The 64,141-nt window shown below is 46.6% G+C and overlaps 2 protein-coding genes across 3 annotated transcripts; one reads left to right on the forward strand and one right to left on the reverse strand.

Annotated features, from left to right (window-relative positions):
* Positions 1-2,191: 2,191 nt before the first annotated feature.
* On the forward strand, positions 2,192-10,672 carry MAP1LC3B (microtubule associated protein 1 light chain 3 beta). Of its 2 annotated transcripts, none has more exons than XM_068203195.1 (4): positions 2,192-2,352; positions 4,812-4,867; positions 7,183-7,289; positions 9,200-10,672. In XM_068203195.1, exons 1-4 carry the CDS (start codon positions 2,313-2,315, stop codon positions 9,372-9,374), a joined length of 378 nt encoding a protein of 125 aa, XP_068059296.1. In that variant the 5' UTR covers positions 2,192-2,312; the 3' UTR covers positions 9,375-10,672. The 2 variants fall into 2 exon arrangements, with proteins under 2 accessions (XP_068059296.1, XP_068059297.1); XM_068203196.1 differs by lacking the exon at positions 2,192-2,352 and adding an exon at positions 4,286-4,307.
* Positions 10,673-13,901: 3,229 nt separating this feature from the next.
* On the reverse strand, positions 13,902-60,521 carry ZCCHC14 (zinc finger CCHC-type containing 14). The gene is made up of 13 exons (XM_068203166.1): positions 59,658-60,521; positions 46,628-46,751; positions 26,812-26,885; positions 24,048-24,119; positions 23,735-23,844; positions 21,678-21,772; positions 21,536-21,590; positions 20,816-21,089; positions 19,469-19,560; positions 18,378-18,505; positions 17,938-18,078; positions 16,402-17,868; positions 13,902-14,897 (listed from the first exon to the last, which is right to left on the reverse strand). Exons 1-13 carry the CDS (start codon positions 60,219-60,221, stop codon positions 14,842-14,844), a joined length of 3,252 nt encoding a protein of 1,083 aa, XP_068059267.1. The 5' UTR covers positions 60,222-60,521; the 3' UTR covers positions 13,902-14,841.
* Between the last annotated feature and the right edge of the window lie 3,620 nt (positions 60,522-64,141).

Raw genomic sequence — 64,141 nt, forward strand, 5'->3', positions numbered from 1 at the left:
GAAGAACACTGCCTGGCACTGAGATAGCCATGGCTGTGTCACTAAAGAAGAACACAGCCTGGCACTGAGATAGCCATGGCTGTGTGTCACTGAGGAGAACACAGCCTGGCACTGAGATAGCCATGGCTGTGTGTTACTGAGAAGAACACAGCCTGGCACTGAGATAGCCATGGCTGTGTGTCACTGAGGAGAACACTGCCTGGCACTGAGATAGCCATGGCTGTGTGTCACTAAAGAAGAACACAACCTGGCACTGAGATAGCCATGGCTGTGTGTTACTGAGGAGAACACGGCCTGGCACTGAGGTGGCCATGGCTGTGTCACTAAAGAAGAACACAGCCTGGCACTGAGATAGCCATGGCTGTGTGTCACTAAAGAAGAACACTGCCTGGCACTGAGATAGCCATGGCTGTGTGTCACTAAAGAAGAACACAGCCTGGCACTGAGATAGCCATGGCTGTGTGTCACTAAAGAAGAACACAGCCTGGCACTGAGATAGCCATGGCCGTGTCACTAAAGAAGAACACAGCCTGGCACTGAGATAGCCATGGCTGTGTGTCACTAAAGAAGAACACTGCCTGGCACCGAGGCGGCCATGGCCGTGTCACTAGAAGAACACTGCCTGGCACCGAGGTGGCCATGGCCGTGTCACTAAAGAAGAACACAGCCTGGCACTGAGATAGCCATGGCTGTGTGTCACTAAAGAAGAACACTGCCTGGCACTGAGATAGCCATGGCTGTGTGTCACTAAAGAAGAACACAGCCTGGCACTGAGATAGCCATGGCTGTGTCACTAAAGAAGAACACAGCCTGGCACTGAGATAGCCATGGCTGTGTCACTAAAGAAGAACACAGCCTGGCACTGAGATAGCCATGGCTGTGTGTCACTAAAGAAGAACACAGCCTGGCACTGAGATAGCCATGGCTGTGTGTCACTAAAGAAGAACACAGCCTGGCACTGAGATAGCCATGGCTGTGTGTCACTAAAGAAGAACACTGCCTGGCACTGAGATAGCCATGGCTGTGTCACTAAAGAAGAACACAACCTGGCACTGAGATAGCCATGGCCGTGTGTCACTAAAGAAGAACACAGCCTGGCACTGAGATAGCCATGGCTGTGTCACTAAAGAAGAACACAACCTGGCACTGAGATAGCCATGGCTGTGTGTTACTGAGAAGAACACAACCTGGCACTGAGATAGCCATGGCTGTGTGTTACTGAGAAGAACACAGCCTGGCACTGAGATAGCCATGGCTGTGTCACTAAAGAAGAACACAACCTGGCACTGAGATAGCCATGGCCGTGTCACTAAAGAAGAACACAGCCTGGCACTGAGATAGCCATGGCTGTGTGTCACTGAGGAGAACACAACCTGGCACTGAGATAGCCATGGCTGTGTGTCACTAAAGAAGAACACTGCCTGGCACCGAGGTGGTCATGGCCGTGTTTCACTAAAGAAGAACACAGCCTGGCACTGAGATAGCCATGGCTGTGTCACTAAAGAACACTGCCTGGCACCGAGGCGGCCATGGCCGTGTGTCACTAAAGAAGAACACTGCCTGGCGCCGAGGCGGCCATGGCCGTGTCACTGAGGAGAACACTGCCTGGCACCGAGGCGGCCATGGCCGTGTCACTAAAGAAGAACACAGCCTGGCACTGAGATAGCCATGGCCGTGTCACTGAGGAGAACACTGCCTGGCACCGAGGCGGCCATGGCCGTGTCACTAAAGAAGAACACAGCCTGGCACCGAGGCGGCCATGGCCGTGTGTCACTAAAGAAGAACACTGTGTGGCACCGAGGCGGCCATGGCCGTGTCACTAAAGAAGAACACAGCCTGGCACTGAGATAGCCATGGCTGTGTCACTAAAGAAGAACACAGCCTGGCACTGAGATAGCCATGGCTGTGTGTCACTAAAGAAGAACACTGCCTGGCGCCGAGGCGGCCATGGCCGTGTCACTGAGGAGAACACTGCCTGGCGCCGAGGCGGCCATGGCCGTGTGTCACTAAAGAAGAACACTGCCTGGCGCCGAGGCGGCCATGGCCGTGTGTCGCACCGCGGGAACACCGCCAGGGCACTGTGACACTCCCTGGGCACGCTGGCTGCGTGTCAGCGAGCGAGGAGCGCGGCCCGGCCGGCCGAGCCCCGCGCCGCTCCCAAGATGCCGGCGGGGCGAGGCGGAGCCGCCGTGACGCGCGGTCAGCTGACGGCCGAGCGGCCGCGGCGGCGCGGGGGGCGGGCGCCGGCACTCGGAGGTGTCCGCTGCCGCCGCGCAGAGCCGCCGCCGGGCCCGGGCCGAGCGAACGCCGCCATGCCCTCGGAGAAGAGCTTCAAGCAGCGCCGCACCTTCGGTGAGCGCCCCGGGGAGGGACGCGGCGGGGCGCGGCCCGCCGGAGCGCCCGGTCCCGGCGGGCTGCGGGGGGATCGCCGGGGAGGGGGCGGTGGGAGCGGCGAGGATCCGCGGGCGGCTGCCGCTGACAGCGGGGCCCCGCGGGCGGAGCGGGCCCGGGGCCGCCCCGGTGTCCCGGCCTGCTCGGGGCCGTGTCCGAGTCAAAGCCCGGCCCGTCCTCCGGGGTTGTTTACCCGGGCGGTTCGGGACACGGGGGTTGTGGGGTGGCAGCCGTGCTGTGCCCGGGTGAGGAGATCTGTGCTTGAGGTCTCTTCATGGCATCATCCATTATCGACTGCAAAACTCCCAGGAGCCTGGAAACATCCTCGGCGTGTGTGCCAGGAGCTGGGCCTGCCCTTCCCTCCGGTGTGTGCTCGGTGTCCGGCGGCCTGTGCGCCGGTGGCAGCGGAATTAAAGCTCCCCTGGCAGCCGGTGCCTGGCGCGGGGGGAGGAATTCTCCACCCGGGCAGCCGCGGCCGGGCTGGGGCGTGGGGCTCCTGTCTCTGTTTGCCTGTTGAAAACTAGCAGGGCATCGAAAAGAGCTGTGTAATGATGGCTGGGGAAAATGAGATTAGCGCCTTTCGAGAAGGAGCAGCCTCGATAGAGCCGTGCCACGCTTCTGCGTGCGCTCAGGATGGGAGCGGAGCAATCAAAGGGCTCGGGCTCTGCCCGTGTGTGTCAGTGAGGGAGGCTGAAGCGCTGCGAGGGTAACACGAACTGGCAGCGTAACCTATTTCTGCATGAACTGTAAAATCCCGTACGTGAGATGGAATTGGTGGAAGTAATTGATCCAGATTTTCCTTTCTTCCTGCCTTTGGGTTAAAGTCAAGCTGCTTAAGAGAGCTTTGTGATGTGCCCACCCTTGCCTTTGCTGTTGTGCTAAATGTGAGCTGTTCCCCGCAGTGGAGCGGGGAGGATGTGGATCTGACAGAAGTCTGTGTTTATGCCACCCCTTTTCTCAGAGCCTTCCAAAACTGTTGTTGACCCCATCGCCTGTCAGCAGCCTCTGTTGCAGGTATTAAGTTCAGCTAGGATGGCAGCCAAGCAGTTGCCACTGCAACTACTGTCGTCAGAGAACAGTGTTTATCTGTGGCTGACTGGGGCCTGATTTTGAACACACCACACACAGTAATCTCCATGTTTTGCCCGGTTAATGTTCCTTCTACCCCAGGGAATTCTGCTGAATAACATTGCTGTGAACAAACCTGTTCCAGCTGAAAAGTTAGTGCTTGCCAGGTGGATGGTTGGTCTCACTCTCTCCACGTATCTTTTGTGTTTTTGGTTAATCTGAAAAACTGTTTTAACGAGGTGGAACTCTCTGCCCTTGAAGCGCTCCCGCTGGGAATGTGGCTCGGGATGTGGGGTGGCTTTCAGGTGAAGGCTTGGCGTGCTCCTTGCCTGAGTTCTGCTTGATTCACCTGCAGCTGCAAACGGTGATTCAGGACAGCTGCATTCCCTGCCGGGCTCCGGAGGAGGATGTGTTCCATGGGCACAAACACCACTGAGCAGACTGAGGGATGTCATTGCTGAGTGTCCTGCCATTAGCATTCCAAGGGGAGCTGGCCTAAGTGCTTCTCTCCCTAGGCAGGTGTGTGTTCAAGCCGTGATGCAACACTCAGTCATCTCTCTCGGAGCCGTTTGGAACCTGAAGACAGCCTGGAAAGCCCCGTCCTGCTGAAGAACAGAGGGCTTAAAATTGAGTTCACTGAATCTGAAAGTAGGCAGGGGACACAGATGAGGCGGCCCCTGAAAGCAGCCGGGCTGTTTACTCTGCCTCGTGTACTTTAGCCAGGTTCATGATGTCTGTTCTATTAATATTTCCGTCTGAGGAGAGGTGAACTTTATCCTGAAAACTGGCACGGAGAGTGGCAAAATGTGTAGGTCCAGCAGAGCCTCCAGCGGCTCCTGCAACAATGGGTGAGGCTGAGTCAAAATAAAACCTGGAATTCGGTAACAGGAGAGCACACAAGGAAAGCTGATGCTGCCAGGCTCGGGCCAGTCCCGGGGCTCAAATAATTGTTGACCACTTCCTCTTCTGGGACCTGACAGAAATAGCACAGGGTATTTAGTTGTTAATTTGGGTGGTGTAATTTGAGGCCTTTAACTGTGTGATGTTAAATGTGTGCTTCAGTGGGCAGAAAGTGAGGGGGTGTGGGGAGGAAAGGATCTCCTTTAACACTTTCTAGGAGTGCCAGGCAGGTGCACACAGCGCTTGCCACCTTGGGTTAAGGAGCAGGAGATCAGCTGTCACAGGAGAGGTTGTACTCCTGATAGTGCTGGCCCATTTGGAAATTGATTTGCCCAAATTTCCTCCTCTGGCTTTTCCTGACACGTGGTCCCTCTCCTCAGCGGTGGAGAAATAAGGAAATAACAGCATTAACTGTGAATGTTTAAACAGATTTTTTTTTTAATCCCTTGCAGAACAAAGAGTGGAAGATGTACGACTGATTCGGGATCAGCATCCCACTAAAATACCAGTAAGTCCAGTTCTTTTATTTTTTTACTTCAGCTTCCAGACTCGTGGTCTTTTTAGCGGTTAGAAACCTGTGAAAGAGCTGTCCTGAGGAGACCAAATGAAAACGGGGCTGTTCAAGGTGGCTAAGCCTGGGTTTCAGGAGCATTCTCAAGCAGTAATTCTCACGGTTGGTGTGGTGCAGCAAGGTGCTCACAGGGGCTGGAGGAAGCGGCATTTCCGGAGTTTTGCACTTGTGTGTTGTAACCTGGGAGAAAACCACGCCCCAGCTGAGCTCTGAGATCCTCCTGAGCGCTCAGCTCCTCTCTCTGTGGTTTTCTTCTCTGAATTAAGAGTGTTCAGAGGCTCAGCAAGAGGAGTAGACAGGAGTGTAGAGGCAGATATGGATTTGCTCATCAGCCTGTGCTGGGAAGGACAGAAATGCTTTTCTGCTGGGAAGGGCCCTGTGCTTAGGTCTCCAGGAACGCTGCTGGGCTGTGCAGCTCACACTGGATATCACCCCTGACCCTGTCACTCTTGAGCTGCTCAGCTCCAAATGCTGCCTAAGTTTGTATTTTATTTTACTTACATCCTCAAAGTTAAAAATGCACAGAATATCCTACAAGCAAAAGGCATGGATTGTGCTCTGTCACTGATGAGTTCTTCAGCAGAGGGAAGTGAACGGGACCCTCAGCCTTTGGCTCTGTGATGAGATTTGGTGACCCCAGTGTGTAGAAATTCTGCTGTGAACCAACTGCTGCAAACTGTCCCCCCACCCCTGAGCAAGCTCACTGACGGGAGAAACAGTTTCTGCAGTAGAAACAGAAACTGAAAGGTTTTCAGCTTTCCTTGGGCTTTAAACTCCTTCCTTCACTTTGGAGCTGCCACTGCTGCTTCCCTGTGCAGCTGGGCAAAGGAACAAGGAATACATCACAGCAGGGACTTTCTGACTTTTTTGGAATGTTTCGTTTTCCCAAAAGGCACTTTCCTTGCAAATCTGTTTCCTGACAGATATTGCTTTTTCACTCACCTTTCAAAGACCACTTAGCCATAGTCCCCAAGCTCTGTGACCACAGATTGAAAGCCAGGGATTTATGGCAAAACTCTCACTTTAAGTCAGCCATGGACAGGTTCCAGCCAAAAATTTAGAGGTACCTAAGGAACTTGCTGGAGTTGTGGTGATGCAAACTCCCAGCTATCCCTGCTGGGATCCCTGGAGTCTTTCTGGGCCAGTCACTGCCTCGTTATTGTCATTAGCAGTTCTGGATGAGATAAGGTGGCAATGTCACACTAGATAATAAATCCCTCCTGTGCTGTCAACATCCTCCATTCTGCTGTTAGAAATATCTACTGCTTAAAAATAGTGGGGCTTTGTTACCCAGAATGAGCCAGCATTTATTTCAACTGATGTAAGGCTCTTTCTCTGGTAGAATTCAATCAACGTCTCTTCACCTGTGCAGCTTTTTAGGATCAACACAGCCAGACCCCGTGAGCATGGAAGGGATCCAAGGGACTGGTGTCACGTAGCTCCTGTTGACTGAAAATCAACAAACCCCACATGGCCCTGGAAACGGGACCACACGAGTTCTGAGATCACTTCTTAAAAGCAGGAACTACCCTCAGTTGCTGGGCAGGGTGTTCCTTAAATTGGGAAATCTGCAGTTTCTCTGTGAATTAAGTGGTTATTACACAGCAGTCCTGGCAGAGTTACTCGTTCCAGAGCGTGCTTGAGGAAATTTTCTCCTTAATTTGGAAACTGGAGAGTTTATAGCCTTCCAAAGTAGCTTTTTCTCATGTATTAGAAGGAACCATGGGAGGTGAATGGAACAGCAGAGTCATCTGGAGTGGTGGTTCTTAAAGAGATGGCCTGAAATGGAGAAATTCCAGTGACAACTGCTTGATCTGGCAGACTTCTATAGTAGCACAAACCCCTGGTCAGCCACTGCAGTGTGTTAGAGGGAAGTGGCCTTGGTCTTTCCCTGGATTTCCTTGTTGCTGGATAATCCAGTGCTGGGTTAAATTATTGCAGCAAAGGAACTCTTAAAACTGCACTTAAGCTATGGATGCGTGCTTTAAATCTCTGTGTGTTACCCCTCTGTGCAGTGGCTCTTGCAAACAGAACAGAGGAGCACGTGAAGGTAATTCATTCTCATGGAAACACAGAATTGTTTGGGTTGGAAAAGACCTTTAAGGTAATTGAGCCCAACCATCAATTGCTGCTTCTCGCACTGGAGATGCTGCATTCACAGGTGAAGGGAAATGGAGCTGGGAGGGGGGAGATGAGGGCACCAGACACTGTTCCTGCCTTTCACTTATTCTGCTTTTTGTGTTCCTTCTCAGGTGATCATTGAAAGGTACAAGGGGGAGAAGCAGCTTCCAGTTTTGGATAAGACCAAGTTCCTGGTGCCAGATCATGTCAACATGAGCGAGCTAATCAAAATTATCAGGTAGTATTGCTGGGATTCCAGTGTGAGCTGATCAACCTCAGACTGTGATGCTCTGTTAATTCCCCCCCCCCCCCCTCGTGCACTTGGGAGGTCTGAATGGAAAATTCTTCTAATGAGCACTAGGGAAAATCCAGGAGAAGGTGCTTTTCCTTTTGCTTTGCTGGAAAAACCCCACTCTGAAGACAGCTGGGCTGCTAGTCTGCTTCCAAGAGAAATAACACCCCCAGAGCTGTAGGAGGGAGTGTGGGGCTGTGAATCCCTGGCTGACATGGGTCCTTCTGCCCAGCGCTTCCTGCTTGGCTATTTTGGGATGCCTCCTCTCTTCTGCCATGGAGTCCCCCTCGGGAGTGGCTGCCTCTTCCCACCCACTGGGAAGGGGAGTCTGGGCTCAGAGCCAGAGCTCTGCTCCGGCTGCTGCTTGGGGAGGCTCTTGGCATCCTTTGGGAACTGAAGTTTCCCTCAGTGACAGCACTGAGGCCTGGGAAACACCAGCTCAGGCCAGAGTGTTTCTGCCCTGGCTGCTTGCTGAGCTTACAGGAAAGGCAGAGGGAAACAGCCCCAAGTGGAAGTTGTGTGGTCAGAAATTCTGCTAGAAGTGCATCTCTGCTGGCTCAGCAGCACTGTTTGATGAGGAAGGGTTCTCCAGTGGTAACTGGGAAGTGAGCAGCAAACCAGAGCTTGTTTTGTGATGGTCACGCTGCAGCAGGAGCTGGTTTGTGGAGGCCACAGGCTGTGGGAGTTGTCCAAAGTGTCCAAACAAAAACTGTCACAGGCAAATCCCAGCTCCTGCAGGAAGTAGAAAGGCAGAGAGGGCTTTGGAGACGGGAACCAGGTTGCTCAAGTCTTCCAGAGTTTCTCAGTAACGTGAAAGGCCCTGGGCAAAGAGGTTAACTGCAGGCTGAAGGATTTTCCCACCTTTCTTCCCTGGCTTTACTGTTAATAAATAACTTGGTACCAGCCAGACTTGGGTCTCAGCCAGCTCCAGTGATGCACAGCAAAGCCCATCCTTCCCAAACCTTGGAGAGCTGCTGCCTTCCCTCAGCCTGCTGTCTCTGGAGTGATTAGTCTGGCTTTGGAAAGGTCCCTGTCCAGGGCTGTGGTTGGGAGCTAAATAAATCCTTGTTTCCAGCTGCTGCTGCCCCTCAGCAGCGAGTGGAAGCAGCAGGAAGCTCTTGTGATCTATTCTTTCCTTGCTTTGGTGGTAGCTCCACACTCCTGAGCTGCTATTGCTCACTTGGTTTATCAAGTGGGAAGAGCTGCTCTCTGCAGGAGGCAGTTTAGCAGGAACACCCATTTCCCCGAGCTGGAATGATCCAAGGGAAATCCAGAAATCAGCTGTTTCCTGTGCCAGGCAGTTTGAGCAGCCTGTGGCTCCCTACCCTTCCCTCCATGCTTCTCCTGGGAGGGAGGGAAGGAGGAGGAGAAGGGAGCAAGATGCTCCAAGGTTAAACCCAGGCCGTTACAGAGCTGGTGACCAAGTGAGATTAAAAGTTGCCCAGGTTTTGCAAGGAAGCTCAGCCCGAATTTCCCAGTCTTCCCAAAGACCTCTGGGTTTTCATTCCAGTGAGCTGCAAGCCAAAGGTCCCTGGTTATGCCAGGGGTGCTTCTTCCCAGTCCCTCCAGTTCAATGCCCTTCTGGAGTGCAGCTTTTCCCCTGAGTGAGGGCCTTGCCAGTGGATGCACCTGCCTGGATTTAGCAGAGGAATTGAGCCCAGTTTTGAGGGACAGGGCAGGGTGGGGACATGCAGGGAAAGGTGCCCATGAGAGAGGTTGGAATGATATGAGCTTTATTTCAATCCTTCCACCCCAAACCATTCCCTGATTCTCTGCTATGACCTTGCTGCTGTCAGTGCTGAGGACTGTCCGTTGCCATCTGTCCTTTGTCCCCCTTTCCCCTCACCCCTGCCCAGGCGACGCCTGCAGCTGAACTCCAACCAGGCCTTCTTCCTGCTGGTGAACGGGCACAGCATGGTGAGCGTGTCCACGCCCATCTCCGAGGTGTACGAGAGCGAGAAGGACGAGGATGGCTTCCTGTACATGGTCTACGCCTCCCAGGAGACCTTTGGCGCGCCAGCGTCCGCCTAGGACACGCCAGCAGCCCCAGCCTAGGATTTGGGTTGACCCTTGGCCATCACCCCCACTCTTCCCCACACACCCCCCAGGGAAAGAACCGGATGTCACCTACGCTCTCAGTCCTTAGCATAGTCTTGCTTTAGCAGGTGTCTCATCTCACCTTGCCTTGTTTGTGACTATTAAACAGTACAGACGAGCACCTCCAGCTTTGAAACCTGCCCTAATAATATTCCACACAGGCACATTTACAGGTCTGGACCTGATGAAAGGAGCCCAATTGTGCATGTGACACTTGCAGAGAAAGGGACACTCGATTTATTTTTAACAAGCAAACAGGCACCAGGGAGGAACTAAAGTGTTTCCCGTGAGTTTGCTGGAAAATCTCCCTACGATTCCCTAAATTTTTTGGTTTTAAATGGGAAGGTTTCTCATGAGAGCAAATGCATTTTAATGTTCCAAAGGGGAGCTTTTTCTTCTGCAGCTCCACCAGACTCGTGTCAGCGCTGCAGGGAGTTAAGGCAAGTGCTTGGGGTGAGCTGGGGAAGGACAACTCTTTTGTGTCTCCGGTTTTTGGGCACCGCACGCTCAGGGGCGGTGCCGCTTTCTGGAATACTCATACCAAACACCACAGCTTTATCGTAGTTTTAGGAAGTGTCTAACTGTAAAATGCACACCCGAACAGGTAACACTGAAATAAACTCCAGTCTGTTATGAATTCCCAATCCCTGTGTGTTCATCTGAGCTGTGATCCATAGGATCGTGCCCCTAGCCCGGAGGTCGGGAGAAGCAGCTCAGGGCCGGGAGCGGCTGCCGAGAGTTGACGAACAAATGATTTGTGGCACGGCTGGAGGCTCCTGTGTCCCGGGCAGGGAGCAGGCTGTGCAGAGGGGAGCTCTCCCGTGGGACAAACCTGTGTTTCTCTAGTCAGCGAGGCGTGGCGGGATCCCCGCGGTGTCAGCGGTGTCGCCGGCAGCCCGGCTCTGACGGGGACAGAAGCAATACTACAGCGCCTGGCACTGCGCGGGGTGCACGCGTTGTACCTCCTCCGCCTTGTACCTCCTCCACTCTTTGCATGCATCTCCTTGCCGGGGCCCCCTGCCCGTTTTTTATTGTCCTTTGTGTTTTTACTCCGACGTGAACTTTTCGATGCAGCTTGTTCTCTGTTTAGTTCTGTTCGTGTAAGAACTCGTTTCACTCATAACTGACAACTGTACTTGTAATTACGACGTGATCGACTGATATTCCTGTACAAATGTTGCTTTTTTAAAATTAATACAGTGCTGATATGGATGGATTACATCCCAACTTAATTCCGGCTTGTGTGGTTATTCCTAGGCATTTTTACAGCAAAATAATTAAAGGAATTAAAAATAATTCCCTGCTACTGCCAAGCTGGAGAAGCCCCCACACAGCTGAATCCCTTTAGAAGGAAAGCCAATACCGAGGGATTCTGTTTAACTCTTTATTTTCCATACATTAAATTTACTCAGATAAAAACATTCTAAAAATGTACAATTTAACTTTTAACAAAGTATAATAAAACATAAAAATCCCAATACCAGAATACTTGACATTTACAATTCAAAATCAAATTAGCTGAATATTAAATATTTACAAAACTATTTAAAATATTTATAAAGTTACATGCAGAATTTGTAATACTAGAAGTGATCGAAGTAAAAGAAATGGCTCAAATGGAGCAGGAATTTCCTTCATTCCTAATGGAAAGTTATGTCCAAGAGAAGCTGTTAATCTGCACTTGAAAACACACAGGATTTGCTTTCTGCTTCAGTACCAACACAGTTCTTGTGTACATCAGGAAAATTTCAGGGAACAAATGGGTAATTCCAAGGGTTTATTACAAGAGCTGCGGGGCCTCAACCAGCCAAAGTGATTCCTACTCTCACAAACGCTCCATTACGTGGATTTTTGTCCAGATTTGCCCATATTCATCCCATTTACAGGTGTTCCAGACTAGCCTGAATCCAGCACCCCCAGGGTCCCTCTGGCACAGCTCTGCTCCCCTGCAGGATTTTGGGAAGAGCTTTGCTCTGCCTGGTGCCCCAGCCTGGCTCATCCCAGGATATCTCTGGGATTTGGGGCATGGCCATGGCTTGGTGCTGGACTCTAAACTTTGGGAAGTCTGGTGCTTAATTTGCCAAGATTTAATGACCGTGGTATGAAAAGGTTTCACAAAAAGCTGAGTGTGACAGAGCTGGTTTGAATAAAAACCAGTTCTGATAAACTTTAGTAATGGTTCAAATGTAGTTTTCAGTAAAAGTCAGGTGGAACCCTCTGATCAGTATCTCGGTTCCCTCTCCTCCCTCTCTGCACTCCCTGTTAGGGTCGAGCCCAGAATATTTATTAATGCTTAATTTGCAGGGTGAGGAGGAGTTCACTGGAAATTCCATCCTGTTTCGAGTCTTTCCATCATCAAATGGAAAATGCAGCTGGAACTGTCCCATCTGCTGTTCCCTCCCCTGGGAAAGGCTCCTCACTGATTCTCTTGCCCCTGCAGGGAGATCACTGGGGATTCCCTTCCCTCTTACACTGAAAAATCATTCCCATTCCACACTGAAATCCATCTGGAGAATTAATTCTTTTTATACTTGCAGGACAAAGATAGGGCTAAATAACATTCTTTGAAATCTCCATCTTTCAATGTATAAAAATAGGGTTTAAGAACTGGTTTCTTCAGGCAGGGCAGCTGGAACTCTACTATTCCAACCCAAGCTGCCTTGCTTTTTAGGGGTAAAAAGATGGATTTGTGCCTTTGAAGAACAGATTAAGGATAATTTTATGGAATTAAGGTGCTCTGTTTGGACTTACCAACTTTGGTTGTTCTGGGTACAGAGTGGAGGGTGTTCACTGGCAGGTCTGAAGCCCCAACTCACTGGGATTTGGGGAAGGCTCTGAGGTTGCTGCTGGCTCACCAGATTTTCCTCTCGGACACTCGTGTTGCCTCCAGGTCCTTCTGGATTGGATCTTACTCCAAACCCAGACCCAACCGTTCCAAAGCGTCACCCAAATGCAGCCATGAGCCACTTGAAGAAACATCAGCCGGAACTTGACACAAAGGAAACGATCCCAAAGGAAGGAATGAAACAGTTTGCTGGAAACACCAGCCTGAACTCTACACACAGGAAAGGATCCTAAAGAAAGCTCTGGAGAAAGGAATGAAACATTTGCTGGACAGACGTTCAGTTTTACAGTCCTTTTGATATCATTTTTTTTCTGTGAGGAAGATCAGACACAACTGTGCCCAGGCTTGGGCAGTAAAACAAAACAACTGGTACAGAAATGACCTTTTTTTTTGCTGCTGCTGCTGTTTTTTGCTGTTTCAAGAGGGTTTTGAACACTCACATGTGTGTTGAAATACAGTTTCTTTAAATACAATTTTAAAATACTGTTTAAAAAAAGTGAAAAAAATAATAACAACAATAATAATAACAACACTAAGTTTGGCTTTCAGCACATGTTCCAGGCCACTGGAGAGACCCTCAAAGTTGCAAATAGTAAACATGGAACTGCACGTTTTCCTTGGGCATGATGCAGTGGGACAGACTGTTCCTACCATTGTCTCGAGCTCATTAAGGCAAAGTAAATTGCATTGTCAGTTTTCATCCCTTTAGTGTTGTAGGTCTGAAGGTTGTTCATGGGAACACAGGGAATGTCCTCAAACTCAGGCAGAGCCAACAGGGAGTGGGAGCTGGGCTGGAGATACACAAATCACGGGGTTCTTATTGCATAGCAATAAAAAGTATCGTTCGTTTGTTTGTTTGTTCTGCAAATTCAGGTTTTGGATCCCTCCCTGGGCCGGGTTTGGTTTCCCCACCCACATTCCCAAGGCTCTCCCGATGCTCATGATCCCACGAGGATGAGACTGCCCTTGGAGAGACAGGGACACAGGGATGGCCCAAATGTTCCTTTCCTGTGAGCACAGCCCAGGAAGGGCTGGGCTCCTTCCTCACGCAGCCCCATCTCCTGGGGGCAGCTCCAAACCCTGCTGCTCCCAGAGGACTTCCCAAGCCACTGCTGCACTACAAATCCTATGGATTCATCCTGGTGTAAGGAATACCTCCAAGTGTAAACAAGGCTTCAGACTTTAAAGGTGTCTCCCAAATTACAGGATGCAAATTTCTCTCTGTCAGAGACTTTTACAGAGGAGGCCTCACCCATTTAATGCCGTCAAATTCCCGGGGGGGAGAGCCATGAGGATTAGGATCTTCTTTCAACCAGACAGGACCAAAGTGTTTCAAATTAGCAGTTCGAGATGGGCTTGGCTTCCTCTCCAGTCCTAATTTAGATTTGTCACCCACAAATGATGGACTAAGTAGTTTAACACCAAAGCTACTCATCTACAACCTACTGCAACGAAGGAGGCCGACAAGAAATCCTTCCAAGTCTTGATAATAATGAAGTTTTTACTACCTTTTACATGTTTGACTCCCACCACTCCTGAATCCTGGGGTAGGAGCCAAAGGGTATTTTATATAAAGTAAAGCAAAAGCTTATCAACTCTGCTACCAGAGTTCTTAGTTTGATTTTTTTTTAGGATGGTTTAAAATTCATTTACAAAAGCAGAATAATAAGGTTTCTGTGAAAGAGACCTATATACAGTAACAGGACGTAAAGGTTTTGTGTATTACAGGAAAATATTCTTGAAGCCTTTATGACTCTGGAGTCTCTGGGACTTGGACCCTTGGAAACTAAGTTTATTCCAGTGCTGGGAAGCCAGCACTAGCTAGTAATAGGTGAGACAATGAAGCACGAGTTTGTTTCCAGAAGGAACCGAAACTGCCGTGTGTGTTCTTTTGGAAGGGAAAAGAGAGACTTTTTAGGATTTTTATTGTGGAATTAAGTCCCGTAAGCCTGCTGGTGCCAATTTGTAAATGTTGGAACTTCTTTGCCTCTTGCACTGGTCTCAGAGTGACACTGTCTGCTAAAAGTGCAGAAAGCTTGAAGAGTTTTACATTCTTCTGTAGTGCAATCCTTAAAAATCCCAGAGATTAGTGCCTGATCACTTTTGAAAAAAAGTAGACATTTTACCTAGCCCAGGGGTGCCAAAGTCCTTTCGGCCACTCCTACCTTCCACCTCAGAACAGAGCTGCCCTGGAGTCAGGCCTTTCACCTTGGAAAAGTCCAATTGTGGCAACATTCTCCAGCCAAAAAAGTACGGGGGATGTTGTACTTCCAGCAGGAACTGCAGCTGGCCAGCTCCACCATCCATCCGTCCATCTGCCCATCCATCGGTCCGAGGACACGGAGTCAGGAGTTCCAACAACAAAGCCTGAATTTGGCAATCAAAACTGGGTTGGCTGCACCCCTAAGCTAGATTTTCTACCTAGTCTAATAAAGTAAAGCACCTTTGGATTAAAAAATACATTAAGCTTAACAGCAACTGGACGTCTCAGTTTTGCAGTTCGATCTCCGTCGCTCTCCATGGCTTTACAGCATCGTGGTGCCAGCTGGGGAAACCTCAGTCTGTGGAGTCCAGACTTTCAGAGGGAGGGGCGTACTTCAGCCTGAACGTACCTGGGACAGGGACAGGGACACAGGGTTACACATCAGTCACCTCCCACAGCTTCCCAAACCAACCTGCTGCTTCCTACCCATGGAACGCACCACTGGAGCTTGGGTGCGATTTTAGGGCTGGCACAACTTTGTTTCGTGGAATCACAGAATCTCACAATGGTTTGGGTGGGAAAGGATCTTAAAGCTCATCCAGTTCCAACCCTGACAACTTCCACTAGCCCAGGGTTCTCCAAGCCCCAGTGTCCAACCTGGCCCTGGACACTTCCAGGAATGCCCCTTCCAGGGCAGCCACAGCTGCTCTGGGCACCCTGTGCCAGGGCTTCCCCATCCTCACAGGGAAGAGTTTCCTCTCAATATCCCATCTAACCCTGGCATCCTTCAGCTTAAACCATTCCCTCTTGTCCTGTCAGTCCATGCCCTTGTGAAAAATTTGGCAGACTTTAAATGGGAGTTTAATTAATGAAATTAAATCCAATTTAAAAAGACATCAGAGTCTGCTGCATTCCCAAAGTTCTCCCACTTGGGACTGACGAGGCAGCAGCTCTGCTTCCCCCTGGCCACTACCAAAACATTTACCACTGGAATTCCACTCAGTATTTACTTTTTTCCTGCTGCAAATTGCTGCCCAACACCTCACACTTGTTAATTTATGTTTTGAAACTGTTGAGACAACACCAAAATGGAAAAGGCTACAGAGAAGGCAGTTTGTATTTCATTTTTTAACCCACACCACTCTCAGATTATCTCAAAATAAGACAATCAAAATAAAAAAAAGAAAAATGGGGCTTAAAAGTGCTCTTGGTAAAGCAGTATTTCTCTTTTACTGTTTCCTGCCTGGAATTAAGGATTCTCCTGGAGAAGCCTGTGCTCTACACGTGTAAGCAACATGTCCTATAAAATAATTACATCAGCAAACAGGACCTTCAGGAGGGTTTGAACAGCAATTCTTCCTTTAGGTTATTGTTGGGCAGGAAGGGAAGAGGAACAGAGATTTCAGTTTCTGAATTTCCAGGGGAACTTGCAATAATGACCGAAGCTGACCTGGCTGACAATGCAGAAGCAGCAACAGCAATTCTGCTGCAAGCTGTCCACAGCAGCTCCCTCCCTTCCCTGATGTTACCTCCCCCCTAAAAACAGTGCCAACCCCACAGAGCACACCTGAGGGCTTCGTCTGAGTCCTCCTCACAGGACTGCCTAAAATTTGCCAATGGCTCAGACCATCAACTTTTAATAACAAAATATATTTACAAGCCAGAGATTCCAAGGGGCCATCAGACCCCAGGGGCAGGGCTCAAGGCCGCACTCTGTGTGGACTGGATCCTACTCCAAACCCAGACCCAACCGTTCCAAAGCGTCACCCAAATGCAGCCATGAGCCACTTGAAGAAACATCAGCCGTATCACAAAGGAAATGATCCCAAGGAAGGAATGAAACAGTTTGCTGGAAACATCAGCCTGAACTGTACACACGGGAAAGGACTGCGTGCGTCCCCCCCGGCCTTTACCTTGCCGATTGAAATCCATGGGTGGCTGTTTGCAGTCCTGAGCTCTGTGCCCGCTGGCCCCGCAGTTGTAACAGGAGAGGTTCCCGTTTTTTTTGTGGCTTGACCCGTTGCCGTTGCCCATCATTCCCTGTGCCTGGTACACCCCGGCCGTGCCCGCCATAAAGTTCTGCATGGGGGGCACGGCGAAGGTGGACTGTCCGGCCATGACGGAGTCGGGGGCCAGGCCGCTGTTGTAGGCCGTGTGCACCACAGGGAACGTGGTGCTGCTGTTGTACTGCTGCGTGTTGATGTAGCCGTTGCTACACAGGGGGTTGAAGGGCAGGAAAGGGAAAGTAAACATGGAAGGTCCTGAAAAGGGGTGCTGGAAATAGTTGGCGTAGCTTACGGTCATGCCGCTGGAGCCGCAGTTGCCGCTGCAGCCGCAGGAGCTGCACACCATGCAGCCGGGGGGCTGCGGCGGCGGCGGCTGCTGGTGGTGGTGGTGGTGGTGGTTCTGGTTGGGGACGGGGACGCTCCCGGCCGAGCCGCTGCTGCTGCTGCTGCTACTGCTGCTGCTGCTGCTGTAGAAGTTGTTGTCGGCGCCGGAAGAGAGCGTGGGGCTGGAGCTGGGCGCGGGGCAGCTGGGCAGGTTGGCCATGGTGGTGAAGGACGGGGACGGGTGGCTGCTGGAGGAGGCCGCGTTGCTGTTGGCGCAGAAGCTGCCCTGCATGGGCGCCACGGGCACGCTGCTCATGGCAGAAAAGGCAACTTTGGTGTTGGCTGTGTACAGAGCAGTCCGGGGGTTGATTATTGCAGGGGACACCGTTATTTGCATATTACTGGAGCAGGAAGTCTGTCCGGCCATGGCGGAGTCGGTGGGAAGAGACGACGACACCAGGAGTTTGATGGGCGGACGAGCCACGTGGAAGACTGTGCTGGACGTCACCGTGGCAGCAGTGCTCGTCTCCACGATGAGTCCTGGCTGCTGGGCTGGTTTGATCACTCTGTCCAGAGTGGAAGCGTGGACGACTTTGGTCCGAGGCCCAAAGTTCATGGTGGATGTTGGGGAGCTGCTCTCGGCACCCCCCGACAGCACCTGCAAGGGCTGGTGCGGAGAGGACGCGGACATGACATCCACCACGGCGTTCCCAAAGCCCTTTTCCATCTTTATGCTGCCCCTCGATCCAGGAGACACTTTATTCCTTTCTTCCAAAGACAAGAGGGAGTGCACGGAGGACGAGAGCAGCTTCATGTCCGCGGAGCCGCGCTCCGGCTTGTGCACGGAGCCGAGCATGCGGATGGGGGTGATGTGTGACGGGCTTGGGGACAGCATCTGCATGGGCAGCGCGTGGTGGCCAGCGGGGCCCGAGCCGGCCTCGTTCTGCACGGGCAGCACCTGGGCCGTGGGCCTGGCAGAGCTCGAGGGGAAATGGTTCAGCAGCATCACCGGCTTCTCCTTGTCCGAGGCGTCCAGGTGGAGCTCCAGGCCTGGGGAGAGAGAAGCTGTGAGGACAGCCCTGGGCACGGCACGGGGCACGGCTGGGGGGCTCTGCTTACGTCTCTCGTTCTCCTCGGCGCTGTCCGAGCTCTCCTCCCGCGTCTGGATCCCCATGGGGCTGGAGCTGGAGCTGGAGTACTCGGAGGAGCTGCCCTCCCGGGGCAGGGGGTGGGCTGGCTGATCCACGTCCACTCGCAGCTCTGCAGGGACAGGGGACACGGAGGTGACACTGGCAGCACCTCAGCAGAACACGGCCATGCTCAGCATTGACAGGGATACAGCAGAGGTGGAACAGAGCAGCTGCCCATTCCCACCACAGCCATGGGGAAAAAAAAATCACCTTTTATTGCCCCAATAATCACCAAAATCAGACTTTTTGCTTGCTCCCTGTTAAGTCAATGGTCTTTGGAAGATAAAGCTCGGGGAAGAAGCAGCACAGGAAGGAGCTGACCCTTGTGCAGGCACAGCTGAGCACAGCAGTGTCCCCTGCTCCCCTTACCTGCAGCGTGGTTGCCCCGCATACTCTGGATAGGCCCCACGTGGGAAGTGGGGGGAACCCTGGCCACCCCACTGCTGGTCACTGAGGAAGGTGTGGAGGGGTTTAGGCACCGTTTCTCTGATTTCTCCCTACAGGGTGATGGAGAGAAGCATGAAGAGACAGAAACTGGCTAAAAGAGAACCACAAATAAATCCATTTCTGAATGAACCCAAAGCAGACAAAGCCCATTGAACAATCCACTGCTGCTGTGCCCATTTCAAATGGAAACACTCGGAAATCACATCAGTGCTGACCAGAACTGCCAGCAGTTAGGGCTGGACTATTTGCCATCTGATTAGAACACTATGCTCTTATTTGGCCAGGGTAAAACATCACCAAACCCTGACTAAACTCCAAAATTCTATCACATATTATGTCAGCATGTCCCAAACCCAAAGAGAAAACAAACACAGCCCCAAGTTTTCCTTTTCCAAACAAACTCTGGAAAAACTAAGATTGCTGATAAAGGCTGCCAAAGGAGCTCTGATAAATGGGCACGGATCAGGATTTCTAATTGCTTCTTAAGGAACAGCAGTAGCTGCAGAATAAACACTTTCCTGTAAGTGGAGATGCAAAAACCAGGACAATCTGTTGCATCAGTGTCCCCAAAGGGCTGTCACAGCTGCCTGGGGTCACTGTGGGACACTGAGGCAGCTCCTGAAGTAGCTGTGCTCCATCCACATGGATTGGAGCCAGAAGATTGTCACTTCCTAGGAAAAACAGGCCTGACTTTGGGAGTGCATCCCCTGGGCTTGCAAACCCAACAGCTCCCATCAATGTCAAGTGGACGGGAAGCCCAAAATCTTTGCAATAGATGTGACACAAGTTTAAAAAAACCAAACCACAATAGGTATATTTTGTAGATTTAAAAATTTGGTATCCTTATCACAACCCTGAACAGGCAGCAGTAAACCAGAAAGTGCTATATATTGTTTAGTAATGGAGGTAATTATCATCCATATCTCCAGGTGGGAATCATGGTAGTTTTGTGGTCTGGGAAGCAAAATTTGCATTTTTCAACCTTAAAAAAAGTTCCCCCAGCCCTCACTTACTTCTCCAGCTCTAGTTGGGTCTTGAGTTTCTTCTTTGCTCCCATGGTGAGGGACTCAAACTTATTCAGATCTTCCTCAGTAAGACTCAGAAACTTGGAAAAAAAAAAAAGTTTAGTTTTATAACCTGGAATATTTTTATTCCCATTTTCAGTGAAGAGCAATTCCAAAAGCCAACTTTAAAACCATTTTTAAATTCAAAGAAACTCTGTACTCCAGTTTTCAATTAGAGTGTAAAATGAAAGTGTGGGGGACAGGCATGAAGGAAAGAACACCTGCAGATTCAATTTAATTAGGTGTGTGCTTGTATTAACCAGTCACAATAGAGATGAAATAACTCGTGTACATATTAAAATAGAATTAAATTAAAATACAACTTGGTGCTATCAGTGAATTTGAGGATCTCAGAAAATCACTCCAGTTTTCCCAGTGTGTCATTTACCACAAAAGTGCAGTGAAAATATACACCAATAGTAAATGTAATAATAAAATACAGAGATAGATACAGACATTTATATTATAATGTAATTAAAATGAAAGCTAGTGAAGTATGCATAATAATATTTGCTTTTTTAAAATACACTGGAAAATAGAGTTTTACTACTTTATTAAAGAAAAAAAACCCAGTATATTCCCTGTCTTATAATGAAGAAAATTAAATCAGAAGCCTCTGGTAAGAGATTGCAATTAAATCTATAAAATATTCCATAAGCAGCACAAAGCTCAGCCCAAGCCCACCCTCCACTGGAGGGCGTTCCAGGCCAAAAGACAGAGGACAAGGAATCTCCCAGTGGAGCTGGGAAAATGCTCCAAAACCTTGTTTAGATCAAATCCAGCACACACAGGTGTCATTTGGGACTCTTGCAATGCAAAGACATATGAGATGATTTTGCCACAGGAATTTCTGCAAGAAACAAACCTCACTCACTCATGTTCATATTCATGCCACGAGTCTCTGAAAATCTATTTCTTAAAACCAAAGTAACTGAATATTTTGGGAGAAAAATCAACCAAGAAGCAGAAATCAAGAGAAATCAACATATTTAGGTATCTCCTGCATACAAAGGGATGTCCAGGGAGCCAAGCAGAGCTCCTAAGGCAGCATCCAAGCTGGATGTCCAAGCATTCCACGAGGAAGCCTGCGAGAAGCAGCAGCTGTCGGACAGCCGCGGACACAACAGAGAGTGAGAACAGCAAGAAGGTTTTCATCAATTCATTACTGCCTTCAGAAAGAGAAAACCTCCCCAGCACATGCCAGAAACTTGTGTGATCCTCAGTGCAGATGTTCCCAGCCTGGAGAACATGGGGATAGTTTAAAAGCTGGCTGCTTCCCTCCATTTCCTGCCCTACCTTTTCCATGGTGAGCTGTTTGAAGACAGGGTAATACTTGTGCAAGCGCAGCTTCCTGAGCCAGTCCAGGATCCCGTTTTGCTCCTGTGTCTGAGGGGTCTGAGGGCTGGAAGACATCAGCATGGCTGGGGAGGAGGTTTCCAGCTGGGAGCGGTAGCCCAGCGAGGAGCCGGCGCCTCCGGAGTGCGAGCAGTGGGGCAGAGACACGGGAGCAGCAGCCGAGTGCTGCACGTGGTTCTGGGAAGACTGAATTCCAGCCACCCCACATATAGGTCTGGAAAATAGGAACAGGGTTGGGTTTAGTTGGAAAAGCTGTGCCACCCAGAGCTCAGCTCTGCAGCCACAGAAATCTGGGAAAAACCAGCCTGCTGGAGCTAGGGTATGGATTTGTACCTGCCCTGTTCCAAAACTCAGTGAAACAGGGCAGTTCTGGCAAAGGGTGAAGCTGATCTTCACCTTAAACAGAGTTTTCCTTCAATAATTTCCTTCAATAATCACAGATATGAAATATTCTGCTGGCTCTCTGTGATTTAGAAAAGCTTTTGGTGGAACAGCCTTTGCATTATTAAAAAGAAGTAAAGATGCCCAGATATAATCCCATGGAAATCTTTAATCTTTCCATATGGAAGTGGCAAAAGAAGCCACAATATTGGCTCCTTGAAGGAGGACATGAAAATTGCCTCTTAAGAGAATGAGTTGTAAACAAGATAAATATTTCACCTTCCAGATGTTCCCAGCGTAGTTCCTACTTTGTACAGGGAGGGGTTGCCAGGATCTGGAAACGAGGAACAGAGTCACAAATGGCATCAGTTTATGAAATGCAGTACAAAAAAAATATTTTTTAAACTTTATTTCAACTCACTTGAGCTCTGAAGTTGCTGTGAGGGAGATGAAGTGCTGAAGAACTTCCTGACATGGTCGTTTTTCACCACATGGGAAGGGAACGGGGCCAGGTACCTGCAGCAAACAAAGCCCCTGCTCTGTTAGAGCCTCCCAAATCCATCAGGATTGCACTCTGGACAGCACACTTGGAAATCAGATTGGAAATTTAAAAGCTGAAACACACCATGCAATTCTGAATTCTGGAAATTTATGGATATTCTTATTGTTAATACCAAACCCTGTTATCCCTGGGTTGTTTTCACTCTGGTGAGTGTTTCAGCAAAGATGCCTCATTCAGGAACCCTGAACACTTCTAAGGCAGAAAATGTTCAAATGTAAACTTGAAAATTGCCTTTCAAATGAAAGAACCTGAAGAATACAAAACAGAGATGGATCTGTTATTGAATTTCCTCTTCTTGAAGATAAACAGCAGATGCAGAGTCTGGCAGTTTAGGGAGAAACTTCTGTCACGTTTTCCCTGTGCCTCTTTCAAGGGAAAAGAGCCCTTTTAGCAGCATCCCAGTGCCTCCAGGGGGCTGTGGGAGGCTGGGAGAGGGACTGGGGACAAGGGATGGAGGGACAGGACAAGAGGGACAGCTTTGAGCTGGAAGAGGATGGATTTAGATAGAATATTTGGGAGAAATCCTTCCCTGGGAGGGTGGGCAGGTCCCGGCACAGGTGCCCAGAGCAGCTCTGGCTGCCCCTGGATCCCTGGCAGTGCCCAAGGCCAGGCTGGACACTGGGTTTGGGGTAGCCTGGGATAGTGGAAGGTGTCCCTGCTATGGCTTTGAGGTCCCTTCAACCCAAGCCACTCTGGGATTCCACAAAAAAATACCAATCTCCCAAAACTTTGCAGCTCCACACACCCAGAGGTGTTTCCCAGCTGGAAATCCCAGAGTTCAGTGCTGAATTTCACAGCTGAGCAGCACCTTGGAGCAGCTTCCTCCCTGCTCCAGAGCTGCAGCTGAGCTCTGGCAGTGCAGTTGCTGCTCCATTAACCCAGATTTGGAGAGGCTGTTGTTCCCAAGCAGCAGCCACACACATTCCCTGCAGCCTCCCAAATTCTCCTTGGAGCACAGCAAGGCAAAGGGAATGCTGCCTGCCATGAAAAATAATCCAGGCATGCACCTGCTGGCTGCTGCCTATGGAAAACCAATATCCACCATGGCTTAAGGAAAAAAAGTGGAAAGGAGAAGCTCTAATAAAGTTAATTAATATTTTAAAGTGTCATTTAATTTTATAATAATAACATATTAGGGTCAGAATAATATTAATATTACAATAATCTCGTTTTGTGTAGATATAGAGAGTAGCAGCTGAAGGGAATTTCAGTCACTCCAATTTTCCTAGGAAAATAATATTTAGAAAGTGAAACCTGATGTGATCTGCCACAGATTATGATATTTAAAATAGTGGTTTATATTAAATAAAGACCAGATGATTTGTGATAATTTGAGGAGGTAGAAGCTAAGGCTTCAAAATTTCTTAGCTGTTAAAGGCTTCCAAAAATGTAACAATTTAATAATATCTAAATACATAACTAACTTTTTAAAACCAGAGTAAAATAAACACCATGACAACCTAAAATGACTGAGAAAATAAAAATTCTGTGAAAGGGGGAAAAAATCCCCACAACCCATTCCTCAATACAGATGGGTGAATATTCAGGCTTCTATTTTTTCCTGAGTTCTGAGTGGTTGTTTTAAACAATTCTGGTTATTTTTGAGTCCAAAACAAACTTTTGCAAAGCCAGTGATCCTCTATTTGTTCTTCACAAGGAATGAGGAAATATCAATTCTCCGGGAAGCTTAATACAGAATATTATTACCATCTGTATTTCTGCAGAAAGAATTCCTGAAAAATTGTTATGCACTGGAATTAATGGAACATCCAGGAAAAAAAGCTTAGGATCAGGCTCTAATTTCTTCAAAGTAATTTAGAATATGGAGATAATATTTCAATTTCCTGGGTTTTTAAATTTTTCTCAGTGAAAGAAGCCCAGTGTCAAGATAAAAACCCCACAAGATCCCAGCATACCTCAGGTCTGATTCCAGGTCCAGGTGGTTCCGTTCCAGGTAAAATGAATCTGGACCAGCTAAGCAGGGAATGAATTTCTCCAAGTTTTCTTCTGGATACAGCTGAGACAGCTAAAGGGGGAGGATATGACAAATTGAAAGTGAAAAGACTTGTTATTTCTATGAGATTCAAGCCACTGCCTAGTATAAATCAAATATTTTATAAAATTCAATCTGAATTATCTTGGCACATTTTGAGAAGTATCACTGGACAAAATTAGAGAGAGGGACAAAACATTTTTTCCTTTTCAAAGTGTTTTTCTTATTGTCTTTACCTTTGAAATGAATTCAGTCACTTCAGCAGGAGATTTGGTTACCAACGTCACCGAAGAATCAGACCACAGGACCTTGGGGAGGAGCAAGGAGAATTTGCTTTAGTAATTAATTTAATTTGGTTCCTCAAAATTCAGTAATTGGTATCAACTGTCCCTCACAGATGTTGTGATGAGTGACATCAAGAAGGAAACACTCTCTTCTGTGCACAAGGACAAAACTGCTGCCCAAATCTTGCTGTTTTTACATTTATCAACTCCTCTGGATGCTTGGAAAAGCCCCTCAGAGTTTACACAGCCCTTACACACTGCAGACATCCAGAGTTAAGCAACCAACCACAGAGTCATGGAATTTTCCCCCCTCATTACTGTTAAAGAAAACAGCTGGTTTGTAGGATCTGCTTTCCAACAGGAACGGCTCCCCCCACACAAGGCTGCCTATTGCTAATTAATCAACTCCATATGCCAGAGAAATTGGGAATGGCAGCAAAAATCCAGGCAAAACCTTCCTAATGAAACCTGCAGCTCCTGCCCCAGACTCCATCTTGTCCATGCTCTAAAAAAAAGGAATATTCAGTATTTCTTCCCACACAAACAAGTCACAACATCCTTGGATATCGAAGCATTTATTGCTTGGGAGATGAAGTTTAATCAAGCCAAAAATCAGGATTTCTTGGCTTGAAGAAAACCACTGTGAGACAGGCCAAGGATGAATCCCTATGGATCCAAAATATCCACTGGAGGCATCTGGGAGGCAGCTGGATCCATAGGGGAAGGAGCTGGGTGGGAGTTTGGGGATCACAGAGCAGCCTCTCACATGACATTCGTTTCAATGACAACTCCAAACATACACAAAGTTTTTCCAGCCATCCAAAAGCTGCCAAAAAGAGTGGGGAGAGGAGAGGATTTCAAAATATATTACATAAGGGAGGAATTTCCTCTCAGCAGAGCTGTTACACAAAAAAAAAAAAAAAAAAAAAAAAAAGGGGGGGGAGGAAGAAACAAAGACAAAAACTTGAGCGGCTTTACCAAGTTTGTGTTTTTTTTTTTTAAAGTTTGTGGTAAATAAATGCTTTTTTAAAATTCACAAGGAATTTCAGAAAGTACAGGAAATAGTCTCTTTTTTCCTAGTTCTGTAGTAACAGACAATTGTCATGACTTCTGTTTTAACTTGAATTTTCAATACTTATAAAACAATAACGTGAACTGTAAATGTGGGGAACAATAGCACTGCAAACACAAAACTGCTCCATCCACTGACCTGCTATTCCCAAGCTCCTGAACAGAACAAAACCATTCCATAATTGGGTTTTTAACCCAGCAAACAGCAATTTATCAACTCAGCTGAAGTCTCTGCTCTTCCTTCAGTTCAAGCTGTTGAAGCAAACACTGAGTACAGTAATTTCTGTTATTTATAGAAAAATTTGTAATAGGAAAAGAAGTTTCACGAGATCTTAATTGGAGTGGAGACAACTGCAGGCTTTATACAGAGCTTGAAAAGCCCTTGGAAAAATCCTGTCTGTGATGGATGACATTTGGAACAATTGGGGATTCAGGAAATTTGGGACATTCTCCATGAATCCAGTCCTGCAGAGGTTAATGCTGCCAACAACCCAACAGATGCTCTGTCCTGGCTGGGAGTTTTAAGGAATAACTCGGTGAAAGCTGTGGATAATTGGGATTCTCCTGCCTGCTTTCTCCTTTTCTCACCCCCTACTTTGTCCCATCAAGGAAACCAAAGCTGTTTTACTGGGCTGTGCATCCCAAATTTTGGAATACTTCACTCCAGCTGCTCAGCAGCACCCATTTCCAAAGCTTTTAGACCACGGTGAAAGTCCCCTTCCAGTGATCTCCCCCAACTCTTGCTCCACAGAGTTTCCCTCAAGTGTAGGAATGTGCCCCCCCTGTTGATGGAGTGATTAAATTATTCTTTGTCTGCTCAAAAAGGCAAAAAGCCCAGAAGTTTCTCTCCCAAAGACACCTTATAGAACCTTTGGGACTTCACCTCAGACCTGGGGCTGCCCAACTGGACAGAGGCCAAGAGGTTCCACCACGGTAATTCACTAGAAAAGGAAGAGAACACAGGAAATAATCCCTTTTGTGGGGTGTTTTAGCAGGAGCAAGAACCTCTTGCCCCTGGCTCGGTTTTTCTCTGTAAGAGCTTTGTTATTTTGCCTTTTATTAAACCTTTTTCTGTTTCCAACACTACCTCAGAAGCCATCCTGCTAATTTTATGCCATTAGAGATAGCTGAGCTATCTCGGGTGAGAAGAGGAGAAACCCATCACTCAAGCCCTGCAGAATTCCCAAAGCTTTTCTGTACTCTCCAACCTTTTGGAACCATATCCCACTAGAGGCTCCCTCCCTGCTTCTTTCCAGCAGCTGTGCCCTCAGAGCCCACATTGTTCTCTGTCCAGATTAAGACCTAAATTCTCTCTGGCTTCTGCATTCCAGCAGAAGAATGGACATTGGATATAGATATGGATAACCATCCTGTTAGTGTGGCATCCTATTTCCCCCAAAATAAACACTGCCAAAATTTCCTGCTTTAAAATGGCTTTTTCTTTTGGCAATCCCCACCTGCCAACCTCTGTATCATCCACAGCCATTTATGACTTGCAAATCATTGATTAAAAACTATCAGTCACAAAGCAACTCTGCTTTCACAAAGGATTTTTGGGATCCAACAATAAAGTTTGAAAATCTCCTTAACTACTCCTCAAGTATTAAGTATGCCTTCTCTCACAGGAAAGGAAACCCAAACTTACCTCAAAGGAATACTCAACATTTCTTTCATTCTTCTTGTGTGCCAGCCCCTTTAATTCCACTTTTTCAACACTCACTATGGAAAAACAAAGAGAGAAGATGGTTGAGGAGGATATCCCTAAATACAGGCAGAAGTGATGACTTTTGGGAAGTGCCAGGCCTTGCTTTGAGAGCATCCCATGACCTGTGGAGGTCTTCCAGGTGCCCAATTCCAACTTCCTCCCTCAGGAATGTTGGTAACACCACTTCATGCAATTTTCCAGCCTTGGGAAAGCTTCATTCCAAGCAGTTTCAACCCAAATAATCCCCTCCAAGCAAAGCTCTTATCACCCCACTCATCGCTGTAATAACACACTACACACACATGGAATTATCTTAATAACATCAAGGAATAAACACCATGCCTCCCAGGGAAACTGGGATGAGGAAGAACTCCCCATGTTTTCAGGGCCTGGTTTTACAAGGTCAGTGTGGTTTCATGGCTCTGTTCACATCCTGACTCCTCCCTTCCTGCAGTTTCACAGAAAATTTCAGCCTCCGTTGGAATAAGGTGTAAGTAAAATCAGCATTTGAGTGTGGAAAGGATGGAATGCCAGGACAGGTCATCTTACACATCAGATAATTGATGTGCTGAGTTCTTGGAGACTCCCACTCCCCAAGACACCCAGATCAGGAATTCACCATGAAAAGCCTTTATTTCATCAATTTATTATCTTCAAAATTCCTCCTGCCTTTTGACGACCCTCATGGGGATACACACATGGATTTTTTCTTACAAAAAGCCAATTTACATTGGCTTAAAACTCCAAAAGCAGAATTATCCCAAGCCAGAGTCACTAAAATTGGACCCCTGAGTGCCAGGTGCCTGAAGGGACACACGCCATGCATGGTGTGTTTTCACTGAGCAGTCCTAAGGAGGAGAGCCCAGAATTCTGTCCCATTATTTCCAGAGAAACACCAGTTACAAGCTGTTAACCTCTTTTCAGGACTACTTATTGTAACCTTTTTGTTATCAGTAAGACTCAAACCAATGTTTATCACAAGGAACTTCCTCCTGAGTGCCCAACAAAACACTGCAGTGAAGTTACAGCAGCACCATTGCAACAGGGACCTGGCTTTTGTCACCTCCCTTGTCCCTGTCCCCAGGGAGGCTCCACCCAAAGCCCATCTGGAGCTTGAGTTCCCTCTGTTTCCCAACAGTTGGGGCCTGTTGAGGCCTTTTAAATTCTTTTATTGTGTCCTCAGAGAATCCCAGGTTTGGGTTGGAAAGGACCTTAAAGCCCATCCAGTTCCACCCCCAACACCTTCCACTGTCCCAGGCTGCTCCAAACCCCATCCAGCCCAGCCTTGGGCACTGCCAGGGCTGCCCACCCTCCCAGGGAACAATTCCTAATTCCCCAAATCCCATCTCAATCCACTCTCTGGCAGTGGGAGCCATTCCCTGTGTCCTGTCCCTCCATCCCTTGTCCCCAGTCCCTCTCCAGCTCTCCTGGAGCCCCTTTTGGCCCTGGAAGGGCTCTGAGCTCTCCCTGGAGCCTTCTCCTCTCCAGGGGAGCACCCCCAGATCTCCCAGGCTGGCTGCAGCCCTTGGAGCAGCTCCAGGGTCTCCTCTGGACTCACTCCAGCAGCTCCTGACCCTGGGAATGCCAGAGCTGGATGCTCTGGTGGGGTCTCAGGGGAGCAGAGCAGGTCCTGCTCATTTACAAACGTTGCCACCAGGGTCTTGGCTGCTTAAAAATCTCTTGAGTCTCATTTGCAGTGAAAATTTTGGAAGCCCCCAAATTCAGTTCTACAGATGTTTGTGGCTGTCTTTACGTGGAGAAATTGAACGTTCCTGTCTGATGCTCACAACTGCTCCTCCTCCATGTAATTCCCAGTTACAATTACATCAATCCCAGGGCTTAGGAATAATGTCAATTCATTACTTACTGTTTTCTCCTGCACATTCTGTTTTTTGGAGAGGTTTGTTCCGTTCAAAAGATTTCACTGGGTTCCTCTCACGCTTCTGAAATGATTTTGTGCCACATGCTGAGCACCACAGGGATAAATTTGCTCACCAGTCATTGCTGAGCCATCCAGACAACATTTAGTGGCATGAAGGTTTGAACATGAAGATTTGAAAAGGTTCATTAAAAAAAACCAAAAATCTACCTCAGTACATTTATTTAAGAGAATTCAGGGCCCCCTGAGTTGTGATCACAGCTAAAATATACTGAATATTGATTGGAAATATGAGTACTACAGGATTACAATGAGAAGGAATATGTAAAATGGGTATTGAGAGGGGGAATGTGGTGAAGCAGCTGTAGGATGAGCAAATAACTTGCAGAAATCCTGGTGTCAACTGCTGCAACATCTGGTTTTGAAAAACACAGCCAGTGTTATGCAACATTTGTTGTTTATAGCAAACCCAGGGTCACTTTTCTGCAACTGCTCTTATCGCTTGGCATTTCCAAAGGATTCAAACCCCCTCCCTCTCTTCCAGTCATTCATTTTTCTTCTCCAGCAATTCCAGCAGAACTGGATTACCCAGAGACATAAAATCAAGCTATTCCTGTTTTACTCTGTGGGTTAATAACAAACCTTAAATCACCCCTGGGTTTTGTGGTGCTGACAGTGCCACAACCTTTTCCTGCTCAACGTCTGGGCTGAACTTGCCCGGTGAATAAAATCCTCTGCAGTGAATTTATCCAAGGAGAAGGATTGCAATTAGGTAAAGATTTTTGCACTGATTTTGTAAGATGAGGTCTGTTCTAGAGCAGGAAATGCAGCTCATGTCCTGCAGGACAGGCTTTAGGGACAACCAACTGGATAATTCCTAATATTACACAAAGAGCTCCAGGAACTTTCTCCCAGCTAGCCGAAATACCACGAAAAACATCAGCAGCCTAAAGAAATCTTGTTTAATTTATCAAGTTGTATGTTTGTGTTCTGTGGCCTCTCACCTACTCTGTGTGCTGTTTAACTTCTGGTTGGTTTTATTGAAATAACCTTCTTAAACCTACCCTGAAGCTTAGCTTTATTCAATCAGTATTACAGAACTCCAGAAGAAAAGGTGCCATCCACCAAGCACAAAGGGGGGGAAAAAAAGGGATTTTTATTTACTGCTTTTACTCTCAAAAGCTCAAAGAGCTGACTCTACTCAGTATCTCAATAAATGAGTCCAGGAGCAAAAAAACCTTTGCACAGAATTAGGGATACATGATACTGATGGCTTTTCAGGATGCTGAATTCTGCAAAGCTCCAACCTCCCAACCCAGGGGACACAAAAAGTTAAAGATTCTAATCCAGGAGATTCCCAGAGTATATTTGCACTGGCAAAGGGGCACATGAGGCTTTTTGCTGTGGAGATTTATCCAGAAATACCTGGGAAATTCCAGCAGGTAAATGGAACAGCTGGATGAGATCCCCAGGAAAAGGGGGAGAGGAAAACAAAGGGGATTGGAGAAGCTCAGGGCTGCAGAAGCTCCAGCAAGGCTGTGGCACCCTCGGTGCTCCCTGGACCTTCTGGCATCATCCCTGAAGGGATTTTTTAAATTATTATTATTCGCTGCTTTCTTTAAACAGAAGAGAAGCATTTGTCATGTAGTTCTGAAGTACATTTCATTGTATCCAGCATGGAAGGCTGAGTGTGGAACACTCCAGCACTGAGGCACAGCCAGGAACCACAGCCAGGACAGGAGCGACGTCAGCGCGTCTGCTTTTCCAACCCTGCCCCACCATCCAGGGAAAACACAGCCAGGGAGCTTGCAGACATTTTATTCAGCTCTGGTTTCCTATTTTTCCTATTCCCTGGAGGTTTTTTCCTATTTCCTGGTGGGTTTTTTTTTCCCTATTTTCATATTTCCTGTTTTCCAGCTGGGGATTTTCACCCTTTTGGCTGATATTGGAGCATTTCTCATCTGCTCACTTCAGTGCTTCTGTGAAGGGACACACAATTCCCTCCCTCTGCTCACACCAGGTGTTAAATCCTCTGGATTTCTGGCATCCCCCTCCAAAAAAGCAGGAGCTTGGATCTCCTCCCAAAATGTCAGCAGCTACACAAAGCAAAAGGCCAATTCCAACCCTTCAGGATTTGCAATTCCTGGCTGGTAAAGGTCAGGGTAAAATCTGCACTGGGTGTGGGCAAGGGCAGAAGAGACATTTTGGGAAGCCACATCAACCAGATATTGATCTTTTTAAAATTCCCTCTTTACAGCTGCTGGATCCATCCTAATAAAAGGATTCAACAGATCAGTGCTTCAATCCAAACTGAGAATTTTGTGCTCCCCCTGAAAAAGTAAAGTAATTCTAGATGAATCAGGAGTGTTGATTGTGGCCCAGCCCTTTTCCATAAAATCCAATATTTCAGCACTGCATACCTAGAGGAGCTGCTTTGATTAAATCCCTGGATGCAGGATCGGTTTGTGTGGGATGTGGCATGGAAATGCCACTCTCCAGGTGGCAAAATCTGAGTCTCCTGAAACTGGGTTGAACGCTTTGGTTTGCGGTACTTGACCAAAAACAGCAGAAAGGCTGCACGTTATTTTTAAGCTGGAAAAAAAAAATCTAAGTAAAATCCTTTCTATAGGAGGCCATAATCATAAATGAGGCCTCTGGACTAAAAGATTTATTAGATTTTCATTCATGGAAAGAGGCATCAAACACCATGACAAGTAACTGAGTTTGTGCTGAAAAAGCGGAACAAAAGGGACCTCATAAAATCCTTTCCACATCCCTGTTTACACAGAAGTGGGCAGAAATGCAGCACCACCACTTTCACAAGGCCATCGCCTCTCTGTGCTGAAGAAATGCTTCCAAAGCAGCATTACTCAATTCCTGCTGCCCTGCAGATGCCAAAATCTGGGAACAAAATCCCACAGAGGCTCCCCACAAACCCACCACGATTTATATTCCCACATATACAGGCAGGAGGGAAGGAAAACAGAGAAAAGAATTTATTTGCTCCATGCAAAGCACATTCATGGCAACAAAAGACCAGAAATTAAAGAGGTTTGTGGGGGTTTTGTTTGGGTTTTTTGACTGCTTATAAATATCAGCTTAAGGGGGGGGGGGGTTTGGCTGTTTTGCACAAGACTTCCTGCTTTAACTTTTTAAATCTTTCTAAAGCTTTTTATCCAGGTTATGATAGAAATTCAGGATACCCTCTTGTTCCAGGCACACACAACTGATCCTCTTCTGCACAAACACACAAGGACTAAGATTCTCATCACTAAATTTGATTTCCCTGTCTCTCCTACTTCTCAAAACTTTAATTTTTCTTTTACTGGAACAATGGAGGCCTGAGGAAAGCCTGCAGAATCAAATGTCAGGGTTTGAGTCTGTAGGATGAGAACTGAGATCTAAATATGATCAGCATCTTTAGGGTGCCAAGAACTTGGTGTTGGTGCCATCCCAGGATCGCTGAGGTTGGAAAAGAGCTCCAAGGTCATCAAACCCAACCTGTGAGAGATCCCCACCTTGTCACCAGCTCAGAGTGCCACATCCAGTGATTCCCTGGACACCTCCAGGGATGGGGACTGTCCCAGGAGCTCAGACCAGGTCAGACTTGGGTTTATTTACTAAAACTCCTTCAACAAACCACAGAATTACCATATTATCTTCTAACAGATATTCTAATAGGTATTAGAAGATCCTAATAGATCTTTTAATATTATCATCTAATTATCTGATCTGTCACTAAAGCTAAGAAAGAGCTGGCACTGCTGAGCTGTCCCTGAGGTGATTTCAGAGGAAGATTTCCCTGGAAGAGCATCCCAAAACCTCAATTCCAGCTTCCAACCCTGCACCCAGCGGGCTCTGAACCCTCAATATCTGGAGAGGATGGCACTGAAACCACTCAACTTGAACTCTGCTCTATTCCACAGCCAGCAAAAACACACCTTGGTGTGTTCCATGACACATTAACTCCTGCACAAACCTCCCCAGAGATCTCTGATCTGCATCAGCTGATGGGCCAGAGTCCAGAGCAGGACAGGAGGTGCTCTCTGCTGTGGGAGGGCTGCAGGTACAGAAACTGCTGCTGGGGAGGCAAAAAACATCAAACACACCCTCACATGGAACTGCAGCAAACAATTAAAAGGCATAATTAACTTAATTGACAAGCCATGAGCTTGTCTGTGGAGATACCAGAGGGAAAAATGCTTCCACTCAACAGCATCAGGAAGTGTTTCAAATATTCCCTTAAAAGGGAGGGGAAACAGGCAAAGAAACAAATGTTTCTTTTGGAAAATCATCTTATTTTGCTACTTCTAGAAAAGTCAGATGTAGGAGCAATTCTCTCTGCCTTTCATTGCATTGAGTTGCCACGTGAAAATGACCTTTTGTTATTATGTTAGTGACATCTCTGACCTCTCCAGAAGGATAATTTATAAAGGTATTAACCTGTTTTCACATCCTGCAGTGGTTATGGATGGAGAAAACACCGTGTGAAGAGGCCTAACTGGGACACTGAAGTGATCCCCAATACTTTCTGCAAAGTATTTGTTAAGAAATACTTAAATTGAATGTTTAGATTGAAAAAAAATAAATATTTAAATTTAAAACTGAAGTTCTACAGAAAAAGGAAGATACAATTTGAGCTGGACTCATTTGGATCCTGCTCAGCCTCGTAACAGCATCCACCATCCAGTTTACTGCTGTTATCCCTTAAAACTAAAAGTGGATGAGAAGACAACAGTTTTTCCATGGAAAAGGAAAGTGCAGCTGGGAAAAAACTTGTAAGCAAACAGAACAGTTTCACTAGTTAGCAAGAAAGTCTGGCTGGCTGCTCCTCAGCAGGAAAACCCTGGAAATTAAAAGTTTTATGGACATAATGAAAAATTTCTGTCAGCACAGGAAAAGCCCTCAGATCTGGCATTTTCCCGTGTGAAAAATAAGGGTTCTTTCCAACATACAGAATATTTAAGATCCAAACCAACACATCCCTCCACCATGAGTTCAGGTGACAAATCCATGCTGCCTTAATTGAAGAGCAAGGCTGGAGCCCATGAAGTGCAATATTCCACAGGAAACAATTACACAGCTTTTTTAAAAACCAAGGCCGTGAGCTGAGTTTTGGCAGCCCAGAGGAGCAATAACAGGCTGGGATTGTATCACTCACCCCAATCAAAGAAGGAGTTCTCATGTCCCTGCTATTTCCTCACTTTGGCTGATTTAAGCTGCCAACTAAGTGACCTTCTTATGTTTCTCCAAAACAGATATTTAAAATTTTAAAAAAAGCCTATATAGCTCAGCTTTTAACTGAACTCATGCATTTTTGGAGTAATCCTGAATGATCCTGTCAGCACTTCAACCAACCACAAAAGTCAATCAACTTAAAGATGGGTTGTGCAACTTCCCAGGGTTCAAAAGCTTCCCAAAACCCCAAAGTGCCTGTGCTGGAGGCTGGAGAAAACTGCCATTTGGAAGGAAAATGTAAAACCCTGAAGAACCACTCAGCTGCTCTGAAAACCATTGAGACATGGCTTCAAACACTGTTTTGAAGGGTTTTCCGCCCAAATCCTTGAGGCCAGGAGCACCTTGCATCCCTGCTCCCTCCTGCCATGGCCACTGAGCACACAACTGCCTGATGAATTGCCTTTTTTTTCCTTTTCTTTTCTGAGGCCAGAAAAGGCTTTTGCAGAATAAAGTACCCAGAAAGGGCTGCTGGATTGGCCAGATTTGTGAAACAGCTCCTAAATTTGAGCACCAACACATGGCACTGGGCAGGTGCTGGGCCTGGGAACATCCCCCAGGATCTGCTGCTGAAATGTGGAATGGTGCTCTGGGTGCAAAAAGTTGTGTTTAGAGCCAGAAAAGGCTGCAGGAGTTTGACATCAGGGACAACCCAGCAATATATTCCTCAATTCCAACAGCTCTTCCCAAGCAGAGATGCAGCTCTTTGGGATATCAGGCAGAAGGCAGGGAAAAAGGAATCCTGAAGGATGGGGTTTGATACCGTGGCATTTTCAAGCATGACTTTAGGTAAACGTGTGCAGCACTAAAGGTTTAAAGGTATTCTACAACAAATTCAGAGACATCAGTCACAGTGAGGAAAACATGTGCCTTGTGGGCTGTATTTTAAAGGGGTCCAGGAATTTCATTTGCACACTGTATTTACTGTCTAATTCCACTTGGAACTGCAGCTAATCAACTCTTTCCATACAAGTGAGAAGTGTAAGTTTTGAATGCAGCCCTGGACCTCATTTGCTCAGTGACTCATTTTCCTTCTCCCAGTTAGCTCAGAAACATGGGAAAGAATTCCTGCAAAAGTGAGCAAACCCCCCAAACCCTGGGGTGAAGGGCAGCTCCAGTAACCATTAACATCCAGCCTTGTACAGGCCATTTAAACAAGCAGGCTGCCTGTGTTGAATTATCTAACAAAAACATCTCTGAAATCAAGAGAAATGTTCAACTTTAGATATAAATAATTTTACTTTCTGGGTAAGCAAGATGCAGTTGTATATTTAGTCTGGTTTTATCTGATGGAGTGCTTATTTTATTTACTATTCTTAGAGCACTTTTAAACAAAATGTTGGCTTTGTTTCTCATTCTTAAGAAGAGTTTTGCTCATCATAGAGAAATCTCCTGCTTTTCCCCAGAAAGGATTTTCTCTGGCACATAAAATTCCCTGAGCCCCTTCAAACCCAAGGTGAGCCTCATGATTAATTCTGATCTAAAAGCTGTATTCACCTACAAAATTACACATGCAAAGTCAGTTTTCCATGGAAAAACTGACAGAAAACTTTCATTTTTTTGCTGAAGTGCAGCAAAGCCCAGAAATCCAGACTTCCCTAAATCCCAAATATCACCAAGGAACCGACCCAGCTGAGCTGAAGGCTTTGAAGTTTGAGGTCTGCAATGAGCAGGTGCTTACCCTGAGTTCAGAGAGAGGATTCCAACCTCAGAAAGGAAACCAGAACGGGCAAAAAGTGACACACTGAGGTGGTCACCACAGCTGGGGACCTGAGCTGGGCTTTGAAGTTTGGAGCAGTGTCCTAAACACCAAGGGACAAATGGAGTCTCACAGCAACACCCAGTTAAATCCAAAGCACCTCTGGGTGCAGCTTGAACTAACCACAAACCACCTCTGCTGGAGGTGAGTGAAATGGCCACTGAGCTAAAGTTGTTAGTGCCCATTAGTTTTTTCCTCAATCACCCAAGATTTTATTCACTAGATGACTGAATAAAGATTTTCAGACCACTCAGCTCATCACAGTCTTTGCTGCTCTATTCAAACACCCCACACGAACCCAATCCCAACTGCATCTGACGAGGATTTACCCGGCATGATTTCAACGTTGAGTCCCCAAGGCAGGAGCCGAGTGCTCCATATATAAATATACATTTCTCCCAGCACAGGGCTGTTCGTTTTGCAGCCTGAGGGTGCAGTTTGTAACCATATATCGGCATGGCTGGAGCCCAGAGGGAGGGGATGAGGCTGCAGCTGCTCAGCCAACGTGCCCTGGCTCGAAGGGCATCTGGTGCTAAAACACCACTGCCCCGGGATCAGATGGCTCCAAGGATTCCTGCCCTTACCCAAAGGAGTTAAGAGATGCCAAGTGCAGAGAAGTGCAGCGTTTCAGTCTGCAAGGCAGATGAAGCAAGCAGCTTGCCTGGTTTGCAAGGGCTGCTCCAGGCCAGCAGGGTTTAATGCTCCTGTAAATAAGCACGTGCTGTTTGCTGCATTTTTGAGACCAGCACTGGAAACTCATGACTAAGGCTGCAATAACAAGCAGGAGCAGGAAGGACAAAGTCATTTTATAGCAGCTTCAATTTTTATTTTCTAAGGAATTACAGCCTTATTAGCAACAACAACAGAAAAATTTCTCTTAGCACGCTATGTAAAAACACCAGACTAAGGGACTCGTGTGGAATAGAAAATCCTTGAGTACAGACAGTCTTGCCAAGAGCCACAAATGCATTCAAGTGCTCAGTTCAGTGAGGAACAAATATCCCTGCACAGCCACTTCTGTGAGGTTCCCCTTTTGTGGCAATTTTTCTGACTCTGTTCTCAGGCTTTAATATTCTTGTTCCCTTTTCTACTTTTGTACAACTCATTGTTCCTTCTTTCTGGATCCCAGACAAGATCTGACCAGTGATTCAAAGAGGCAGAAGGAAGTTCTAATTCAGCAGTTAAACTGATTTGGAGACATCACACAACTATTGGATAACTGTAACACATCTATGAAGCAAATACAGGAGGGAAAAGCCCAAAGTAAATTTTATGGATATTTGCCAGGGCAATGAGAATGCCCAGAAACTGAGCTAAAATAATGCAAAAAACACCAGACCCCATCCACTAAAGATCTCCAAGCCCTGAAGCTCTGAATCTCCAGACTCTCCAGCAGAACCTTTAGCAGGGCCTACAGAATGAAACAAACCCCACTTCTAACAAAAATTCATGTTTAAAGCTCCAGGTCCCCACCTTCTTTTGCAATAGTTGGATATCCAGCAAATCCCTGAAGTCCTTAATAACAGGGACAGGGAGGAACACAAACTAGGAGCTCTCCAAGCCACTAAGACCTATTTCATACCTGCTGTTTTTGCAGACAAATTCATTATTACACTTTTCCTCGGGCCTGTTCACAAGGGGCTGATTGTAAACAACTCTGCTGGAATGATACACCTGGAATAATTCACCCTCAGGAGTGGAAAACACAATAGGGAGAAAGTCCAAAGGCTCTGTTGTGTTTTCTGCCACTTCCCTTCAGCTGGGGATATTAATGATGTAATTTTAGCAGGGCTGCCCCTCTGAGTGATGGTTAAAAATAGCACCCACACCCTCCACTGATGAAATGCAACCACTCCAGGCAGGGAAGTCATGCAGCACAGCAAGCCCTCTCCTTCTTCTTTTTTTTTCCAGGGAGAAATAAAAGAACAAGCCAGAAAGCAAATGAAACATTAACCTTTTAGCTTAGCATTTCTGTGCACCCAAGAAAGAAAATTTACTTTAATCAAAAGCATTGTCTTGCATAATTACAGCCTGTGACTCCTCAGCTTAAAAGAACAAGAGGAAATTAAATTAGAAATGAAAATTCAAAGCACCTAAACAATGCCAAAGTTGACTATTTGTCTCCTCTACTTGTGTGGCACAAAGGAACAGATCAGAGCCACAATTCCAGGGAATGCTCTAGGGAGTACAAGGGACCACATTCACAGGGTTTGGGGCTGTAGCACCTCTCAAACTTCTCAAGTTCCCACTGTCTGCAAGCCACAAACGAGATTTCATTCTCAGCTGAGTCCCTAAAATCAATCCAAGAACAGCTCCAGATGCTTCCCTTCCCCAGCAGCTTTCCAATCTCTTCATGCAGGTCCCAGGATCAGGCTCTGCTCTGGCATTTTCCAACAGACACCATTCATCAAAACTACATTAAGCTGTCATAAACACGAGAACACAACTTCCTTTAAACAACCCCAAAATAACTGAATTAATGGGCAGAATTCCACTGCTTTGACTCTTCTCACATTTGTTCTTTCATATCATGGAATCATGCAGTGGTTTGGGTGGAAAAGGACCTTGAAGTCCATCCAGGGACACCCCTGCCGTGGCAGGGACACTTTCCACCACCCCAGGCTGCTCCAAGCCCTGTCCAGCCTGGCCTTGGGCACTGCCAGGGATCCAGGGGCAGCCACAGCTGCTCTGGGCACCTGTGCCAGGGCTGCCCACCCTGAGAGCAAGAATTCCTCCCTAATATCCATCCCAAACCAACTCTCCTTCAGTTTGAAGCCATTCCCCCTTGCCCTGTCACTCCAGTTCCTGATGAAGAGTCCCTCCCTAGCTTCACAGCAGGCTGAACAACCCCAGTTTCATTTATTTTTTATTTCCAATTCCCAAGATCACCCATTTGTCCAGTCCTGCAGTATTTGGTATCTTTTCCCTGCTGCAGTCTGATTCTTTCCAAAATCACAGCCTCCCATGTCTGCAGAGGAAAGCCCCCACTGAGAATTCTAATGCTGACATCAAAGGCAAGCAAGAAACCTCAGATTTATTTTAAATACCCAGAAATTTGCAGGTCTGGACCCAAAACTATGTGAGAGATGCCACCATTTTTAACTTGTATGTTCAGAAACCTCTGAAAACTCCAGCTACCTATTGAGAAAATTATTGCACTTTAAACCTATTACCCTCAGCTTTTGGAGGCAAGAATTCATCTAAATGGAAAGGTAGATGGAAATGAAAAATGTGCTTTGGAAAATGGGGGGGATTTAGGAATAAACTGTTAAGGGAAGGAGCATTTACCAGCTAACAACTAACCAGCTGTAAAAAGCTTTCTGAGCATGACATGCACCAGAAAATTGCCATTTAGTCATTAGTACAGTAGTGACAGTACGTAAAATGGGCAGGGATGTGCTGGATTTCTAGGAATACATGTGAACCACTCCTATTTTCTTCTCTAAAGTGCCAATTTTTATCCAATTTTGTTTAAGGGCTATGTGGGCCTAGATAGGATAAGCAAGCCATTGATTTTAAATTCTTTCCTGAATTCTTGCATGCCCCTGTTGAAGATGGCAGCAAATTGGGCTATTTCAGAAATCCCCAGATGTTCCAGGGTGCTGCATTCTGAAGGCACGAGGAACAGCTGAGCATTTCTGAGCATTTCTGACATCCCTCTCTCAATCTGCAGGCAGCAGACACAGGAATGTCCAGCCCCACTGAGCCACTTCCCTTCAGGTTGCAGCAGGAACTTGCCAGGAGGCAAAAATCAGCAGTAAAAATGTACCTTCTTGGGGTTTTTTTTGGGGTTTTTTTCAGTCTTGAATTACATATTCAGTAATTTCTTAAATTTTATATCCTGTTTTTAATTAAAGATTTTCAGTAAAAATGCAGGTTTAAGCATTAGTTCCACCACAGGAAAAGCTCTCCCAACACCTTTTTTTTGCCTCAGAAGATAGGACGTATGAAGCCATTACCATTAAGACCTGAGAAAAACTGGTTTTCACTATTTAATATGATTTTAATTAAAAGCTGAAGTTGTTTTGTTGTTTCCATTATGGGAAGAAGATCATGCTGCTGCTTCCAGAGCTGTTGAGGTAATGACCATTAATTTCACCTTCATTAACAACTCCTGTGCCACTGAAGGCATTTCTAGGACTCCAAAGACATGGAAATGGGAGAATCCTTCTAGGAATGCACATCCTGTGTGTGCCCTCCCGAGAGAGTCATGGAAAAAGGCAGGTAATATTAATATGAGTTTATAATCTCACTGCAGATACTGATGACTACTGTCCTTATCCAAGACCAGGGACGTGCCGGAGGATTGCATTACAGAGAGGTAAAATCCTTGGCACAGCTGGATTTACCAGCATCCTATTCTTAGAATTTAAATTTTTCCAAGTAGCTTGATTAAATTAATTATAAACAAAAGTATCATCCAGCTCCCACTGAAGCCAAACTGAATGGACTACTCCAAATTAAGTGTTCTTTGTCAAATCCTATTGTAGCAGAAAACTGCTTGTTTCCTAATGTTTAGTAAAGAAATTGTATTGCCCAGCACAGAAATCTTTATTTTTAACACAAGGATAAATAAAAACAAGATGAATGATGGGGCTCTGACCGACCTGGGCTAGTGGAAGGTAGCAGGGGTAGGATGAGAGGAGCTTTAAGGTCTCCTCCAACACAAACTCTGGGATTTTGTGGATTACCAAGGAGCAAAACAAAGCCTTATTTCCCACAGATCCAGGCTGTACCTCAGCTGCTCTCACTTCTCCTGGAGGAAGCATGAATGAGTCTCTTCTATGCAGACAGCACTGTAAATAAAATCTCTAAATAGCTTTGTCAGATTTGAATGAATTTAATGAACAGGCTCAGCAGTTAATTAGGTAGGGGCCCCAGCAGCTGCCCAAGCAGAGCAATTCCACCTCCTCACTGAGGAAAAACAGGCAGCAAGTCCAAAAAGACCAAAGTTAGAGAACCACTCAGCAGCTTCAGGGTAAGGCCCAGGTTAAATGCTTGATATTCATTATTTTAGGGGAATATGGAATCAAGGCAGATGGTGTAGGTACAACTAAAACTGCTCAGAGGAAACTAAAGAATGCTCTGTGAGATGAACTCCAGAAGAGCCACAGGTACACACACAGAGCATCACCTTCCCTGCAGCTGTTGGTGGCCTGGGAGTCCTCCCTGGGGAGCACAGCAGGAAGGAATGGGGGCCATGGATTCCAAACCCCAGGCAGGAGCAGCTCCAGATTTGCACAGAAGGTGGAGAGCTGTTGCACGAGCAGGCAGGCAGGAGCCACCTTCCCATCCAGTGTCTGCCTCCTCTCCCTTCCCTTCCTATCACAGCAATCCCAGATCTCTCCTGACAAGGCTCATTACAGGGAAAAAGAGGTAATGATGGTGACAAAGAAATACTGATTCCAGAACCTCGAGAGAAGAAAAAAGTTACCTTATTAACAGCTGACAGCATCAATTTGCCAGAGTCCAAGAGCAGCCCCAGCATGAGGAGCTCCACTCCCAGCTCTACAACAACGCACTCACCCTGGCTTTGGGGACATAAAATGGCCTTCTGTAAGCAGAGGAAAATTAAACTATCAATAAAAACATGAGGTGAAATGCAAAGTTTCTGATGTTTTTTTAAACCCTAAATTTGAGTATTGTCTTTATTGCAAAATCAAACCTCCAACCTGAACTGAACTCTCAACTCCACACTGAGCGATGTGACTTAAGCATCACCAAAAAATTCCTTCACATACAATAATCTTCTAGCACAGGGGAAAATATGCAACATCAAAACATGTTTTTTTGGAGCACGCTAATCCCTGGGTTTGACTTCTAGAATTCACTCTAAATACTTGATATTCCTCAAACAACTCATGTGGCAGAGACAGAAGGTCAGGAACACGGTGCCTGGTGTGTGATCTCAACCTACATTGCTCAAGTTTAGAAGCAGAGGGAAAATGAACCTTCAGAGGGAAAATGAACAAGGACATACACAAACAGCTGAAAAATTATATACAGTTGGGAGAGGGAGATTTTTCCTGAAGGATTATCATAGCCTAAATATTTCTTTAAGCCCTACCCTACCAGTAGTTGACCCAATATTGTTGGAGATGATGCAGTTACTTAAAAATAGAATAATCCAGCTCCACAACTGATGCAGAACAAGGCAGTCTAAAATCTGGACCTGAACAAAATAGATTTCAGAGCTCTTTTTCCCCCTCCCCCTGTATTTTCTGCCTGCCTTCAGCAGACCGGTGTCAAACATTTCAAGAGGAAAAGGCTGTCGGTCGCCATTAAACTGGGAGAGCTCCTGCAGCCTGGTTTCTTATGGAAAAAGAATGAGTCAAGGAGGTGGGAGAGGGAAAAAAGGTGCAAGACCGTACAAACACATTTTGCCAAGGAAAACAGAGCAGCAAAAATAGTGGAGAGAAGTTCTGGGAGGCTGACATCACACACTGCTGCTGACTATTGTCATGAAATAATTCAGATACCAACGTTTGCTGCACGTGACACCCACCACAAGCCACCTCCAACTGATCCCACCTGGGCTCAACGGGGAAACTGCAAACAGGGATAGATTTACACCCCAATATTGACTGAAAACTAAATCAATATATTCCTGAGATGCATTTAGAGCTTGTTTTCCTTTGTGCCCATAGACTTTTATCCAGTCATATGCTGTTCCATGTATTTATCCAAGTCCGGGACACATCAAGGCTTTGCAGGACCTTGTGTGTGGACTCAGAGCATCACTTCAATTAAAAGCAATTGGTTTTCCTGTGCTCAGCAGAGCTAAATGGAGAAGAGATTGTAGAATAAAGCCTCCTGCCCCCATTTTCCATCTCAAAGCTTTACTCCTCACTCTCCAGAAGCAGTTTGTGCCTATCCTTAGATCCTGTGTTGCAAGAATTATGATTCAGCTTCACTCTAGAAGGATCAGATTTCAACAGTTGCCTCATTTGAAATCAGGCTGGCGTGGAGACAATTTGGAGGGTTTTGTGTGGCAACAGAGGAAAGGCAACATAAATATACAGGAAACACAAGAATAGGAGAGTTTCTGTCACTTTGCAGAAAATGAGACTTGTTCACTTGAGGAAATCGCTGTCCAGGCTGCTCTGGGGAGGGACATGGCCAGTGCCACCTGCAAAATGAGCAGGGATGAGCAGCTTCTAAACCTCCAGTGCAGGAAACTTCACCCAGAGGCTGCGACAAATCATGATTTTACTGATTTACTGAGATTTTTACTGATTTTACTGAGAGCCGTGACAGGATGAAGCCTGCACAGTCTCTGTCCTGGGATGTTTGTAACTTATGCTGTCTTTATTATAAAGATGCTTTTGTTCTGCACTTCAACATCTGGTCTAATGCATTTAATTCCTCTGTGCTTTTGGAAAATATGCTGTGGTCACAGAGCATGTTTAATACATTGCTAAAATATGTCACATGCAGAGAGCAGGACTTGCCTCCACTGCTCTCCACCGAATGGCCAAATCCTTGGAACCTTACAGTAAAAGAGTAATTAACAACACCTCTGGAGCATGGAAAATTCCTATTGCTTTTTTGAACAAATAACCATAAGCTGATTTTTTCAGTCAGCTGTGATAACCAATAACTACTCTCTTTAGGGAGTTACCCCAACTCTACATCCACAGGCTTGTTAAAAATTAGCTCTGTGCACAGGGCTTCCCATGGGTCACACAGCTCCTCCTGAACTTTGGAATAAAAACAGAATTTCCCAAATTTCCCTTTGCTACCAGCAGAGGATTGCCTGCAAAATAAAATAGTGAAAAGCTATTTTAACTCATTACTTTTTAAAAGCACTTTCTACTGGTAAAGACTCAGGGGACAAAAAAATGCCCAACCTTTATTTGAATTTGTTTTGTTCAAATGGTGTTAAAACCATTATTAAAACCTGACTACATTCTAGGAACAGTGGGAAGAGGGACAGAAAGCAACACACCCCTCTTGGAATTTTAATTGTATGTAACCCAAGAATCTCTGTGTTTATCTCTGCTCTGCTTGACCAGTGAGATCTGTCAGTGCCTGAATACCTGTGAACAAGCCTGACTGCAGCTTCCAGCTCAACAGCCAAATCCTGAGAAGAGGGAAAGCCTCCACTTCCCAAAGTTACCTCCAGTTCAAACAATTCCTCGTCTGTGGAAACAGCTTTGAACAGCCCTAAATCACTGGTCAAAAGAGGAATAAAAAGCACAATTGACAGAGCATGTTACAATTGCTGGATTTCACAAGAGCTTCACGTCCTTCTGTCAGAACCCATCTGTATTTTTTTCTCAACTTGCACAGGGAAAATTTTTAAACTTTATTTTATAAAAGAAAAGCCCAGATAGAGCACAGATCCCCAAAATATTTATGTCAGCAGGCACAGAACTTCTCAGTGCCACAACTTTCACTGGGAAGCAATGTCCACCTGGTTTATCCCATTTTACCACAGATATGTACACAGGGACAAAGGGGTTTAGCCTGGACAAACAGCAGCAAAATATTGAAGAATTTTGATAAAAAAAACAAGAGTTTGCTGGTCACCACTCTCAACAACTTGGGTATTGCAGCACAGATCCAGCACTTGGGCTAGTGGAAGGTGTCCCTGCCCATGGAATTAGCCAATCTTTAAGGTCTGTTCCAATCCAAATAATTCCATAATTTATGATTTAATGCCTGACAATGCTCCCACAGCGAGCAGGGCCTCTGAGGTAAAAGCAAAGGTTGGTGCACTTCTCAGGCTGACACTCCTGTCATAAATTCATTTCCTGAGGCAGTACAATTCTGGTGAAATTACTCCCAGGTATCTGACAAGTCTGTGCATGAAGCTGTACAAACATTCCCAGCTCCCACTTCCAAGAGCACACACACTGCCACAGAGGATCCAGCAGAATGCTCCTCTCTTCCTGCCTCCCTCCCATGTAGGAACTCCAATATTTGATGCCAAAAGTGGCAGATTAAGGAAAACACAGTCACTGAGAGCTTTCAGATCCAAGCTACTACAACCCCAGTCACTGTTCAGCTGTGGAGAGTAAATTAAATTACTGACATGTCTCCAAATCAGGATTAAAACATTCCCTGGGTTAATACAAACTGTCTCTAATCCAGCTAAGCACAACAAATGCTGCACCTTTCTCATTTTTCTTTTCTTTCTCATGTTCCAGCTCCAGCCTTTTTAACTGAGACACTTCCAGCTCCAGGGCTTTGCCAGGAGAGGCATGATGACCTTGGGCAGCTCATTACTTCTGGGGAGAAATCCTGTCCTGTCAAGCTGTCTGAAACCAGGCTCACTAAAAAATAACAACATGAAAATCAAGCTTCCCGTGCTTTCATGACAATTTTATGTGCTCCATGTTAACAAGTTGGTGGGTCCTACTGAATTAAGAGTTGTGTTTGCTATGAAAATGAGGAATATAAGGCAGGAACAGTGGATTCAGGTGGCAAATAATCCTAAATTGCACTCCAAGCTGAAGAAACAGAACCCCAAGACATCAAGAATTCAACACTGCTGGCGAAGCAGAAAGCAGAATATCAGTATTTGTTCCACACCCCCTTTTCCCAACCATCACTGAGGCAGCCTGTAAATTAAACTGAACACGAGGCAGGTATTCCATAAGAGAAAAACAGATCAGAGCAAAACCTAATTAATTTTCACAGCATACCATGACTAATCTTAGCATATATGGTACTGGAATAGCAATCACTGAGTACAAATGAAAACAGTGTTGAACCCTGTCCTATTTTTAATCAGATGAAAGCCACAAACCCAGCCATGCTTCTGCTTAGTGCTGCGTTTTCTTCTACCCTGATGGTTTTTACAGCTGGAGAAATGGCTACTTGCAGCATTACTGTGCTGTAAAAAATGACTGCTCCTTCCACTTCTGGGATTACAGTGGAGTGTGTCACTGAAAAGGAGGGCTGGTGGAGGCAAGTCAACATTTCTTGGGACATTTAACCCTTTCTGAGCTGTATCAGATCCTCTGAGTGAAGACGTGCTTTGAAATCCTTGAATTTCTGTGATATCAAACTGTATTTGCAAAGTTTTGTAGGAAGCCAGTGGAGAACAAAACAGAACAAACTCTAAATAAAAAAAAAAAAAGATGGTGCCTGACAGTATTTTTAATGATATTTGAAGGCAACATATGAGGGCATATTTCCCCTGATGATTTCTGCCCTACAGGGCTCACAAAAGCTGTTTGAACAGCTCCCAGTTCAAAGACTTTCCTCATTTACCAGTGATTTTTTTTTTAATGCATCAAATAAAAACACTATTAGTCACATTTTAGCCTGGGCATTTTCATATTTGCAATGAGAGCCTGGAGTGTGGAAATGGAATAATTAACCCTGATTTGCTAAGGCCAGTTTTTAGCCAGGTCAGCATGCAATATAGCATTACAAAAACCAGATTTAATTTGTAAGAGAAAGGTGCAAGATCTCTCTCCTATCTTCCACTTCACTCAGTTTCCCACTTGGGAAAGCAAGAGAAAGGTGGAAGTGGCAGTCAAAACTGTTTAAATGTCTTTTCCCTTTGAGAAACACTCAACACCATATGCTTTATCCAAGAAATAACCTGCTGAGAGGTGGAATGTCCAAGATATCCACTCTTGGAGAACATTTCTTGAGAGCAAAGCTCTGGTATTTGAAAAGGAGGTATCTCAAAAAAACCTTCTTGCATATTTAAAAACCCAATGGAAAAATCAGGGTATTCCTCTCTCACTGGCCACTTCTCCCTGACACACTCACACTTCCTACAAACCCTTCTGTGGCTTCCTTTGCCCAACCCAGAAGTAAAGCAGCAAAATTCTGGCCTCCAATCCCAATGAAAATAAAGCTGAGCACCACCAAGGATGCGAGGTGGCTCCCCACTGGCAGCAGGCAGGAGGACAAGGACACACCTTTGGAGTGCTTCCCTGAAGGCCTCTTGGGTAATGACTCCTCCATGGAATGTGTGGATGTGTGGAGCACATTTTCCAAACTGTTACTGACACTGTTGATGGGGGTCTCCGACCTTGGAGTGACCTGGAAGGAAAAGTACAAAAATCCATTAAACGAAACGGAGGGAACACACAAACATCACACCTTCTCTGGAGTGAGGGATCCCCTGGGAAGGCACTCAGGAGAAGCTGGCTTCTCTGAGAGCTGAGGGTGTTACTCCTGATATTCCCCAAGTAACAGTTCAGGGAAGTGCTTTCAGTCAGCAGCTATTCACGAACTGAGATTATCTTGGCTAATCTAAAAAGCTACTTACAGCATAATTCTTTTTTAAACAATAGTCACCCAGCAGTCAATTGGAGAGAGATTACAAGACCTTTAACCTCTGCACACCACAGATTTTAACTTTTCCACAAGAAAACTGGGGAAAAGGGCTCTTGGAAAATGTCACTTTTATGTTATGACACTGTGCTGGTTTTGGGTGGGTTAGAGTTAATTTTCTCCACAGTAGCTGGTGTGAGGCTGCTTTGGATTTGTGCTGGAAGCTGTGGATAACTCAGGGATGTTTTGGTCACTGCTGAGCAGGGCTGACACAACCGAGGCCTTTTTGGGTCCTTATCCCACCCCACCAGCACAGAGGCTGGGGGGGCACAAGGATGTGGGACAGGCCACGAGGATTTGGGACGGGGCACCACGGTTTTGGGGACGGGGCAGCCAGCTGAGCACAGCCAGCTGAGCACAGCTGGTCCAAGAGATATTCCAGGCCTGTGGCATCATGCTCAGTATGGAAAGCTGGGGGAAGAAGGAAGCAGGGGACCTTCAGTGACCCCAGTACTCTTCCATGATCCATGAGGTTCCCTGGGATGGCCAAACTCTGCCCATCCATGGGGAACTGATTCCTTTGCTTTGCTTGCATGTGTGGTTTTTGTTTTCCCTGTTAAATTGTCTTTATCCTAAGCCAGGAGTTCCCTCTGTTTCACTCCTCCCACTGTCTCCCATCCTGATGCCAGGGGAGCAGAAGTGGCCCCATGGGGCTCCATTACCTCTCCAGGGAGGAGACTCAAGGCATTCCCAAGCATTTCCACAACAGATTGCAATGAAAAATTTTTAGCATCACCTTGATTTTCTTGTCTTTGCCATTTAATAACCTGTCATGATCATATTTCAATGGAAACTTCTACACTAACAATCCCCAAGTAGAAGTTTGAAGCATCAAAACAACAAAGGGTTTAAGAACCTTGAAGAGGAAAAGATGCTTTAAAGAGGGAGTTCAGACCAACAAAAACACTCCCAGTAACTACTCAGAGTAACTGTGTGACTTGAAATTCAATTGTTACATCTGGAATCAACCTGAGCTGTTGGTTAGGGAGAGCTGTAATTAGAATTCCACATGGATTTTTAGCCTGGCGCAAATCACAGGAGAAAATGTGCATCTTGCCACAACAAAATTAGTTCTCCTTCACTCAGGTAACTCAAAACCAGCAGCTCCAGGTCCCTGAAAGGGAAAAGGCTCCCTCAGACCCTGCTAACTTGACACAGTGCCCTGAGCTGGGACAATTTCTGTAGAAAACAATACTTTGCACCCCCTCCCATTCCACGTTGCCGTCAGTCAGCACACACAATGCACATCAGAAATAGCACAGCCCCACTCCATACAATTACCTATTGTAAGCTCCATTTTAAGACTGACATTTATAGATTTATACACACTTTAAGGCAGTAGAACAAGTGAAAGGCTCTGTATACTTGACATCCATAAAAAAGCTTCTATGGGTAAAGAAATCAATCCAGAATGGCAGATGAGTGTCAGGAAAAAAGGAGGGCTACAGGTAGCTGCTTTCCTTTTCAGCACATCTTGACAAAAAAATAAAGTTTATTTTACATATAAAAATACAAAAGTATTATATTTATCGAATTATACACTGTTTCTTCAGCGCAGCTTCCCACCAATAACAAAACTTAACACCAAGCTTTCCCTCAGACCATTAAATCATTAAACTCCCAGCTTGGCAGGAGGGTGGGGAAGAGTTTAAATTTCCTTTGCCAAAGTCAGTCTTTAGCTGAGCTTATCTCACACAGCCTCTCTCCTGGAGCTCATTAAACTCTCCCTCCAGCCCAGGGCTGCTGGGAGGAAGTTCCAGAGGGCTGAGCACCATCCTCCTGGCAAAGGGACAGCGCAGAGGAGCAAGCTGGGAAAACAGCTCCGGCAGGGCTGCGTTATCCTGGACAACCAGGTTCCAAATATTCAGAATAATCAGAAATATAAACACTCAGAATGATTGAAGCCGAGTCAGAGCAGCCACACAGCTCCAGAAAACCTCTGCACAAGCAGTTTGTTACAATTTATTGCCTCTTATCTTGTATTCCCTCCTCTCCACTCTCCTTACAACAAGCATCGCGTGCAGCTTATAATTTGCATTTTGTTTATACATAACCTCCATTTTTTTTCCATAAAGATTTAATTTTCCTAGACTTGCTAAGGATTAATTTAGCCCATATGTCTTGTCTGCCTGAGCTCATACTATCTGATCCCGTCGCACATCAAAGCAGTTCCAAATTGGCCTAGAAAAATCACAAAGCACTGATTAGTTCCAAATGGAGCACTTTGTTAGGGAGCTGAATGGTGTTAGAACCACTGAATCCCACTGCTTAAAGCTTCCATTCCAAATTCTGAAATAATTTTTTCCACTGACTTAAACATCACGATACTGCAACGGTTTGGATTTGTTTAGGGAAAGTGAAATAATGAAAAGTGGTTTGCAAATCAAAGTTCCAAAATAGTAACAGCATTTTTTTAATCCTTCTTTCTTTTTTTTATTACTTGTGGCCAAGCCAAACAGAGGAACAATAACCCATCAGCTCAGAACTGCAGGAGATATTGTCCTGGGAGGGTTGGGAGAAACACTGAGAAAAGCTTTACAGGAAGGACCTGTCCAAATTCAGCTGCAGAAATTCAGCATCAAGTAAATTCGGGAAGGAGAGTTCTCCATATCTGAACACTCCTGAAATCCCTGGTTTAGGCTCAGCACAAACAGCTACTCAGGAAAAACTGGATTTGGAATAAAGAATGAGGCATTCCACGGAGATAAGGGTTCAGAGAAGCAGGGAGCAAATTGCTTTGGACCTTTTAGAAGCTGTAACATCTCTGAGAAAGCCAAGATGCCATTAAAGAATAAACATCTGCAGCTCCAGAACTGTTCAAGGCTTGTTTTCTGAGGCACTAACAGGCCACAGTGAAGATGGATAAATTGGCATCACAGGAACCAGGAATGTTCAGGCCATACATCATAACAAACCACAGGAGTGACATTTTATAAATGCAGGAAGAAACCCCATGAATCATTCAAGGTCTAAGAAAGAACAGTATTAGACCTTTGAATAAAAGACTGGATTTTTCTACAGAAATTACTCGAGAACATCAGCAGAAACAGTCCATAAAGAGCAACCAAAACTAGCAGCAAGCCCAGAGTTAAATATTCTGCCTGGTTTTACCCCCAGCACAGCATTTCCAGGAAGAAGGAAAACCATCTGATGCACCTCTCCATAGTTTCACTGCATTGCTAAGGAATTCCTTCCACACCACCGTGGCCTGAAGCCTCCTTCAATGCCTCTAAAACCTGCAAGTGTGTGTAGAAAAGATCCCTAAAATCATTTTTACTCCACTCTAATGGTTGATCTTTGATTGGAGCAAGCTGGTCTAGAGGAAGGTGCTCCTGTCCAAGGCTGGGGCTTGGAATGAGATGAGCTTTAAGGTCTCTCCCAACCTTGATGATCCTGGGATCCTTTGATCTGCTCCCTCCACAGCAAAGCATCTGGCTCACAGATGCACTTCTGATTTTCCAGATGCAAACCCTGCTGCCTCCTGCATTTCAAGTTAAAGGCAGAATTGAAAATAACAAAGAAAATTGATCACTGCTTAGTGACTGAGGCTCAGAGTGAATTCTTCTCTACCTCACTCCTCATTGTAATGATGACAGGATCAAAATTGGTATCAGCTACCGAGAAGTGGATCCTTCCCAACACAGACTATTCAGAAGGATCACTAAATGCTGCCCTGGAGTTCTCCACCCCCAGGAGTTACCAGGAAGAGAAACAATTGCTTTGACCCATGTGCAATGACAAACATGCCAAGGGAACAGAATTCCTTGCTAGAATTTTGCCATTATCACATTTTTCCCATTTTCACCTGTCATCATCCAAACCCAACCTTTTTTCCCCCAGAAGGTTGGTCTTGATGATCTCCAAGGTCTTTTCCAACCTAGTTAATTCTGTGATTTTCTTCTTCCCAGCACCAGAGAGCTCCTAACAGGTTCAGATCTCCTTGGGACAGCAAAAGCAGCTCTAGAAGCTCTCCTAAGCTCTCAATCCATTAAAAAGCACACAGGAAAATAAACCCAGGTGCTTCCCACAGGTGGTGCTGCTCTTTCAGCCACTGCTGCCTGAAGTGGCTCTGTCCCAGGCAGTGGGAGTCACTATGGAAAATGGGAAGTCTGGGAAGCTGGGTAACTGTTAGCTTTGCTAACACTAAATACAGCAAAGTCTTTCATAAAAATAACAGGACTGATAGGAATCAAACTTAATGTGGCCAGAGTTTTACCAAAACAGCAATTATCTGTTCCTTTGAAAAATAAACAGGGTACAGAAAATACATGGTTTAATAGCAAAGTATTTGCTGACTTAGTTTGAAGTGGAGCCAAAAATACTAAAAAAAAAAAAAAAAAAAAAAAAAAAAAAATTAAAAAATCATCAACAGAGCCACTACCCAAAGTACCATGGACAAATGGAACAATGATAACAATGATACAAGATCTGAGGAAGCAAAATATGGATTTCTATACTTGGTTAGGTAAGAAACTTAGGTCATTTATTACACAGGAAAAGCAAACAATATATAGCAGTAATGACTGAGTTAAGTGAGGTCCTGGAGCTCCAAGCCACACAAACACATTCTCCCATTGATCACACAGGAAAACTTTCCCATGTTTTCAACAATGGCCAATGATAATTTCAGAGTCACACAGAGAAATGCTTCTGTCCATACTGGCTTTTGAATTCTCCTTTAAAAAAGGGGTTTTTAGCCATAAATGCCCTCCAGGAATAGGTAACATGTATGAGTGAGTTCAGGAATTGGAACAGTGACTCCAGGGGGTAAAAACCACTCAACTCCTGTCCTGCCAGGTTCATATTACTGAGTATTAACAGCAGCTTATTTGAGGTTAACACCGAGGTCTTTAACATGGTGCAATCCTGTTGGCAACAATGCTCCAGGAGAAGTTCGATGGCAAGGACACGGCCCCTGCAAGCTCAGGCTGATTCCCACCAAAGGCACAAGCCCAGGTTTTTAAGTAATCTGAATAAAAATGCATTGCTGACACTCAGCTGTCAGTCTGACACCACATGATTGTTCATCAGGCTAAATCCAAGCTGGAGACAAGAGCAAGTAACGCAGGGATGTGGAATTCCAAATGCACTGAGACAAGCCCAGGAGGGGCAGGACTGAGCCAACACCATCCTCTTGGTAGTTAACAAGGCAGTCTTGTGAAACCACTGCCTCAGGCACCAGTCCTGCATTTCCTCACATATCCAAACACCTGACTGCTCTCCCACCAGGAGAAGAAAATTCCAACCTTCTCCTTTGAAAGATTCAGGCTCTTCCATGAGGATGTCTAAGAAGTGCTCACAAACACCCCCCACTTTCCACATACCCAGTAAAGTGCTCACCACTTAAATTTACACATATTTAGTTGCTTTGTTGGACTGGGACGTGGATGCAGATGGAAGTGTTTGGTTTGTGTAAAAATTCAAGTGGTTCCAACAGTCCAAATAAGCTGTAAGAGCCAGGTGCCTCCATGTTTCAACAGCTACAAAATACACCTTTTCTCCTAGAGGAGGAACACAAAGGGTGAAGAGGCAATTCACAGGGAAATGGGATAATGGATAATTGATCAGATGGTTTTGTCCTGGGAGACTCTCTGGAATGAAATGAGGCATGTGGTACTTAAACACCACAGGACAATCACACACCTGCTCCAAGGCTCCTCATGAATTCAGGAGAACAGATGGACAAAATAAGTCTGGGCTGGATTTTATAGACTAATTTCCACTAAAACCCCTTTGCTTAAAGAATGGTGAACATTGTTAATAATAGGAACATAAATCTACCATAGAAGTGTTGGACTCATCAAATCTGAATTTTACAAACTGATCATTCAAACCACCTCAAAATCAAAACAAATCCCTGCTTCTCAGCAGACCTTGGGACAGACACTGCTGCTCTACAGCCCAGCACTGATGTACAAACCTGATCCTGTTTCTTCACTTGATGCCACCAAAAGCCAACCACCCCTGTCTCTTCTGCAACCACTCACAAAGAAATTATCTGACAGGTCACAAATCCACTGAATTCTATCTCTCCCTCCTTCCCCTCCTCAATATTCACTTAAGAAATGGCTTGAGTGTAATAAAACTACTCAGAATCATGGAAGCACAGAGTCATTAAGGTTGGAAAAGACCTCTGAGACACCAAGTCCAACCATGATCACCACTAAACCATATCCCCCAGTGCCACATTCACACATTTTCTGAGCACTTCCTCAGATGGTGATTCCACCACTTTCCTGGGCAGCCCATTCCAATGCCTGAACACCCTTTCAATGAAGAAAATTCTCCTAATATCCAGCCTAAACCTCCCCAGGATCAGCCTCAGGCTGTTCCCTCTCCTCCTGTTCTCTGGGAGCAGACCCCAACCCCCCTGGCTGTCCCCTCCTGTCAGGAGTTGTGCAGAGCCACAAGGTCCCCCGGAGCCTCCTCTTCTCCAGGCTGAGCCCCTTTCCAGCTCCCTCAGCTTCTCCTGGGGCTCCAGACCCTTCCCAGTTCCATTCCCTTCCCTGGACACCCTCCAGCCTCTCAATGTCCTTCTTTCTTCCACTTATGGTGATAAAAGAAGGGAGCATACGAGAAGAATTCATAATACACATGAAAAGTGTTCACTTTCACTATTTATCATCAGGAGTTGGCAGGTCTGTAATTAAAATTAAGACCTTGCTCTTAAGTAACTGATCTGATTATTTCTGGATCACTTCAGCTATTCACAAAACCCCTTTAACTCTGTAATAGCCTGAACACTTGTTAAAAGGTTTATCCCTCCCAATGCTGATTATTGGATAATTATCCCAATGGAATCAATGGGAAAATTCTGGTTCAGCATGAGGCAAGAGCGAGGAATTTAGAAGTCTGCTCATCACAAACCCCATGCAAAGCAACACAGATCTGAACCATAGCAACATCCTTTTGCTTGAATTAATACCTATTTCAAATCTCAGGAGAAACAGCTTCAATTCAACTGGCTCCAAGACTGAAGTCAAATTCGAGTAGAAGTATGACAATGGCTCTTGTTTCCACAGACAAATTAGATCTAGCATTTCTATAATAAAATTCTGTGGGCTCTGAGAATCTTATCTATGTTCTTGGGACTATATTTGCTTTTCTTATGGATAAAAGGCACTCCAGAGCAAATAAATGGAGAGTGGAGTATTTGAATATTAAAGATGACAGAAGAATCCCAGCTCTGCCCTGCCAGGAAGAGGCAGGGCTGTACCTACTGTCACTGAAGGTGACAGGACCCCTGTTTTAGCAACTCAAACATTTACAAAGCCACTAAACCAAATGGTTAAACACTTCCAAACAAGGCTGCTGTTCAGCACCTTTGAAGTCAGCCCCTGGAATGCCTGTGAGGTGTGGTTAACTTCTGCTGGCTCTGCCTCTCCACTCTGGACTTCTGCAAGATCTGCTCCAGCTCATGGACTGATTCCATAAAAACAGTTTGGATCTGGTACAGTCCAAAGCATCCAACACCTTCCAACAGGAATCTTTATCCCACAAGAATGAGGCTCACTTCAGTGTTGCTTCACTGACAATTAACAGTTCTGAGGAAAATAGTAGAAAAAAAGAGTAAACTAAAAAAGTGAAGTGGAATCCACTCTGAAAACAAAAACTTCATTCAGCCCGTGCAAAAATAAATGGGAAAACAGTTCATGGAAAAAACATCATCATTATTAGCTCACCACACATTTTTTTGGCTGCTCTGCTCCTGATGTTTGGGTGCACAGTGCATCTCCCAAGCAAACTCGTTTAGGTTCCTAAATTCAAGTTCATCATGTAACATACAATTAGGCAAAGCGAATTTGGTGCTAATTGATATTGTTACTGCCATTGTGTTGCAGGGATTCCTTTACATGTAAAGCTCATTTCTGAAAATATTGCAGGTTTGAGACTGAACCATTTGATCACATTTCAAATGAAATCATGAGTCAGAAAAGAGCCAGAAGGGGAAGCCTCACATTTTTAAAGTGGAATATCAAGAGGTGTGTGCAATCCATGTTGCCTGGAGTACCCAAAATTCTCAAAGGACATGCAAAAGACATGTAGGGCTTGGCAATGTCACCAGCTGGAAGCTACAAGACCTGTCTCTACAGCTCCTGAGGTTGGATTCATGTGGTTTGGAAAGTGAGATCATTCCGAGATAGCAACTCCTGATACCAGTGAGTAAACACTAATCCCAGCCAGCAACTGCTCTCAACATGGTCATCTGCTGAATCCATGAAATACCCTCAAAGAGGCTAAAAATTAAGTTTGTCATGATTTATTCTATCCCTACAAAGCGCAAAAAAAGCCATAAAGCAGCTGACATAGATCACTTAATAGCTGCACTGCTGTCTCTGTGAGGGCTTGACGACTCAGTTTCAACCCAGCAAGTGATGGTTTTTTATAACTCATCACTCCATTGGTGAAATAAAAATATCAGAATATTTCTCAATGGAGTTATGTCCATTCATGCTCCTGAGGCATCAGTGCAGACAGGTGAAAGTGTTTGAAATGGATCCCTCAGAGCAGCTCCATAGCTCTCAATATACAGCCTTGAGTTCTTTGGAAGTTTTAGAGGAGCCTATGGAATTAGCATGAGTGAAAAATAGTACCTTATGCTATAAACTTGAAATAGCCATTGGTGCAGTATTTGGAAGCTGACTGGGCAAGAACCCTCCTTCCCATTCACAAGATACCAGCCCGAAACAACCACATAACTATGGGGTCACTGCCCCTTATTTCACTTCAGCTGCAAACAAACTGCATTCAGGGTGACTATTTCTGACCCCGGCTCTGCAGCTAAACCCCCAACCAAATCAGAATCATCATGACAGAATCATGGAATGGTTTGGGTGGAAGGGACCTTAAAGCTCATCTCATTCCAGCCCCTGCTACGGTTGCTCCAAGCTCTGTCTAACCTGGCTTTGGACACTTCCAGGGACCCAGGGGCAGCCACAGCTTCTCTGGGCAGCCTGTGCCAGGGCCTCCCCACCCTCAGAGCCAAGAATTCCTTCCTAATATCTGATCTAAACCTACAGCTCATCACCCTGACTGCACTGAAGAGCTCTTGTCAGAGCAGAGCAGGTGCTGAGTACCCAAAGCATTCTCTTATTTCCCTGGTTTTACAGCACGATCTCAATGAGGAGATGAAACAACTCCAGGAAACAGAGTGACAGATTCATGAGCAACTTCCCTAGCTCTGAAGTTCTGTCCTTAGAGCTACTGACAGTATAGTTCTTGAAAGGGAAAGTCCATGCAGAGATTCATATTACGATGTCCAGCATCCATGTAGGTCACAGAATTCAAGTTCAGATTTGTGTTTCCATCTGCCATCCACCCTAGCAGAGAATCACTGAGCTTGGAAAAGACCTCCAAGGTGATCAAGCCCGACCTGTGACTAATCCCCACCTTGTCCCCAGCCCAGAGCTCTGAGTGCCACCTCCAGGAATTCCCAGGACACCTCCAGGGATGGGCGCTCCAGCCCTCCCTGGGCAGTTCCAATCCCTGACCCCCCTTTCCACGGGGAAATTCCTGCTGCTGTCCACCCTGAGCCTGCCCTGGCCCAGCCTGAGGCCGTTCCCTCTCCTCCTGTCCCTGTTCCCTGGAGCAGAGCCTGATGCCCCCGGCTGTCCCCTCCTGTCAGGAGCTGTGCAGAGCCAGGAGGGATTGCTGGGATGTCTTGGGCAGCACCAGGAGCTGGATTCAGTGATCTCTGTGGGATCCTTCCAGCTCAGGATATTCTGTGATTCCATCCTCACACACTCCAATGCAATGTTAGAGAGGGCAGCATTTTCCCTCCTGTTCATAAAACACTCATTTTATATCATCAGGTAGAAACCATCAATCTAATAATTACTGACCTACTTAAAGCTAGCCACAGCCACCTTCTCCTGCAAAGTTAAGGTTCTGATAAGACAAGAAGCATCTGAAAAAGCACAAAAAAAATATATGGGCAGCTGTTTTAAGCCTCCTCATAGTCAGCAACTGCAGGCAGTAAAAGGAAACAGCAAAAAGCAGTTTGCATCACTGACCACCTTCAGCTGTGTTCACCTAGCCCAAAGCAACTTGAGGAATCATGAACTATTTACAGTAAATTTGTATCAGCTGTTCAGTCTCTTCACTGCTAAACACAATCTGATTTTGAGATATTTCACTGTTAAATGTGAAAGAGGAGATGGAAAAAGGATTGCAAGGTCCAATCCTGTGGAAAAAGTTATAGCTAATGTCAGGTTGGGGCATGTTTTAATAGGGCTGGCTAAGCAGAAGCAGCACATTCCCATTTGTTTCTGCAAGGAGAACAAAGAGCGCTGCTCAGATTTCTGCTGCATCTCTCTGACTAAAGAAGCTAACCAGAAATCAGAAATTTTAACAGTAAGACAGGTGAAGTTACACAAGAGTTACACCCTATTCCCACTCTCCCAAGGGGGAGGCTGAGGATAATTCAGCCAGCTCACAACCAGCTCCCTGTTTGCAACCCATCTCACATCCACACCATCCCAGCTTCCCGAAGTTCTTCAGGACCTCAAATGGTGAGCATTTCTCCAGTTCCTTGAGGACGAGCTCAGAGAGGAGCAGAATTCCCACATTTAACACCCAGCTTCCAGCACCAGCTCAGCATGGCTAACCCTGGAGTAAAGCAACAGGAGCCAGGGGAAAGTGCTGGCACCAGGGAGGGAATTCTCCTCCAATTCCAAGCAGGAAGAGCACCAGCCCAGGGCATTCACTTTGTCTCCATATCCACATTGTTTTTTTCTAGGTGATGTTACAGCACAAGGATTGTCACAACATCACTTGGTAACACCTCAAGGACTCGGTGTTGGAATTTATTTGTGCATATCTAAACAGGGCTGAATGGAGAAAGAGATTGTTTTTTCCACTTGCTTCATCCAACTCTTGGTTTAAGCCAACTGCTTACTCTAAAAGTAACAGAATCAGAATCATCCAGTCAAGAACAACAACAAAAAAATAATCTTAAGGAAATCTGCATCACTTCAAACAAAATGCACATTCAGAGACTGAGAAGGCAAAACCACCTTTGTGTTCCCTCTCACTACTCTGTACTTAGCAACCAAGATTCTTCAACACAGAATCTATAAAAATGTGCTTTTCAAAGAGACAACCCTTCAGTGAGCTCAGAAGAAAAGAAAAATCAAACGATCCTGCCTGCCTTATTCCTGGCAGGAAAAATGGCAGGATGGATTCTCCGTCCATCTTAGATTGACATAAATAGTGCCGGAGTTTTTCAGCTCCATAAATCCTGCAGCTCAGAAAAAAGACTCTCAAAAAACCTTCCTGCCTAACTGATTTCATCTTTTTTTTTTTTTAATTTGTCTTATTTTGGGGGAACTTGGATATGATTTACAGTGTTTCCTTTCCAACTCAGGGTCGCTGCATCATTTGAATAAGAGAAGCTGCAAGTAGTTAAGTATCTGAAAATAAGCTTTTTTCTGATTTGAATTATACCCTTCTACATCCTGTGTGAAATGTTCTTTCCAGCTATATTTTATCCACATGGAGGTTTCAGCTGAATGAAGAGGCTCTCCCATGCCTTGTTCTTTTCCCCCTTACTACAGGAGATTAGGAACAAGACAGAAAGGGAAGAATAAGAAAAAAAATATGAAGCTGAACACATCTCAATTCTACAAAGCAGAGGTCTTTAAAGAAAGATGAAATTGGAAGGGAATTTGTATTCAGGGGAAGACTGTGCACAGATTTCTGTCTCAGTCTGGAATTCAGCACTCAGTGAAATCTCTACTGAGCCCTGAGAAACAGCTTTATTTAGAATTTTACTCCAATACAGGGGTTTTCACAGCTTTTAGGTATTCGCCACCTTTCCCAAGAGCAGGGTAACACATCATCCACTCATCCTCAAAGGCTGCAGTCTGTTAACTTCTCACAAGCACCCTCTAAGCTGATGCTTAGATTGAACTTTCAAGCGGGTTAGAATCTGGCAGAAAGACACTTGGACTTCCTGATTTGTAGCGGGCTGAGAGCAATTAAGCAGTCACATATCTAATGACTTGCAGCACATCTTAAAACGCTCCTGTCTGGCCTAACTGCTGGCAACTGAATGAAAGAACAGCAAGTTAATGACGGTGAACCCCGACACCAGGATCAATACCCGAGGGATGCAGAGTGACAGAAAACGACAACATTTCTTTCAGCTCAACACCAGCAACTCCAAATGTTTGCCATCACATCCGTCTAAACAAAACCCAGTCTCACCAAGATGCTTTGGGCACTGGACAGCTACTCCTCCTTTCCAACTTTTTTCCAGGGGGAACTTTCAAACAGATGCTTTTATCTAGAGATGCTTTTATTCCCCTCCCTAAACCCCCGGTTTTCCATGCAGCTGGCAGGACTGCTCTCAGAGCAGATGCTCTGAGAAGCAATCAGGGAATGCTTATATTGCTGCTGTTGATCTGCTCGCGAACCCCTTCTCATTTAAATGTCACAAGCTCGTAAAAACTCCATCCATCCTCTCCCTGTGCCCTCAGCTGACCACCCCCATCATCATCCAACCGCCTCCCTCTGTAGCTGCCATTTACCACCGTGCTAAAGCACGGTTCAAAATGAGAGCCGAGCACACAGCCCGGTGCCATTCCAGCGCGCAAAAAGCAGGATACCCACCTTATGGCAGCCAGGATAGGTTGCCATGGTGTTGAGGGTAGAGCTGCTGGGATTCTTGCTGGTGCTGGCCATGAGACTCTGGATCTGGGTGAGCTCCTGCCTCAGCACCTGCTTCTGGTGGAAGCTGAACGCCGGGTGGTTGGATGCCATGGTGAAGAGCAACAGGAACTCATCCCCCGTGCGGCCCTCGTTGAGCTGCAGCCCGTAGTTGTTGATGACCGAGTCGATGTGGGTGAGGGTGCGGAACAGCACCCCGGCGGCCTCGCGGTGGGCAGAGCCGAGCAGGGCGAGGGACACCAGGAGTTTGCTGCGCACCACCTCGTCCGTCAGGTTGGTGAGGCTGCCCAGGTCGGCGGGGTTGTTGGCCTTGATCTCGGAGTCGCGCAGGGAGTGATAATCCTTGCGGGCCAGGTCCTCCAGGCAGGCGCCCAGGAAGCGCAGCTCCAGCGGGATGCACAGGTCCAGGAGGCCGCACAGGAACTCCACGCGCTGCGGGGAGGGCAGCTCGGAGAACCAGCGGTACACGCCGTCCCGCTGCAGCCGCGGGCACCGCTTCTCCACCATGGTGCCCCGCGCCGAGCACGCCCCGGCCGGGGCTCGCACACCCGGCCTGGGGCAACCCCGGGCGGGCAGGGCCGGGCCGGGCCCCGCTGAGGGCGGCGCAGGCCCGAGCGCTGAGGCGCGGCCTGGCCGCGGGGTCCCCGCCCGCCGGCGGCCCCGAGGAGGCCGCTGCGCTCCCGTTCCTCCCTCACGGGGCGGCTCCTCCGTCCCTCCGGCGGGCGCCTGGTGCCTCCATCCCCCGGCCCCGCCGGGGCCGCCCCGCCGCCGCGACCGCGGGAAATAATCCCTCCCGGGCGGAGGGGCACGGAGCGGCGCGCACACCCCGCCGGCCGCTGCGCGCAGGCGGAGGGATCCCGCGGTGAGGAGGCTCGGCCGCGAGCGGAGCGGGAGGAACAGGGAGCGACGGGCGCCTTCGCTCCCGGCCTGACCCCGCGGCGCGACACGCCCCCCGCGCCGCTGATTGGCCGAGCCGCCAGCCCGCCCGTGGCGATTGGCTGCGGCCGCTTCTCCCCGCCCCCTTCCGCGCTCTCCGGAGCGGGGTCTCGGGGGCTTGTCAATCCTCCCGGTTTAGCCCCGCCCCTGTCGCTGATTGGTCGAGGAGGCGTTAAATAGGAGAGGGGCGGGAAGGGGCGCCTTTTGTGTGCGGCCGCCCGTGGGTGCGGAGGGGCCGCGGCTGCGGCCGGCGCTGCCGCGGGGGGCTCTGAGGGGCGCTGACCCCGCTCTGGGCACAGCTGTGCCTCGCCGTGCTCCCGCTGACCCCGCAGAGCTGACGGGATTGGGCTTGGGGCTCCTGTCCTCCCCGCAGGCTGGAGAGGAGCCCCGGGGTGCATCCTGACATCCCAGATGGTGTGTGAGCACCTTCCTTCCTTCTGTCCTTCATGGCCGGTGCATTTTGAGTCTGTCCCCCCGCTCCGAGCGCTGCCCGTGCTCTTTGCCGCTTACCATGTGGGCGGTTTTCCCTGCCTTTTCAGTGAAAACGCCTCATTCCAGCCACGAGGAGCGTGTGGAGTAGAAGAGGGAATGGCTGCCACGCTCTCCTTCCTCAGGCGTTGTTTTTAGGATGACAAAGAGCCTCGGGGGTGCAGCCTGAGCTGCTGCTGGCTGGTGATGCCAAAACCCCGATAAAGCTTTTGGCAGCGGCGCTTGCCTGGGCCGCCACCAACCCAACCCGCAGCCAGCTTGGCACCTCACTCCAGATTGTCTTTAAATACAGCGTGGAAACAAAATAGGCACCAAAGACCTCTCAAAATGATCATTTGTTCGCCCTCCCCACCCCCGTTCCCACTGTCCATTCTAAACCGTGATTCTGGCTGACAGCGACGTAGCCATGCACATTTTCTAGCAGGGTTGTGGGCTGCAGGTTTGCACGGACGGCATCGGCCGGCCGAGGGGCGGACGCAATTTCTGGTTTTCGTGGTGTTTTTCCATGGAACTCGGCTGTTTGGCTGTGGTAGCCCAGTAGCCAGACTGCGCATCAGCTGGATAAATGACACGGGTGAAGATCTTAAACTGGGACAAGCCAGGAATAACGTTTTTAAATGCAGCCCCAGGCAGGCAGTGAATGAATCCAGGCTTGGTTTTTATGTGATGGTAATCTTGGAAGATGGACCGTGTGTTTTATTTTCACAAGTGCAACGTTGCTGCGCCGCAGATAAACAAAAGACCCAACACTGATGCTTTTAAAGGCAAAACTGCATTTTGTCTCGAGTTGATCTTTATGGGATGTGCAGATGCCCAAATGTGGGCTCTCACATGAGTTGTGTGACCACTTGTGCTGGTATCGCAGAAGAGAAAAAGTCTGGCTCCTCTGGGTGATGGTTTATTGGAAATCTCATTACACACCTTGCTAAGACGAACTGCTGCACCACAAACGTTCCAAACGCTGGTAGTTTATCCTGTTTTATTTCCCCGTGGAATATCGCGGGCCATCCACGGCATTTATTGGAGTCCCAGTGAAATGCAGGAGCCAGCGGGCGGAGAACACTGACTGGGGCTGCATAATGTCATGTATTGTAAAGAGACACAACCCTGCTTCTGTCGCAGGCTCCTGCTGTGAGAGGGTCCTTGACAGCCCCACAGCCTCTCTGTGTCCTTTCCTTGCAGAGATCCGTCATGGAGTGCAAACCATATGTGCTTCCTTTTCCTGCCGTGCCCGGCATTGTCTGTGGGAGGAAGGGATGTGTGGAAAACAGAGGAAGTGCTCTGTCCCCTAGGAAAGGTCTGCCTTGAGTTCTAGCCCGGGCCAGGCCGTTGGCATAGGCATGATGAGTCCTTTGGTGGCCTTTCTGCTTATATTGATGTTTTTATCCATCCTGAAAGCACATCCTTTATCCACTAATCCATCCTGAAAGCACCACGCTGTGCTCAAAGTCAGGTTTCTGTAGCAAGGTGAAAAAGGTTGAAACTTTCTGCTTGGGAACCAGGTCTAAGACTGAGTCTAAATAAATGTTTGAATGAGAATTTTGTTGCAAATTAGTGATTCTGTGGTTTACAGACAGATTTTTTTTGTCTTTGATGCCAGACAGCAGAACAAACCGTAACCTGAAGTGTAATAGATGAACTGGGAGCCTTTTCTCTGATTAGAAGTGGCTTTGGGTGAAGCCTGAGGAAACCAAAAGGGGCGTGACATAATTCTGTCACCAAGAATTCCTGGCTACCCAGGGGCAGAGCCAGGAACTGCTTTCAGGGAGATAAACCAACTGAGTAAGAGCTCGTGTTACCACTTGTCCAGGATTGGGTTGGGAGTGAAGGTCATTCTGGGGTGCCTGTGCTCCTCCTGTGAGCACAGGACACCAAACTGGCTCCTCAGTTCATCCCCAGATCATCCCATTTCCTGCCTGTTCTCCCTGAAAATTCTCTTTGTGCACGCTTAACACAACTGGTGAAGATTCCTTGCTGGAGTAATCAGTAAGCAATAATTCATTTTCCTCTTTTTGTATCTTCAGAGCATGAAGAGGCTGTTGTTGGGTGTTGCAGTCAGCTGAGGACTCAGAGAGGGTCCAGCCCTTCAACACCTCAGTTTTACCTGCTGCTGTAAAGAGTCTGAATTCTCCTGTTTGGATTTCCTTTATCCTGTTAAACTTGGAGCTTGGCTTAAGTACTTCTTTCCCTTCAAGCAGCACCTCAGAGCCATTGTAGCCAAAGCCTTTATCACAGGATTGATTTATCATATCCCAATTATCACAGATAATTCCTTCCTGCGAGTTTGACTCCATGCAACACACGATGGCCAAAAGCCTATGAAAATAAACTGAAATAATTCAGGTGTGTGTGAGGCAGGTGACTGAGTCCAGTGTGAAAGGAGATTATTCACTTCTGTGTCCATCCACAGAGACAATGGGAATGAGAATCTCTACCATGGAAAAGGAAGAGATTTATTTGGGAGGCTGCTGGATAAAAGACCAGTTGAGTTACCCAGATCCATCAAGTGCCCAGTGCTCCCAGCACACAGAACTCCTCCACAGGGACCTTCTCAGAGACTTTTCCCTTCACATTTAGATTTTAGGAGGCTGTTCAAGTCTTGCAAAATCTTCTGCCCATTTAATGACAGGTTTGACATTTTAAGCCTCCTAAATGTGGCTTAAATCTTAGCACTTCTGCCAGAAATCCAGCCTGGAAATCCCAAACCTTCTACCAAAATGACTCTCAAAGCCAGAGATGAACCCACTGCTGTGTGGGGTATGAGTCAGCTGTGATGGGCAGCCTTCCCCCGGGTGGCTCCCCTGCCAAAACAGCTTTCCCTCTTTTTGGGATTGAATTGCTTTCCCAGGATGATCCGGTCTGAAAGCCCACTCTGTACAAGGATGAACATAAAACCTGACACAGCAACTGGGTGTTCAAAGTGGGATCGCTGTGCCTTTCACCCCGGAGCTGCCGGCTCCTTTGGAGACACTCCTTGCTCTGTCGCGCCTCTCCCAAATTTC

Source organism: Anomalospiza imberbis, chromosome 12 (genome assembly GCF_031753505.1).
Source record: "Anomalospiza imberbis isolate Cuckoo-Finch-1a 21T00152 chromosome 12, ASM3175350v1, whole genome shotgun sequence".
Taxonomy (NCBI): domain Eukaryota; kingdom Metazoa; phylum Chordata; class Aves; order Passeriformes; family Viduidae; genus Anomalospiza; species Anomalospiza imberbis.

Coding starts and splice junctions, on each gene's coding strand:
- ZCCHC14 (XM_068203166.1), bottom strand. CDS start 60,221: ATGGTGGAGAAGCGGTGCCCGCGGCTGCAGCGGGACGGCGTGTACCGC. Junction 24,120..26,811: donor ATGTTGAGTATTCCTTTGAG/GTAAGTTTGGGT, acceptor CTCCTCCCCAAG/GTCCTGTGGTCTGATTCTTC. Junction 18,079..18,377: donor GCGGGGCAACCACGCTGCAG/GTAAGGGGAGCA, acceptor CTGTCCCTGCAG/AGCTGCGAGTGGACGTGGAT.
- MAP1LC3B (XM_068203195.1), top strand. CDS start 2,313: ATGCCCTCGGAGAAGAGCTTCAAGCAGCGCCGCACCTTCG. Junction 2,353..4,811: donor CAAGCAGCGCCGCACCTTCG/GTGAGCGCCCCG, acceptor AATCCCTTGCAG/AACAAAGAGTGGAAGATGTA. Junction 7,290..9,199: donor GAGCTAATCAAAATTATCAG/GTAGTATTGCTG, acceptor ACCCCTGCCCAG/GCGACGCCTGCAGCTGAACT.